Raw genomic sequence first — 72089 nt, forward strand, 5'->3', positions numbered from 1 at the left:
TCAAATATCAAGTCATAGACTTAATTATAATATAATAAACACACAGAAATACGAGCCTTAGGTCATTAATATGGTCAAATCCGAAAACAAAACATTTATTCTTTCAGTGAAATACGGAACCGTTCCGTAATTTATCGAACGGGTGGCATCCTGAAGTCTAAATAGTGCTGTTACATGGCACAACCTTCAATGTTATGTCATAATTATGTCAAATTCTGTCAAATTAATTACGATCTTTGTTAGGAAGAAATGGTCTTCGCAACGAGCCAGGCGGCCCAAACTGCTGCATATACCCGACTCTGCTTGCACAGAACGCAAGAGAAGTGACACAATTTCCCTAGTTAAAATAAATGAATGTTAGCAGGCAATATTAACTAAATTTGCAGGTTTAAAAAAATATACTTGTGTATTGATTTTAAGAAAGGCATTGATGTTTATGGTTAGGTACACATCGGTGCAACGACAGTGCTTTTTTCGTGAATGCGCTTGTTAAATCATCACCCGTTTGGCGAAGTAGGCTGTGATTCGATGATAAATTAACCGGCGCCGCATTGATTATATGCAACGCAGGACACACTAGATAAACTAGTAATATCATCAACCATGTGTAGTTAACTAGTGATTATGTTAAGATTGATTGTTTTTTAAGATAAGTTTAATGCTAGCTAGCAACTTACCTTGGCTCCTTGCTGCACTCGCGTAACAGGTGGTCAGCCTGCCACGCAGTCTCCTCGTGGAGTGCAATGTAATCGTACATAATCGGCGTCCAAAAATGCCGATTACTAATCGTTATGAGAACTTGAAATCGGCCCTAATTAATCGGCTATGCACAATTCAACACAATCACAATCGCTTTTTTGTCTTTTAATCATTTTAAGCAGATGCTCTGCTTTTATGACACCGCACTCCAAAAAGCAAGTCCTGCAGGCTCTAGCTTTGTCTTATCTTGATTATTGTCCAGTCGTGTGGTCGAGTGCTGCAAGGAAAGACCTAGTTAAGCTGCAGCTGGCCCTGAACAGAGCGGCACATCTTGCTCTTCATTATAATCAGACGACTGATATAAATACTATGCATGCCAGTCTCTCTTGGCTAAGAGTTGAGAGACTGAGTGCATCACTTATTTTTATAAGAAACATGAATGTGTTGAAAATCCCAAATTGTTTGCATAGTCAACTTACACAACTCTGACACACACGCTTACCCCACCAGACATGTCACCAGGGTTGGCATATTTGACATCATCCACAGTTTGCTAATGTTAAGATATCCTGCTAGCATTTTCAAGAGCGTTCCTACTGCTAGACATGTTCCACGGTTGTTATACAAAATATCACAAGTGAGTAGAAATGATAACATTGACTGGTTATTATAAAGTTAGCCTACATTGTATCATCGACCTGTAGGCCTAATCACCACAGCCTATTGTCTGTGGGCTGTTTTGGATGGTGCGTGCCGGTCACGTAGATATCCAGCAGGTTCGCACGCTCATGAATTAAAATGTTCTATCTGTTAATCTACGTTTTCCTATCTGGGTTGTGTATTGGCCATTGATATTTAAACTATTGACAACTATTGACTACAGAGTGATATATGAATGTTAAAACCCTTTCCTGCAGTCAAATTACCAAATCACTCTCTAGTGGCGTCATGTGTGGAATGTTTTAAATATTTTTCATCATTTAATTTGTTTTTTTAATTAAACACCAAAAATCCGGTGTTTCTATGTCAAACGGTTTTCTTATATTTCAGTCTTCTGTGACGTGTATAACATGTGATGTACTGTATACAAACTCCAAATGTAATACATTTCAACTGTATATCTGACATGGTACAGATGTCTTCTGTTTTGTAAGCCCATAACCACGTGTGTGAGGTGTATACTTTTGTTTCAAAGTAGAAAGACTACCAAGAAACACTGTTTGACCCTGATTTAGCCCACTGTTTCGGTGTATTTTGTATTATCCCAGTGATAGGTGTTGGGCTTCTACTCAGACCCTCAAAAGTTTATATTGTATTAGTTGTCCCAGTGAGGCAATGATATCAGACTGAAGGGAGAAAATGTATATTTCATAATTCATATGAAACCTGAGAGACAAAGGGTGATGAGGGCATGGGATAGAAACAGCTGTCACAGCATGGATAAACCACTCATATAATGTAAAAAAATATATCAAAAAACGGTCATTAGAACAGGGTGAAAACTAAATCCACACTGCACTTCTAAGCTCTGGCTTCAAGTCAATTTGGACACTGGATTTTCTCCTGAATTTACATATGAGGTCAACTGCCATTATATTCCGCCTATGTACTCTAAAACAGAAACTAACTGAAATTTCAGTTCTATGATTTGATCTTTTAGAAACGGAAACCCAGGGACCTCCACTGAGCTGTAGTCTACCAATCACAGACTGTCTTTGTCTAGCAGGGCAGATTCTGTACGGTCTGGATGAAGACATCCTTGTGTAACATCCTGCAGGAATTAGAATCAGGTGTGCATCCCAGAGATGAAACTCCTCTCTCTCTCTCTGAGAATTAGACAGCCATTCCCTGACACCCTGGCTATTGGTTTCAGAATCGCCGTCCATCTACAAGGTTCTGGCCAAATGTTGCGCACTAAATACTTTAAACAGGGGTGCCATTCCGGAAGTAGTCATTTTATTTTGACTATGACCAATATGCTCTATGCTGTGCAAAAGGGATACGATGTTTGGTTGCGATGAGATGGATTGATGGAGTGTTGCTGCTTGCTGTGACTGATCATTTTTCCCATCAGTGTCAGATCAGTGTCAGATCATGTTAGCTGCTAGCCCATGTATCCTCATGTATACTATTGGTGATAGGGAGGATTAGCCTTGTAGTGGCATTGGCTCTAAATGAGACTCTGGTTTGGCAGCCAGCCTGGTAACAGCAGATAATTATGTCATAATTAATTGGGCCTCATTATAATGGATCGTTACCACATGGACCCAGCTCAGTTCAGCTCCGACACCCACCTGCTCAGCACCCGGCTGGGGTGAGAAGGTCACCATCTACCCTATCATCATATCAACCACCTGGTTGAGTTCAGTTTGGCACACCATAGAAAAGGAAACAACAACAAAAAATGTAATGGAAAATGAAAAGGACTGTTTCTGATTGGAATAGTATGAAGTCCAAGTAGTCCCTCCCTGATTTAGTTCTTGTTTCTTCTGGCGCTAATGAACATGACACTGGTATCTCAGGTATAGGTTCTGGAGGTAGAAAGTAGAAAGGTGCGTCACATTTCCTGGGAAAGGATTCGATGCAGTTCTATCAGTGTGAGACATCAGACTACGACAGGATGTGGAGTTCTGTACAAGTCAAGTATTACAAGATTACAAGGCTGAGCCTCAGAAGTGCTTCCATAAGCATGTAATTATGGTTCATGGTCCTACACAGAGCCAGGGTTGAACAGAGAGAGAGAGAGAGAGGAGAGAGAGAGAGAGAGAGAGAGAGGATGTGGTGGGGCCAGCAGTGTGGAGATTGAAACACTGGCAGGCTAGGATGTGATGAGAGGGTATACGTTACAAATTGCATGCTTCAAGATTAAAGAGAGATAGAGAGAGAGCAAGAGAAAGAGAGAGGGAGAGAGAGAGAGGGTGGACAGAGCAAGAGAGAGAGGGAGAGAAAGAGAAGGGGGAGAGAGAGAGAGAGAGAGAGAGTGGAAAGAATGAGTAAGTAATATGATTGCAGTGTCGAACAATGTCTATAATTTTTTAACAGCATCCGATTGACTTTGCAAATACAAGTTTATTGTAAGAGCATTTTTTACAGCGTGTTTGTGGTAGTTACAATTCAAATGAAATGTAGATGGTCCTATAGCATCACTGCTACTCAGGAGGAGAATATGTTGTCTGGGATAATTACAGAGAGGAAGTTTTACAAGCCTTGTATTATTGTGTCAATAACGTAAGCTCTGTTCTGAGATTCACAGACATGATTTCCCTATGCCTCTTCCTCCTTATGGTACGCATCACTCTGGTGCTGTCAGTTTTAGAACCACGCTGTCCTAATTACAAAACTAGCTGTCATCCCCTAACTAGGAATATCAAGGGTTCCCAATGCTCTTTGAGGAAGACGTAACTTCCCCATTGCACTGCAAGTACTAAATACATAGCTTTCATGGTAATACAATGAAGGGATATCTGATACATTCATGTATGTTAACATGTAGCTCCTGACTGGAACATGCCCAGTAGCCTGAAGGAGAGAGGATTCCTGCACAGAGTACAGTTTCTATTACACTCAATAGGACATTTCATCACTGGCTAATGCTTCTGTTGTTACTGACTTCCTGTTTGCTGTGAAGTTATAGCTCCTCTGTCTGTGGCCTCATGCTCAAGGCATTTAACTACCAATGATTAAAGCACAATTTATTGACAAGTAAATCAATTGTTATTATACAAATAATTAAAGAAAAGTCATTTTTTATATTAAATCAGTGATTTAATCATAGTAGACAATATTTCATTATCCAAAGGCAAATAATTTGAGACACAATTTGTCCAGAAAGTGATTACATGGAATGTAGCAAATACATAAAAAAAAAGATTAGCTTATTTCTATTAAGTTTAGGTATCTCCGTACAAAAATATATTACATTGTCATAGTAATCCGTTACATACTTTGAAAAGTAATTATAGACGTGGCCGATGTACCTAGTGTAACTTTATGAACAAATGCACAATGTTCAATCACCCTATTACGGGAAAGGCCATTAAGATGAAAGGCATCATTACATGTTCCACAAATAAAAAAATGATATACCTGATCAAGTGCATTTGTGGTCAATGCTATGTAGGAAAAACAAACTTTGAAAACAAGGATAGCAGAACACAGGAGTAATACCAGGACACTTTACCAGAGAAACCCTGTGGCTGCGCATTTCACTGAGGCTCGGCACAACATTAGCTCTCTGAGATACATTGATATTGAACATGTTAAGACTCCTAGGAGGGGGTGAGATACTGCTAATCTATTACTGAGAAGAGAATTGTATTGGATTCACTGTTTGTGTACCATGTCTCCTAGAGGTCTGAACCAAGAGTTTGATATCAGAACATTTCTTACATGAATTTGTCACTTTGATTTGTCTTGCCTTCCAGGTCTCTTACTTGGTCATTTTGTACATATATATTCTTTTCTGTACCTAATATATGTGCCCGTCTCATTGATATCAAATTATTAGATATGCACAAATTGTTTTTGCACCCACCATGCGTCATGTGAGGTGAAATGTGTATATTTTGGGAAGAGAGCACTCAGTCTGTTTGACCAGAAGAAGATCTGTTTGGGATGTAAATGTTGTCAATAAAGCGGTGAATTGGGAGCCTTAACAGTGTTGAGGGCCTTCTTGTTCTTTACTAGTATACTTTGAAAAGTAACACAAAGAGTATAGAATCACTATTTCTATACATACTATGCCATTTTATGTTATTATAAACATTACTATTTGGACAACATACTCAGCTGTTGATAGGAACACTTCATCTCACGTTGTCTAATGTGGTTCTTGTACTATTTAAACTAGTCTCATTCTATCACATACAAAAACACATACATTTACAAACACATCCACAGTGGTCAATATTTTGCAAACCAGTTGCACGGTCTGAAGAATCATTGCATAGCCTTTTCCATATAGCTACTTTAAACATAGAGAACACATTGGCTCCATCTAAACAAAACTAGTGTCTGTTGGTGCTGCAGTTGTTTCTGAAGTGGGGGCACAGAGAGACCTTCCATCCCCTCAGAGGTGTACAGAGCCCCCCTGACCAGAAGTCTCCGTTCAGTAATTCTTAGGCTGTTCTTCAGCCCAGTCCTCCTGCCCAGAACGTCCATTCTTCCCTTCCTTTCCCTTCCTCTTCTTGGGCCCCTGGGGTGTGGAGCTCTGCCCCTGGGCCTGCCCAACCTCCACCTCTGACTTCCCATTCCCTGAGTCATTGTTCTGCCTGGAGTAGCGTTTACACTTGCAGGAAGTAACCACAGTGATCTTGTAGGTCCTGGAGCTTCCGTTCTGACACTGCAGTCTGATGCGCTGGGTCCGGGTCCGGTCGATGACGCAACGCCACTCCTGGGCCTCCCGCCGGCTCCAGAACTTTCCGGTGTAGCCAGGGCCGGAGCCAATCCAGTTGGGCAGTAGGTGGGAGGGGAGACACTCCCCGGCACACACCAGCTCCTTGACCGGGTTCAGGCTGGTGCACTGGCCGTCTGATATGTACTTGGTGGAGCGCAGCTCTCTGCAGCCCACCTGGCTCTGTGCCTGGCCCTGCTCTGTGACGGAGCGAGAAAGACCTTCTGTCAGATACATATTGTCAAAAACGAATCTTGCTGTCAAACTTTTAGGCAGAAAATGTAGTAATCCCAAAAATTCTAACTAAAATATAAATCAAACGCTCCTCAAATGATAATGACATGCAAATACTTTAAAGTGTTTTAGGTGTGTTTGATTTATTTTGGAGTTGCATTTGGGATTATTCCATGCAATGCTCTTAAAGATTAGTTTTGACAGTTCAACAAGAACTGTAGCATGGTCAGGGTAATCTGATGTGTGGCATGAGTTAACAAGAGGTCCAACACAATTACAAATGCTTGAACTTTGAACTTTTCTCCCATTCAAACACTCAAGTCTCCCATTCAAGTCTATGATTCAACTTTAGTTTATTTAACTCCCATTTTTGTCTGTGGAAAATGTGCCTATATACAGAATTATATCATTCCAATACTATATAATAAATACTTTAGAAATAGACATATTGACCTTTTGCTAAATTACACTTGTAAACTGGTTTCCCCACAGTCAGGATCAGTGAATACAATGAATCTGTTTGGTCCACTATGAATTGTTGAATTAATTAATTTAGAATGTGCATAAAAATACAACTCACCTTTCCTCGCATCGCTGGTCAAACGTCTTCCTCCGTTGCGTGCTTGATTCATTGATACATTACTACTCGGTGTATCCTGGACCGTACTGATCAACTGAGCGTTTAACGTTTCCGTGGCGCCGTTCTTGACAGCTTGACAGCTTCTTATCAGAAGGCAAAATAGCGCAAGCTGGTACCCACTCGTGGTAAGAAGCATCTCTGCACCTCCCTGTAGGCACTCGGCAGGCAGGTAGGTAGAGAGTGAGAGAATGTATGTGCCGCGATCTAAAGGAGGAATTAGGTCGTTGTGATGTTACTTTACCTGTTGTTCAGTCGCTTATATACCCGCCTCTTGTTTTGCCACAACATCTTAGTTCGCATCCAGTGCGTACATTTTCTGAATGACCTAGGCGTTTTCACTCATAGCTACGCCCACAAAAGCAAAGGGCAGTGCGTTTTTTTAGCTTGTATACTCCTCCAAGTACTATGTACATAGGCTACCAGTCAGTTGAGTGAACACATAGACAGACATTTAATAGATGTTTCTGTTAATATAGTTAGATGAACGTTGCTGTCCTCTATGGATAGGCCAGTGGATAAAACATGATCAACACCTATATAAAGGCTTATAATAAACTAGCAATAATAATGTTTTTTCACCATCAGGTGTGTGTAAATAATGTATTAATTAATGTATGCAAATCATAAGTAGAGAATCAGAGTGTCACGTGCATATCCTTTGATACTCTATTTCATGATGATTTGTAAGTTTATAGTTAACATTTTATTCCATTTCTGAACGGATTGATTTGGGTTAGCAAGGAAGCTCAGCTGGAGACCCTGCAGTCAGACCAGGTGAGTACTTAGCTCTGGTCAAGGGCGATAGTGTGCGTTCCTTGCAGAAAGCACTTAGCGCCCTGGACCAGAGCTAGTGATTACTGTAGTTCTCATGTGTTCTCTCATCCAGTGATCTCTCCATCTCTGCAGTTCAGGTGCTTCACGTGAGCTCACTAACAGGATGTATGATGCATTACCCAAATCAGAGAATAAGACAAACGTTTAGATCTCCTCCTTCATCCACCCATTCATCCTGCCGGCTCCTTGCCCCTAAGAACCAGAGTGTCTGTTTTCACTCCTTTCCCAGGCCTGCCCTGACAATGAATTCACCCAACGTCTCCTCAGCTATGTCCCCTCCTTTGATAAGAGTGAAAATAAATCCACTGTAAAACTGTACAGGCTCATGCCATATTGTTAAACAAGTAGCTGTTCTTTTTCATATCTTATTTCTTCGTTCTTTTTAAAAGCCCCGCTGTCCAAACAATCTCCTATTACCCCCAAAAAGCAATGTTAGTCATACTGTCTGGAAGAAGGGGGGGGGGGTGGATGAAGCTGAGGGGAAACTGAGAAGAGGGAACCTGGGGGCTTAAAAGAGGACTATCAAAGTTATATGATACCATGACGCAGGCAGCATTCGCACATTTATACATCTCAAAAACCGGAAATTTGAGATCAATCCTTTTATGCTTCTGTGAGTGACATGACATGTAGGTGAGGAGAGGGATAATAGAGGGGGAAACAGGGGGGATGTGGAGGATGTGGAAACAGAGAGGATGTGGAGGATGTGGAAACAGAGGGGATGTGGAGGATGTGGAAACAGAGGGGATGTGGAGGATGTGGAAACAGAGGGGATGTGGAGGATGAGGAAACAGAGGGGATGTGGAGGATGTGGAAACAGAGGGGATGTGGAGGATGAGGAAACAGAGGGGATGTGGAGGATGTGGAAACAGAGGGGATGTGGAGGATGAGGAAACAGAGGGGATATGGAGGATGTGGAAACAGAGGGGATGTGGAGGATGAGGAAACAGAGGGGATGTGGAGGATGAGGAAACAGAGGGGATGTGGAGGATGAGGAAACAGAAGGAATGTGGAGGATGAGGAAACAGAGGGGATGAGGAAACAGATGGGATGTGGAGGATGTGGAAACAGAAGGGATGTGGAGGATGAGGAAACAGAGCGGATGTGGAGGATGTGGAAACAGAGGGGATGTGGAGGATGTGGAAACAGAGGGGATGTGGAGGATGGGGGACTAGTGTGTTATTGCTCTATTGACAGACAGGCAACATGACAGCACCATGCTCGTTAGTTAGCTGGCCCCTATGAGCAGCAACCACACACTATGAGCAGCAACCACACACACACACTATGAGCAGCAACCACACACACACACTTTGAGCAGCAACCACACACACACACACACACACACACACACTATGAGCAGCAACCACACACACACACTATGAGCAGCAACCACACACACACACACTATGAGCAGCAGCAGCCACACACACACACACTATGAGCAGCAGCAGCCATAAGAGGCAGGGGCCACTGTCTGTTCTCCCGTGGGACCCTGGGCAGTGGAAGCTTGAGAACAATACTGACAGGAAGCGGAGACAGGGGTCTATAGAATTCCACAGCATGGCCGTAGGACTTAACTACCTGAAGTATCTGATGTTTGTGTGAGAAGATGGTCCAAGAGGGCTCCTTTCCTGCCCTTGGCCATGGGAAACTATAGTTATATAGATGGTGTTGAAGACCCACTCTGGCATAGCAACCAAGAGGAGGCCGCCAACAAAAAAAGGTCAACAATGGAGTTATTGAAATATTGGGAGATGTATTTGTTTATCAAGGCCTTGTGTCTTTATGACTGGCTGACACATGACTATGAATTAAAGGTTACTGTCTGCACTGTGAGAATTGGTCAATGGAATGATCTTTGTTTCATGTTTCATAAATAGAGAATGCTCACTCTCTGCAAAGAAAGTCTGACAGCATATTGTATAGAACTATAGGTTCAGCCAAAACATCATCATGCTCCAGTACCCTTTGAACCCTGCCGACATAGTGCAGTAGCTATATTACCAGTCATTAGAATCAGTGCAATGGATGGCATTAAAGGGGAAAGCTGCCATCTAGTGGCAAAACAAAAATATGGGAATGTCCCCATAACAACAAAATGGGCAGTGAAGGACAACTATTAAGGCACTCTTTATTGTTGTGATTAAAAATGTAAAACTGGAAACCAAAACAAATGCCATTTGGGTTTAAAGGTTTGGCCAGCATTGAAGTCCGATCGTCATTGGGCCATCCATGGATCATCTGTGACATGGACTGATATGGATACATCACTGGTAAGACATCCATGTGTCTCAAATTATAGCAGGAAATCACAAGTTTAGAGTAACACATAAATAAGCCCTTCATATTGTGTGTTTTATCCACTGCCATAATGACATAATAACAATATGACACCTATTGTTCAGTAAGGTGGTCCTATTTACACATGAGTGCATTTTTCACACTATTACTGTAAGGGAAGGGAGGAAATTGTTATTTTAAGACATTACTTAAAGAATATTCAAGGCTCACATTTGAAATAAGAGGAATTTGCTCAAAAGACATGCAAACAAGCAAAGCACATTAGAGCCAATACAATACACTGGCAGTCCAATTCTGATCTTTTGCCCAATTTTTGTCAAAAGATCTGATCTGACTTGTCAAAAGACAATTTATTGGCAAAATATCAGAATTGGGCTGCCTGTGTAAACACACCCAATATGCTATTGTACATCATATACACACCCTGAATACTTCAGTCTCCCCTATTCTAAACAGAATAGACCTCGTTGGGTCCATAGTAACAGTCCTTCCTTAAACTCCAGTCCAGCTGCTTGGTGAGTAAAGCATTCATCCTCACTATCCCCTTTCTTTCAATCTGGACATCCTGGCCAATCAGTAGTAATGCTGATTTTCATCATTCCCCTTTAATCAGGGATTGATTCAGACCTCATACACCAAGTGAACGGAATCAATTCAGTTCAATACAACTTCATTATTAATATCACTGAACTCTGACCAATCAGTAACATTAATCAATGAATCAATTAACTACCTGGTAGAAAAGAACACCAGCAGTCCCTCTCATTCCTGGTGGCAGGATGGTGGTCCCTCTGAGGATGTGGAGGGGCAGTTCAGCTGGTCTGGCGCTGAGGGACCGGGACACCCTGACGAAGCCATGCGCTCCTCTGCTTTCAAAACACAGCTCTGCCAGGAAGCTGGCTGTCTCCTTCACCATGTCACTCTCCTCATCTGGACCCAGGATAGAGAGGAGAGTGGGGAAACCGTCTAAAGTTGAACTTAGAGGGCATCAGAAAGCTACAAGTATGTAACAAGCTACAGTAGTAAAGTAGGCTATTGAGGCCAGTATCCCAAACTCAGAATAAGCCTATTCCTGGGCTAAAAAGCATGTCCAGTATGGAGCACCATAGCACACTGCAGTATAACTATAGTGAACCTATTGTATGTGTTTTCAACAGATAGGAGTGTGTAGTTAACCACTGTGCTCCCTCAGTCTCGGGGTATCCTTCTCCTGCAGTCCTCTACAGATCTTATGGGTGAAGCAGTGGAGTCGCTGACAAAATCAGGCCACAGTAAGTCACCTGTAGTAGTAAAAGAAAACATTTATTAGCATTTATAAGCATATAAGCATGGCGTAGTCGTGGATGAAATCATTAAGTGTAACCAAAGTAATAGAGAGGGAAACGAATGAGAGAAACCAAGTGCTTCTGTATCAGAGGTGGTTTTCCTACCATGTTGCAGAGGGAACATCTCTGCCCCCTCTCTCCACACGTAGTGCAGAAATCAGCATCTATGAAGAGAGCCTGGGTTAGCACAGAGAACGCTGTCGGGTCGTTACCCTGGAGACAAGAGAAGCAGTGGAACATGGAATGTTAAACATTGAAGAGTGAACGCTGCCATACGGAAAGGCATTTGTAATAACATCAATTGTCAATATAATGTAAATTCATTGAGAATGAACATGGACTCCTTAATATGGAAATTACACACTTAAAATGTTTATCAAAATCCAATCAATCTTCAATTGATTAATTTCCGCATGGACAAATTACATGAGTCCATAGGAGGAGCCTTACACCAAATCAAATCAAGTGTTATTTGTCACATGCACCAAATACAACAGGTGTAGACCTTAGTGAAATGCTTACTTACAAGCCCTTAACCAACAATGCAGTTTAAAACATTTTGGGGGGATGAGACCTAAGTCAAAGGAAGGTTTGAATGGATGAATGAGTGGAAGTTCACTCACGATCTCCACTGGTGCGATGCTCATGACCTGCTGCTGTAGCAGTGCAGCTTCACAGTAGGGAAACTTTCTGATGCAGTCTCTAATGAACTTCTCCTGGTACTGAGGAAAACCATCTCTATGGCTACCCTTCAACAGACTTGTATTTTTTAAAGACAATGAAACATGGAAATTGTCTAGGGAACTGTCTATACAGTTTACATAAAGTATGCATGCAATATAAAGCACTATAAAACAACAATTAGTACCCAATGGTTTGTCTGGAAATGTTAACAACAGAAGTAATTAAATTGGATGGGTACAGGTTAGAATACTAGCAATGCAATCAATCACAAACTACTGTCAAGAGAAACAAGATGATGCATGGAGAGTGACAACACACACCTCTTGATGAGCACATCTAGCTTGAAATCACAGTCCAGAAGAAAGGCCATGCATTTCGGCAGCACATATCTAATGTAGTGCATCTTCATGGCCAGCACCTCGTTCATATCCTACTGCTTCACACACTGCTCACACAGCAGGTCCATGACATGGTAACACTTCTTTAATGCTCACACGTCCACCAGCAGAGGGCACTCCCTGGGGGAAGGGGGTTAGAAAGTGTTACAGAGAATGTTAGAAAAAGAGAGACGGAGCGAGAGAGAAAAAGTTATAAAGAGCGAGGGAGAGAGAGAACGAGAGAGAGAATTATAAAGAGCGAGGAAGAGAGAGAACGAGAGAGAGAATTATAAAGAGCGAGGAAGAGAGAGAACGAGAGAGAGAATTATAAAGAGCGAGGAAGAGAGAGAACGAGAGAGAGAATTATAAAGAGCGAGGAAGAGAGAGAACGAGAGAGAGAATTATAAAGAGCGAGGAAGAGAGAACGAGAGAGAATTATAAAGAGCGAGGAAGAGAGAACGAGAGAGAGAATTATAAAGAGCGAGGAAGAGAGAACGAGAGAGAGAATTATAAAGAGCGAGGAAGAGAGAACGAGAGAGAATTATAAAGAGCGAGGAAGAGAGAACGAGAGAGAATTATAAAGAGCGAGGAAGAGAGAGAACGAGAGAGAGAATTATAAAGAGCGAGGAAGAGAGAGAACGAGAGAGAGAATTATAAAGAGCGAGGAAGAGAGAACGAGAGAATTATAAAGAGCGAGGAAGAGAGAACGGGAGAGAGAATTATAAAGAGAGGGAGAGAACGAAAGAGATAATTATAAAGAGTGAGGGAGAGAGAATGAGAGAGAATTATTAAGAGAGAAAACGAGAGAGAGAGAGAGGAAGAGTTAGAGAGAGGGAGAGAGAACGAGAGAGAGAGTTATAAAGAGCGGGGGAGAGAGAACTAGGGAGGGGAAGAGAGAGAAAGAGTTATAAAGAGAGGGAGAGAACAAGAGAGATAATTATAAAGAGAGGGAGAGAACGAGAGAGATAATTATAAAGAGTGAGGAGAGAGAACGAGAGAGATAATTATAAAGAGTGAGGAGCGAGAACGAGAGAGAGAATTATTAAGAGCGAGGGAGAGAGAAAGTGAGAGAAAGAGTTATAAAGAGCGAGGGAGAGAGAGAACGAGAGAGAGAAAGAGTTATAAAGAGCGAGGGAGAGATAACGAGAGGAAAAAGAGTACAAAATGAATACCTAATGAGCCCACTATCTGAAAAGGAGTGAGAAAAAGATGGACAGAGAGAGAGAATAAGAAAGGCCTGGTTGCTCCTTACAACACGAACCATTCCAATTAGCACGTAACAATCCATCGTATTCGTAGTACTCTATTATATAACACTATAACGTACTGTATATCCTGCTGAGCTCCAATAGTGGAAGCTACTCTGCACTCGTAGAAAAAGGATTCCAAAAGGGTTATTCAGCTGTCCCCATAGGAGAAACCTTTTGCGTTCCATGTAAAACCCTCAGTGGAAAGGGTTCTATCTGGAATAAAAGGGTTTTACCTGTAACCAAAAAGGGTTCTCCAAAGGGCTCTCATATGGTGACAGCCGAAGAACCCGTTTAGGTTCTAGAGCACCTTTTTTTTCTTTTTCGAAGAGTGTGTGAGAGCGCAGCCGTCACAGATCATGTTCTAGAGAAGAGATTCCCCATGTCAAACTAAGCTGTTCAAGAGAAACGTCCTATTACGTAAAGAAGCACTAACCTTCAGACACACTGTGGCAGAAACCACAGGCTGAGTACTGACTGGTCACTTGGTATACTACTGAATAAACACATTCTCCTATGACTTCAAAACTGACTCAGAAAAACACTTGTAAATAACTAGGTTTCCTCAGCTAACCGACGAATGACAGCCACCAGGTGTATACAGTTGGTTAGACAGTCAAAACAGATCAGACTATTCTTGTACATTGGTGCACTGCCCTGACCGTAGCATGACTTTAAGTAAACATTTAATTGGACGATGCATACCATGTGTATCCTGTACATACGACTAATAAAACTTGAAACATGACTTCAGCCAGCAGGCTTATATAGGAGAGGTCTGAGAGTGTTACAGTGGTACCTCTCTCTGTGTCCTGCGTTCACCTTCAGACAGATAGATATCTTTAGACAGATCTAAAGCGGGGCAGAGACACCAGAGTATATACTGTCATCTCTGCTGCCCCATCTGATTCTGACAGACTGGACACAACACATACACACAGACGTGGTCTGAAGTAGCCTGTGGGTTACATCTAGTGGCAGTGTGATGCTAATATGGAACATCCTGAAGTACTGCATCCTGCCCTCAACAGTCTTAGCCATATGTCTACATAACAATGGAAAACATATGCTGCAGGCCTACACCCACATTATACATGTCTCTATGGCTACATCATCCCAATTACATCACTCTATTTGTTTGTGTCACTAACCATGTCAAAACTATTAGCGTGTACGTGCAGAGGACTTTAGTGAAATTCACTTTTAAATGACAGTTATGGATTATAATATTCTAAACATCTCAGGGGTATTTATGGATAGCATATGGATCTGGTACAAGGATATCTTGTGGAAATGAATGACAAAGCTCATCTTAGCATTGACCAATGACACAAACACAGGTAACCTTGTCAGTTTTCCACAAGACTCCCTAGCCCCATTCATACCTCATCAGACAGTTGACTCTGACATCCTTGGAGCCCAGCAGCTCTACAACATCTTGCACATCACCTGAGAATATAGATTTTAGATGTAGATTGAAACATGCAATACCTCGGTCTCATACATTCTCCCTTATAAATGATCTGTGCAATCTCTCATTCTCTCCCCATAGGTATACTCTACAATTTGGCAAGAAACTGCGATTGTGAAAACAGATGCACTCCAGCAGTTTGGTATAAAAATATTTAATTTGTCATAATGATATTGCGACTACTATGGGAAGTAACCTAGGCTAATGAAATTATTACAGCTGTAACGAGTGTGCTGAGAGTCGGGAAGCAAGTACAGGGAGTGTTTCAATAAACAACCCAATCAACACGAAACACAAACAACGCACCTACATGAAAACAGAGACAATAACACCTGATGAAAGAACCAAGGGGAGTGACAGATATAGGGAAGATAATCAAGGTGATGGAGTCCAGGTGAGGGTCATGAGGTGCTGGTGCCCTTGACAGGTGTGCGGGATAATCAGCAGCCTGATGACCTAGAGGCCGGAGAGGGAGTACACATGACAACAGCAAAAATGTAGCCTACTGAAAATGCAAGAAGCAAAAATGCCTGTGGATAATTGTTTTAATCATATTGGTGTGACAACGCAAGACAATATTGTGGCAAAACGCACTGAAAAAGTGAAAATAACAGAAAAGCGTGTTTACAAAGTCAGGCAAAAAAAAATCTAAAAGAAATTTACCTGCAGCAATAACCTTAAATATTTCCCGCTCGTGTGCTGAAAGATCACCTATCTTGGGAGCAGCCATTCTCTTTGTTGTTAACATGTAATTCATATTCTCAGAGTTCACAAGTGTTGACAAACAATATTGCTGTGGATATGTATTTATCCCAAACTCGTTACTCCATTTGACATGACGACAGTAAAAGGTGATTTACTTCACCAAATTTCTAAAAGGAATTAACCGTCCTTGGACTACACCACAATGTGAAGAAAGCGGTGACAGATTGTCCATAATTTAAAATGCGTTAATGTTATGCATGTATATCGAACATATATTATTATACCTCTCTATATTCAAAGTCGTTTGTAATAAATGTATTTGAAGTACAAAGATCGCTGTATGTTAATGTAATCGTTTGGTATATTTGATTCTGCCTGGATTCCACTATGCTGACGTCTTTGGTTTATCCCGGCTGTATTTCAAGTGGTCAGTCCAACGCTGTGATAAATTACTATTCTTTCTTCTCGTCGGTCATCTCAACTTGTTGTAGAGGCAACCACTGCAGGGTAAGTCCCTCAAGTATTTCACATCGTGAAATGTAATACTATTTCAGGTTTAACTGTTAAACTTGATGAGCTTGGCGAGATTTTGTGACAGGTTTAGTCATGTAACGGAATTAAAATCATGCCTTACACTCTCCTAAAATGTTTGTTGTTCGTCGTAAGTACTTCTTTACAGAAGTGTTTTATTCGACAAATATCAAGCTGGTTCTGCCCACCATGAGGTGCGCTACAGGTGCGCGCAGGGGTTGGGCGGTTTTGGCGATGACTACGGGCATGGGCTACTGTACAATGTAGCTACTACCCAGTATGTATCATTTTTTTTAAAGAAGCTTTATAAACATTATTTGTGACATGATAGCCTACTGGAGAACGAGACTGGCATTTGGGTATATTTGGAATTGGATATCCTCGGGGCTCAGAAATGGCGCAGCTAAGGCACTGCTTCTCAGAGCTAGAGGCGTCACTACAGACCCTGGTTCGATTCCAGGCTTTATCACAACCGGCCGTGATTGGGAGTCCCATAGGGCGGCGCACAATTTAGCCCAGCATCTTCTGGGTTAGGGTTTGGCCGTCATTGTAAATAATTTGTTCTTAACTGACTTGCCTAGTTAAATAAATAAAATAATCATATGCAGCTCTCTGTCTTCACGTGTCCAGATTATCAGTGTTCCGAGAATAACGAGGTAACCGCTCTGCCGCTGAGCTCGTTGGGACTGCATTGGCTAAATGGCTATAGTTGAGAGCTGCTCACTTGACTGTAGGATCTTCATTTGAGACAGTTTGCTACAGCAGCAACAGGAAATTTGAATTATGTGGATTATAATTCATTTACGTTTTTGTAGTGGTTGATACCTTATCAAGTCTGAATCATGAGGCTTGTCCTTGGAAGAACTGAGCTAGTTCCTCTTAGATAGGCCAGCTGCAAAGTCGAAATAGTCTGTATTGTAAAATTTCATGAAACAAAAATTAGGTTTTTGGTCTTATTTTAGGGTCAGCAGTGAGGTTAAGGTTCAGGCTAGGCTAGCTAGTGCCTCCAGAACAATCATGACAAAATGCTAACTACAATATGAATGGACACAGGCATTAAGGTGAAGTGTCTTTCTCACTCACTTATTGAGGTGCATTATTTTATACCAACCTAATCTCAGAGCATTATGTATTATTCTGTACATACATCCGAGACACCCCATTTCGTATGCTATGTTACAAATTACAATTCGTATTAAATGTTACGAATTTACAAAACGTACAATATATGATTTCTAACTAGGTGGTTAGCTAGGCTAGGGGTTAGCGGTTTGGGTTAATTTACATTTTAGTCATTTAGCAGACGCTCTTATTTCATTTTTTTCCCCCGTCCCGTTAATGTTAAGGTTAGGAGTTAGGTTAAAGGGTTAGGAGAAGGATTAGATAAAGGGTTAACTAACATGCTAAGTAGCTAAAATGTAGTAAGTAGTTGAAAATGCTGAAGTTGTCCCTGATGATATTCAAACTCACAACCTTTGGGTTGCTAGACGTTCGCGTTATACACCTAGCCATCCAGCCTGACCAACCACTCTCTCTTATTTAACCATACCAAATGTAACATATATGTTTACTATGTTATGTCTAATCTATGAGACCAGTCTGTTTATACTGTAGTCACGTTTCACTGTCATCCTCTCACACAAGCACACACTTTCTGTAGTTATCAGAAACATTGAGCTCCACAGAGGCTGTCTCCCCGTCAGCATTCTCTGGCGACTGTTGCCTGTTTCCAGGAATTGTATTTTGGGCATTGAATGTCAGTTGGCCAGGCCTACAAAGCCTGTGCGTACAACTGGTCATGGCTCACATCAACACCATTATCCCAGCTACTCTCTGTTATCATCTATGCACAGTCACTTTAATAACTACCTACATGTACATACTACCTCAACTAACCGGTGCACCCACACATTGACTCTGTACCTGTACCCCTCTGTGTATAGTCTCGCTATTATTTAACTGCTGCTCTTTAATTACTTGTTACTTTTATTTCTTATTCTTACTCATGTATATTTTTAACTGCATTGTTGGTTAGGGGCTCATAAGTAAGCGTTTGACTGTGAGGTGTATTCGGCGCATGTGACTAATAGAATTTGATGTGTCCGTGTGTGCATGTTGGTGGCAGGTAGACGTGCGTTGTCACCACCAACACACATGGTTTGATGTGAAATCATGAGGGGTGTGTTTTTGACAACACTGGTTGTGACTTGGGTTGCACATTTTGGAGAACATTCACAGGTGGAAACTTTCCGTTGGAATTAACGGGAATGTATGCAAATTAATATTAATACCATTTAAATGTAGATGTTTTTTGCAATGGATATATTTATCATATGGAGACAAACAAACATTTTACCTTATCATACGTAGACATAATTGCAAATTATTAAATCTTTCCAATATACATTTTTAAAAACTATTTAGTTAGGAATTGAACTTTAATTAAGAGTTGACTCTTCACATGGGATGATTTCACTGAACAACAAAAGAAGGGGAATATTGAATGATCCATCACATGTCCCAAAAACGTTTTCAACATACATCTGTAAAATGATAGCTTTAGTTTCTAGACTTTGGTTGTCTTCCTCTCAGGCTTCCATGTCTTCTCCCTGGACCTCAATGTCTACCTCTTGAACATCAGACTCTGAGACCTTATTTTCACTGTCACTTTCCAACCTTGTTGAGGATTGTTGTGAGTCTCAAAAAGCCTCAGATTTGCCCGCATGGCCACCAATTTTTCAACCCGTGTATTGGTCAGCCTGTTGCGTGCTTTGGTGTGTGTGTTCCCAAACAAGGACCAGTTGCGCTCTGAGGCGGCTGATGTTGGTGGGATTTGGAGGATGATGGAGGCAACAGGGGAAAGAGCCTCAGATCCACAAAGTCCATTCCACCAGGTGGCTGATTAGATATGTTGGCATGACTGCCATATTGCATCTCCATCTCAAAGCCCTTGCTTGGAAGTGTACTTCGCCAGACTGCCAAGAACCTTTCCCTCATCCAGGCCAAGGTGGCGAGACATGGTAGTAATGACACCATAGGCCTTGTTGATCTCTGCACCAGACTGGATGCTCTTACCAGCATACTTGGGGTCCAACATGTACGCTGCAGCGTGTATGGGCTTCAGGCAGAAGTCTTCACTCTTTTGGATGTATTTCAGAATTTCCTCTGCTTGGAGCAACAGTGAAGTGGGCAGTACATATTTCTTCTTACATCTGCAAGCAGAGTCTGAACATCAGACAGGATGGCATTGTCTCCCTCAATCCGTGCAATTGCTATAGGTTTCAGGCTGCTTACCACTCTCCCAACATGCATCATCCAGGAGTCCTCTTGATGGGGCTGTCCATATTGCCAGACTGATATGGCCATTTCTTGGAGAGACTCCTTCCCCTCCAAGGGACTGTCAAACATGATAACACCACCCCAACAGGTGTTGCTGGGCAGCTTCAATGTGGTGCTCTTATTCTTCTCACTTTGCTTGGTGAGGTAGATTGCTTCTATAACTTGATGACCCTTCACATACCTAACCATTTCCTTGGCTGTCTTGTAGAGTGTATCCATTGTTTTCAGATCCATGATGTCCTTGAGGAGCTGCTTCAATGCATGAGAAGCACAGCCAATGGGCGTTCATGTTCGCAGCATTCTGTCACCAGTGCACATACCTTCTGTGGTCCAAGGTCATTGATGACTGCTTTCAGCTCATCTGCAATGTAGAGAACAGTGTGTCTGTGCTCTTGTAGAATACTGGTTGAGATGATGTAGTTAATTATTCCTTGCCCACAAACATTCGACCACCCATCAGAGATGATTGCAACAGTCTGCTTTCTCTGATTTGCTTGACCTTCACTTGAACTCTGTTGAACTCTGCATCCAGTAAATGAGTAGATAAAGCATGTCTGGTTGGAGGTGTGTGTATGCTGGGAGAAAAACATTCAGATCTCTTCCAATACACATTGCCTGTGAGCATCAGAGGTGAACCAGTTGCATACACAGCTCGAGCAAGACATTCATCAGCATTTCTGACAGTTCCTCCATTGAGTTAAAAAAAAAAAAAAACATAATTCCAGGAGGACCATGAGGTGTTGCTATCGATAAGGTGTCTGATGCATCATTTTTCACCTCGAATAGAAGTAGAGGGACTTTTGTCAGTTTGCTTGTTGTGAGCGCTGAGGGAACTTTATGTACTTGGCCAGATGATTCTGCATCTTTGTTGCATTCTTCACATGATTTGGCACAGTATTTGCAGATGTACACAGCTTTTCCATTTACATTCACTGCAGTGAAATGTCTCCACATCAGATAGTGCCAGTGGCATTTTCCTGTAAAGATTTGAAGAAAAAAAAGATTAAATTCCATGTACAGATAAATAGTTAAGCAGTTAGATTAAACAACTCCTTTTGTAAGAAATGTTTTAAAATGAAACTTGTATGGAAACAGGTGAACACTCAGTTAGCAGGCTCAAACAAGCTAAAAACCCACATGGTAGCAAAAACTAACTAGCAGAAATTAACAAGTTAGAAATGATTTAAACACATGTTGCTGTAGGCTACTATTTACTAGTTAATAAAAAATCCTGTATTCACCCCACCCAGTATTGTAATCAACTTACCAGAAAGCATGTTGTCCTTGGCTCAGTGTAGTAGTGTGGGCTCAATAGGATCTCATTAGTGTGCAAGCTCTTGAGAATCAGCTGTACATGTGATGGAAGAGTGCACTGTGCATGCAATTGCGGATAGTTTAACCAAAATATGCCGCAAGACCTATAATTTCCTCATGTTTTTCCCACAAAAAAGTTTCACTTGTCACGGGTGTCGTAGGGATTGGACCAAAACGCAGTGGGAACGTGTAAACTCATCTTATTTTATGGGTCAAAGAAACACGTATACAAAAACGACGACACTAAACAGTCCCGTCAGGTGCACAAACAGGAAACATCTACCCACAAATTCCATAGAAAAAACACCCCTCTTAAATAGGACCTTCAATTAGAAGCAACGAGGAGCAGCTGCTTCCAATTGAAGGTCAACCCAATAAACACCACATAGAAATAGACATACTAGAACTAACAGCCCAACAAACCCCGAAACACTAAACAAACACCCCCTGCCACGCCCTGACCAAACTACAATAACAAACAACCTCTTTTACTGGTCAGGACGTGACATCACTGTTTATAAGCTAATTTAAACAATTTTTTTTATGAATTTTAGCAAAATTCCCCTAATTCCAGGGCTTAACGTCCCATGGAAAATGTCTGGTAATTTACTGAAAAATGTCCTTCCCTTTGCAACCGTAGTTGTGACTGACCATATCTACGTGTTGTTATGAAACTGGTTAGCGACGTTACTAGTGCAGCCATCCAAGCCATCCACATCAAATTGGTCATGGAGTCATTGGAGTAGAGAAGAGGTCCACTAACAGAGGAGTCTTTCGTGACAGACTGTTACCCTGAGATTTGGCTCTAGGTGCCTAAATGAACAGAGGACAAATATTGTGAGTTTATTTTGTTTAAAAAAAATTCTCTCCCCCATTCCTTGGGATAAAACAGACAACCTGGTATTGAAAAGGGACATTATTCAGATTGAATGCCTCATCACAGAGAACCTGCATTTTTCTTCACCTTTTCGCAATGTTACATCTGAGGTGACGCATAACTGTGTGGAGGTTTACATCAGGTGAGTCCTGTTTACATCTTCCACACTGATAATTGCTGTGGGACCACTTCTACCATCCCCCAGGGCAGACTACCGGTCCTTAGCCCAGCTCTCTGTGCTCTCACGGGTAAAAAAAACTGAAGCTGTGGGTATTGTCTGGTACTCTCGGTCTTTTTACAGAATAAACAGTGTGCAGAGCTGTAGGGAGACAAGAGGCTCACTCTAACCTTAAGTAACACCAAACCATCAAATATGATTTGTTGGTAAGACTTGCACCTGCATCTATAATGCTTTATAGATTGTAATAAGCATGTATGAGCCTTTATAATGTCTTAGAGTGCATTATACCTGCAGGTATTATGCACTATTACTTGTAATAATGTAAAATAAGAAATGCTAAATGTTTTTTTTCTTTTGGAAATATTCTGCTTCGTTATATAAATGACAACTCAGTGATAAAATGGTTAAGTTTTGATGACCTCTTTTCTAACCAGAGGCTAGTCAGTAAATTACATTTCACTGTGACTGATGGTGCCAGTGGCATGACAGAATCTCCCCTTTGGAGTCGGAGTCCTCGGCAGGCACATCCCTGACGACCTGAAATGGTCCCTTCACACAAACAGTGTGGTCAAGAAGGTGCAACGGCGCCTCTTCAACTTCAGGAGACTGAAGAAATTCAGCTTGTCCCCTAAGACCCTCACAAACTTCTACAGATGCATTGAGAACATCCTGTCGGGCTGTACCAAGATCTTTCCAACCACTCCGCTAAAAACCGATCCACACTCACGGGGAAAAAACTGCCGCTCCATTCAAATCTCAATTTAACCAATGCTAATTCTCTGTAAACAAATTAACACTTTCAGCACGTTTATAAAGAAGATTGAACTTTTTGGCCTCCATTTCAAGCGTCACGTCTAGAGGAAACCTGGCATCATCCCTATGGGGAGCATGGTGGTGGCAGCATCATGCTGTGGGGATGTTTTTCAGCTGCAGGGACTGGGAGACTAGTCAGGATCGAGGGGAAAGATGAATGTTAGAGATCTTTGATGACAGCCTGCTCAGGACCTCAGACTTGGGCGAAGGTTCACCTTCCAACAGGGCAATGACCCTAAGCACACAGGCAAGACAACACCGGAGTGGCTTCAGGACATGTCTCTGAATGTCCTTGAGTGGCCCAGACAGAGCCTGAACCAGATCAAAAGAGACCTGAAAATAGCTGTGCAGCGACGCACCCCTTCCAACCTGACAGTGCTTGAGAGGATCTGCAGAAAAGAACGGGAGCAACTCCCTAAATATAGGTTTGCCAAGCTTATAGAGTCATATCCAAGAAGAATCGAGGCTGAAATCGCTGCCAAAGGCGCTTCAACAAAGTACTGAGTAAAGGGTCTGAATAATTATGTAAATGTGATATTTCCAGGTCTTCTTTTAAATATACATTTCTAAAAACCTGTTTTTGCTTTGTCGTTATGGGACATTGTGTGTAGATTGGGGGGGGGGGGGAACTATTTCATCCACTTTAGAATAAGGCTGTATCATAACAAAATGTGGAAAAAGTCTGAATATAAGGGGTCTGAATATTTTCCGAATGCACTGTACATAGTCATTGAACACTAGTCACTTGAATGTTTACATACTGTTTTACCCACTTTATATACTGTTTTCTAGTCATGGCTCATCCTATACAATTACTGCTGTACACCTTTTCTATTCACATGCTGTCCCCACAGCATAATTTTTTATATATGTGTATGTATGTATGTATGTGTATATGTATGGCAAAAAAAAGAAACGTCCCTTTTTCAGGACCTTGTCTTTCAAAGATAATTCGTAAAAATCCAAATAACTTCACAAATCTTCATTGTGAAGGGTTTAAACACTGTTTCCATGCTTGTTCAATGAACCATAAACAATTAATGAACATGCACCTGTGGAGCGGTCGTTAAGACACTAATAGAAGGTAGGCAATTAAAACTTAGGACACTAAAGAGGCCTTTCTACTGACTCTGAAAAAACACCAAAAGAAAGATGCTCATCTGCGTGAACGTGCCTTAGGCATGCTGCAAGGAGGCATGAGGACTGCAGATGTGGCCAGGGCAATAAATTGCAATGTCCGTACTGTGAGACGCCTAAGACAGGGAGACATGATGGACAGCTGATCGTTTTCGCAGTGGCAGACCACGTGTAACAACACCTGCACAGGATCGGTACATCCGAACATCACACCTGTGGGACAGGTACAGGATGGCAACAACTGCCCGAGATGCACCAGGAACGCACAATCCCTCCACCAGTGCCCAGACTGTCCGCAATGGGCTGAGAGGCTGGACTGAGGGCTTGTAAGGCAGGTCCTCACCGGCAACACCGTCGCCAATAGGCACAAACCCACCGTCACTGGACCAGACAGGACCGGCAAAAAGTGCTCTTCACTGACGAGTCGCTGTTTTGTCTCACCAGGGGTGATGGTCGGATTCGCGTTTATTGTCGATGGAATGAGCGTTACACCGAGCCCTGTACCCTGGAGAGGGATCGATTTGGCGGTGGAGGGGCCGGCACAGTCTGGGGCGGTGTGTCACAGCATCATTGGACTGACCTTGTTGTCATTGCAGGCCATCTCAACGCTGTGCGTTACAGGGAAGACATCCTCCTCCCTCATGTGGTACCCTTCCTGCAGGCTCATCCTGACATGACCCTCCAGCATGACAATGCCACCACGCACAGAACGAGCAGTATGGCTGATTTCCTGCAAGTCAGGAATGTCAGTGTTCTGCCTTGGCCAACGACGAGCCCGGATCTCAATCCCATTGAGCACGTCTGGGACCTGTTGGATCGGACTTGCAGGAGCCTTGGTGGAAGAGTGGGGTAACATCTCACAGCAATAACTGGAAAATCTGGTGGAGTCCATGAGGAAATGCACTGCAGTACTTAATGCAGCTGGTGGCCACACCAGATACTGACTGACTTTTGATTTTGACACCCCACCCCACCCCCTTTGTTCAGGGACACATTATACAATTTCTGTTAGTCACATGTCTGTGGAACTTGTTCAGTTTGTCTGTTGAATCTTATGTACATCCAAATATTTACACGTTCATTTTGCTGAAAATGAACGCGGTTCACAGTGAGGACATTTCTTTTTTTTGCTGAGAGATGCATGCATACACTCACACTCAGTACCGGTCAAAAGTATACAGAAGATGGCCCTATTTGGTAAAAGACCAAGTCCATTTTATGGAAAGAACAGCTCAAATAAGCAAAGAGAAATTACAGTCCATCATTACTTTAAGACATGAAGGTCAGTCAATATGGAACATTTCAAGGACTTTGCATGTTTCTTAAAGTGCAGTTGCAAAAACCATCGCGCTCTGCTGAAACTCTCATGAGGACCGTCACAGGAATGGAAGACCCAGAGTTACCTCTGCTGCAGAGGATAAGTTCATTTGAGTTACCATCCTCAGAAATTACAGCCCAAGTAAGACACATCTCAACATCAACTGTTCAGAGGAGACCATGTGAATCAGGCCTTCATGGTTGAATTGCTGCAAAGAAACCACTGCTAAAGGACACAAATCATAAGAAGAGACTTGCTTGGGCCAGGAAACACGAGCAATGGACATTAGACCAGTGGAAATGTGTCCTTTGGTCTGGAGTCTAAATTGGAGAGTTTTGGTTCCAAGCGCTGTGTCCTTGTGAGATGCGGTGTGGGTGAACGGATGATCTCCGCACATGTATTTCCCACCGTAAAGCATGGAGGAGGTGTTATAGTGTAGGGGGCTTTGCTGTTGACACTATCAGTATCTTATTTACAGTTCAAGGCACACTAAACAAGTATGGCTACCACAGCATTTTGCAGCGATACGCCATCTGGTTTGGGCTTAGTGGGACTGTCCTTTTGTTTTTCAACAGGACACTGACCCAAACACACCTCCAGGCTGGGCTATTTATACACTGCTCAAAAAAATAAAGGGAACGCTTAAACAACACATCCTAGATCTGAATGAAAGAAATAATCTTATTAAATACTTTTTTCTTTACATAGTTGAATGTGCTGACAACAAAATCACACAAAAATAATCAATGGAAATCCAATTTATCAACCCATGGCGGTCTGGATTTGGAGTCACACTCAAAATTAAAGTGGAAAACCACACTACAGGCTGATCCAACTTTGATGTAATGTCCTTAAAACAAGTCAAAATGAGGCCCAGTAGTGTGTGTGTGTGGCCTCCACGTGCCTGTATGACCGCCCTACAACGCCTGGGCATGCTCCTGATGAGGTGGCGGATGGTCTCCTGAGGGATCTCCTTCCAGACCTGGACTAAAGCATCCGCCAACTCCTGGACAGTCTGGTGCAACGTGGCGTTGGTGGATGGAGCGAGACATGATGTCTCAGATGTGCTCAATTGGATTCAGGTCTGGGGAACGGGCGGGCCAGTCCATAGCATCAATGCCTTCCTCTTGCAGGAACTGCTGACGCACTCCAGCCACATGAGGTCTAGCATTGTCTTGCATTAGGAGGAACCCAGGGCCAACCGCACCAGCATATGGTCTCACAAGGGGTCTGAGGATCTCATCTCGGTACCTAATGGCAGTCTGGCGAGCACATGGAGGGCTGTGCGGCCCCCCCAAAGAAATGCCACCCCACACCATGACTGACCCACCGCCAAACCGGTCATGCTGGAGGATGTTGCAGGCAGCAGAACATTCTCCACGGCGTCTCCAGACTCTGTCACGTGCTCTGTGTGAACCTGCTTTCATCTGTGAAGAGCACAGGGCGCCAGTGGAGAATTTGCCAATCTTGGTGTTCTCTGGCAAATGCCAAACGTCCTGCACGGTGTTGGGCTGTAAGCACAACCCCCACCTGTGGACGTCGGGCCCTCATACCACCCTCATGGAGTCTGTTTCTGACAGTTTGAGCAGGCACATGCACATTTGTGGCCTGCTGGAGGTCATTTTGCAGGGCTCTGGCAGTGATCCTCCTGCTCCTCCTTGCACAAAGGCGGAGGTAGCGGTCCTGCTGCTGGGTTGTTGCCCTCCTACGGCCTCCTCCACATCTCCTGATGTACTGGCCTGTCTCCTGGTAGCGCCTCCATGCTCTGGACACTACGCTGACAGACACAGCAAACCTTGTTGCCACAGCTCGCATTGATGTGCCATCCTGGATGAGCTGCACTACCTGAGCCACTTGTGTGGGTTGTAGACTCCGTCTCATGCTACCACTAGAGTGAAAGCACCGCCAGCATTCAAAGGTGACCAAAACATCAGCCAGGAAGCATAGGAACTGAGAAGTGGTCTGTGGTCTCCACCTGCACAACCACTCCTTTATTGGGGGTGTCTTGCTTATTGCCTATAATTTCCACCTGTTGTCTATTCCATTTGCACAACAGCATGTGAAATGTATTGTCAATCAGTGTTGCTTCCTAAGTGGACAGTTTGATTTCACAGAAGTGTGATTGACTTGGAGTTACATTGTGTTGTTTAAGTGTTCCCTTTATTTTTTTGAGCAGTATATTTAACCTCTATGGGCTAGGTGGGACGCTAGCGTGCCACCCGTGGTGCACTCCATCAACAGCAGGTGCATTTCAAGAGCGGCAAATTTGAATCCAAATAAATGTCAAAATTCAAATTTTTCAAACATACAACTATTTTACACCCTTTGAAAGATAAACATCTCCTTAATCTAACCACGTTTTACGATTTCAAAAAGGTTTTACGGCGAAAGCATAAATTTAGAGTATGTTAGGACAGTACATTTACAAGAGTTGTGTGTAATGTTTTGTCAATTCAAAGGCAGGGTAACCAAAACCATAAAACCAGCTAAAATGATGCACTAACCTTTTTACAATCTCCATCAGATGACACTCCTAGGACATTATGTTAGACAATGCATGCATTTTTAGTTCTATCAAGTTCATATTTATATCCAAAAACAGCGTTTTACTATGGCATTGATGTTGAGGAAATCGTTTCCCTCCAATAACCGGCAGTCAAGTCAGCGTCACAAATTAAATAATTAAAATTAGAAAACATTGGTAAAATATTATATTGTCATTTAAAGAATTATAGATTTACATCTCTTGAACGCAATCAACTTGCCAGATTTAAAAATAACCTTACTGGGAAATCACACTTTGCAATAATCTGAGCACTGCGCCCAGAAAAATACGCGTTGCGATACAGACTAGACGTCATGTTGGGGAGATCTAAAATCGAAAATACTATGTAAATAATCCATTACCTTTGATTCTCTTCATCAGATGTCACTTCCAGGTATCACAGGTCCATAACGAATGTAGTTTTGTTCAAAAAAGCTCATCATTTATGTCCAAAAATCTCCGTCTCGTTAGCACATGATCTAAGCCAGCCGGACTTCTCGTCATGAACGAGGGGAAAAAAATATATTTACGTTCGTTCAAACATGTCAAACGTTGTATAGCATAAATCATTAGGGCCTTTTTTAACCAGAACATGAATAATATTCAAGGTGGACGAATGCATACTCTTTTATAACGTATTGGAACGAGGGTACCCAACATGAACTCGCGCGCCAGGTGTCTAATGGGACATCATCGTTCCATGGCTCTTGTTCGGTCAGATCTCCCTCCAGAAGACTCAAAACACTTTGTAAAGGCTGGTGACATCTAGTGGAAGCAATAGGAAGTGCCAAAATATTCCTCAGCCCCTGTGTTTTTCAATGGGATAGGTTTAAAGTCAATACAACACATCAGGTATCCACTTCCTGTCAGAAAATGTCTCAGGGTTTTGCCTGCCAAATGAGTTCTGTTATACTCACAGACACCATTCAAACAGTTTTAGAAACTTTAGAGTGTTTTCTATCCATATATAATAAGTATATGCATATTCTAGTTACTGGGTAGGATTAGTAACCAGATTAAATCGGGTACATTTTTTTTATCCAGACGTGCAAATGCTGCCCCCTAGCCCTAACAGGTTAATAACCTAAGGGCTATTTGATCAAGAAAGAGTGATAGTGCTGCATCAGATGACCTGGCTGCCACAATCCCCCAACCTCAACCCAATTTTGATGGTTTGGGATGAGTCTGACCGCAGAGTGATGGAAAAGCAGCCAGCAAGTGCTCAGCATATGTGGTAACACCTTCAATGCTGTTGGAAAAGTATTCCATGTGAAGCTGGTTGAGAGCTGGCAAGAGTGTGCAAAGCTGTCATCAAGGCAAAGGGTGGCTATTTGAAGAATTTCCAATATATAAAATATTTTAGATTCTTTACTTTTTTGGTTACTACATGATTCCATATGTGTTGTCATAGTTTTGATGTCTTCACTATTATTCTACAATGTAGAAAATAGTAAAAATTAACAAAAACATTTGAATGAGTAGTAGGTGTTCTAAAACATTTAATGTGTGTGTGTGGAGACACCCCTTCAAATGAGCTGTTTTAGCCACACCCTTTCCTGACAGGTGTATAAAATCGAGCACACAGCCATGCATTCTCCGTAGACAGACATTGGTAGTAGAATGGCCTTCCTGAAGATCTGTTTCAACGTGGCACTGTCATAGGATTCCACTTTTCCAAGTCGGTTCATCAAATTTCTGCTCTGCTTGAACTGCCCCGGTCAACTGTAAGTGCTGTTATTGTGAAGTGGAAACATCTATGAGCAACAATGGCTCAGCCACGAAGTGGCAGGCCACACAAGCACATAGAACGGGACCGTAAAAAATGTGTCTGTTGCAACACTCCCTACCGAGTTCCAAACTGCCTCTGGAAGAAACATCAGCACAAGAACTGTTCGTCGGGTGCTTCATGAAATGGTTTTCCATGGCCGAGCAGCCGCACACAAGCCTAAAATAACCATACGCAATGCCAGGTGTCGGCTGGAGTGTCGTAAAACTCGCTGCCGTTGGACTTTAGTGCAGTGGAAACGCTGATAAATCACTCCTCACCACCTGGCAGTCCGACGGACGGATCAGGATTTAGTTGATGCCAGGGGAATGCTACCTGCCCTAGTGCATAGTGCCAACTGTAAAGTTTGGTGGAGGAGGAATAATGGTCTGAGGCTGTTTTTCATGGTTCAGGCTAGGCCCTTTTTAGTTCCAGTGAAGGAACATCTTAATGTTATATCATACAATGACATTCTAGATTATTCTGTGCTTCCAACTTTGTGGCAGCAGTTTTTGGTTATCGCCTTTTCCTGTTTCAACATGACAATGCTGCGTGCAGAAAGCGAGGTCCTTACAGAAATGGTTTGTCGATCAGTGTGGAAGAACTTGACTGGCCTGCACAAAGCCCTGACCTCAACTCCATCGAACGCCTTTGGGATGAATTGGAACGCCGACTGCGAGCCAGGCTTAATCGCCCAACCTCACTATTGCTGTTGTGGCTGAATGCTGGGGGGACTTGCTTCCAATGTTCCAACATCTAGTGGAAATCCTTCCCAGAAGAGTGGAGGCTGTTATGGCAGCAAAGGGGGGACCAACTCCATATTAATGCGCATGATTTTGGAATGTGTGCTGTATATTTAAGCAATAAGGCCCGAGGGGGTCTGGTATTTGGCCAATATACCACAGCTTAGGGCTGTTCTTATGCACAACGCAACACGGGGCTCCTGAGTGGCGCAGCGGTCTAGGGCACTGCATCTCAGTGCAAGAGGCAACACTACAATCCCTGGTTCAAATCCAGCAGTGATTGGGAGTCCCATAAGGCGGCGTACAATTTAAGAGCACAAGGCGAGACCCAGATGCAGCCGCAGATGGTTAGAGTCGACTGTTTATTAACAATCCAAAAGGGGTAGGCAAGAGAATTGCCTGTCCACGACCAAAGGTCAACCAGTTCTAGAGGTACAGAATGGCAGGCAGGCTCGAGGTCAGGTCAGGGCAGGCAGAATGGTGTCCAGAAAAACAGGCAAAGGTCAAAACCGGAAGGACTAGTAAAAGAGAATAGAAAAAACACGCTGGTTGACTTGAACATACAAGACGAACTGGCACAGAGAGACAGGAAACACAGAAGGACTACATGATTCCATTTGTGTCATTTCATCGTGTTGATGTCTTCACTATTCTACGTTGTAGAAAATAGTAATAATAAAGAAACTGTAATGTAGGTGTGTCCAGACTTCTGACTGGTACTGTATTTATATCACGGTCTCTGACATTGCTCGTTCTGATAAATACATTTTTACTTTTGGATTATTTGCATATTGTTTTCTAGCTATTATTACTGCGCTGTTGGAGCACCTGTGATAACTTCTCCAAATCTGTGTACACGACCAATACACCTTTTTATTTGATTTCAGATACAGATGGCCTAAACCCATCTGTAGAATTCAAACAAGTCCTCTCTGCTATGCTCATTCCTTGTCATGCCAAACATGATATTAGATATTTCTTTGTCTGAATTTCAGATTTTTGCTTTACGTACAAGAGAATGCACTGCGACATGGTGAGAGATGGCATGTCCCTAATGTTCTCATTTGTTCTTCAGGATCAGTTTGTGTGGCACACATGGGAGTCTGTAGTGCTTCCTTGACGGCAGGAGCGCCAACTCTGAGTTGAACCCAAATGGGAGGGTTCCTCTGCTATTTTATTTGCCATCCTCAGCATGTTTGTGTAGTAGCTGGCCAGAAATGTTTTGATGTGTTGCTATATATATATATATATATTTTTCTCCCAGTTTTCAGCAGACTTGTCACTCTGGCTTTTGCCTGTACCCTGACACTGTTGTACCAATTATGACATGTCACCCATAGTCAGAAGTTGGCTAAAGCACATCCAGGTCTGGGACAAGGTTACTACAGTGTGCTCTGTGGAATCCCCTCCAGACAACATGTCTTGGTGTAGTAAAGTAGATTATAAGGCTCCTTAATCCCTTGACCCTCTAGTACTGGCCTGTCTCAGACTGTATATGTCTGTCCTAAGGAGGACTGTGCCCTCAAAGAACCTGTGTGTGTGTGTGTACCGTGGTCTAGAGGTCGACCGATTAATTAGGGCCGATTTCAAGTTTTCATAACAATCGGAAATCGGTATTTTTGGACGCCGATTTGGCCTATTTTATTATTATTATTTTTTTTTTATTATTATTATTTGTGTGTGTGTATGTATATATATGTGTGTGTATATATATATATATATATATATGTATACACACACACACACACACACACAAGTGACCTTTTATTTAACTAGGCAAGTCAGTTAAGAACACATTCTTATTTTCAATGACGGCCTAGGAACGGTGGGTTAACTGTCTTGTTCAGGGGCAGAACGACAGATTTTTACCTTGTCAGCTTGGGGATACAATCTTGCAACCTTAGGGTTAACTAGTCCAACGCTCTAAGCACCTGCTTTACATTGCACTCCACGAGAAGCCTGTCTGTCACGCGAATGCAGTAAGAAGACAAGGTAAGTTGCTAGCTAGCATTAAACTTATCTTATAAAAAAACAATCAATCAATCATAATCACTAGTTAACTACACATGGTTGATGATATTACTCGTTTATCTAGCCTGTCCTGCGTTGCATATAATCGCTTAGGTACACGTTGCACCAACCACAAACATCAATGCCTTTCTTAAAATCAATACACAAGTATATATTTTTAAACCTGCATATTTAGTTAATATTGCCTGCTAACATGAATTTCTTTTAACTAGGGAAAATGTGTCACCTCTGCAACAGAGTCAGGGTATATGCAGCAGTTTGGGCCGCCTGGCTCGTTGCGAACTGTGTGAATACTATTTCTTCCTAACAAAGACAGCCAACTTCGCCAAACGGGGGATGATTTAACAAAAGCGCATTTGCGAAAAAAGCACAATCGTTGCACGACTGTACCTAACCATAAACATCAATGCCTTTCTTAAAATCAATACACAGAAGTATATATATTTAAACCTGCATATTTAGCTAAAAGAAATCCAGGTTAGCAGGCAATATTAACCAGGTGAAATTGTCATTTTGCATTCATTGCACGCAGAGTCGGTATATGCAACAGTTTGGGCCGCCTGGCTCGTTACGAGCTAATTTGCCAGAATTTTACGTAATTATGACATAACATTGAAGGTTGTGCAATGTAACAGGAATATTTAGACTTAGGGATGCCACCCGTTAGATAAAATACGGAACGGTTCTGTATTTCACTGACAGGAAAAACGTTTTGTTTTCGAGATGATCGTTTCCGGATTCGACCATATTAATCAAATCAAATTTCAAATCAAATTTATTTTGATATAGCCCTTCGTACATCAGCTGATATCTCAAAGTGCTGTACAGAAACCCAGCCTAAAACCCCAAACAGCAAGCAAAGCATGTGAAAGAAGCACGGTGGCTAGGAAAAACTCCCTAGGAAAAACTCCCTAGAAAGGCCAAAAACCTAGGAAGAAACCTAGAGAGGAACCAGGCTGAGGGGTGGCCTAAGGCTCGTATTTCTGTGTGTTATTATGTTATAATTAAGTCTATGATTTGATAGAGCAGTCTGACTGAGCGATGGTAGGCAGCAGCAGGCTCGTAAGCGTTCATTCAAACAGCACTTTCGCGCGTTTTGCCAGCAGCCATTCGCAATGCATTGCGTTGTTTATGACTTCAAGCCCATCAACCCCCAAGATTAGGCTGGTGTAACCGATGTGAAATGGCTAGCCAGTTAGCCGGGTGCGCGCTAATAGCGTTTCAAACGTCACTCGCTCTGAGACTTGGAGTAGTTGTTCCCCTTGCTCTGCATGGGTAACGCTGCTTCGAGGGTGGCTGTTGTCGATGTGTTTCTGGTTCAAGCCCAGGTAGGAGCGAGGAGAGGGACGGAAGCTATACTGTTACACTGGCAATACTAATGTGCCTATGAGAACATCCAATAGTCAAAGGTATATGAAATACAAATCGTATAGAGTGAAATACTCCTATAATAACTACAACCTAAAACTTCTTACCTGGGAATATTGAAGACTCATGTTAAAAGGAACCACCAGCTTTCATATGTTCTGAGCAAGGAACTTAAACGTTAGCCTTTTTACATGGCACATATTGCACTTTTACTTTCATCTCCAACACTTTGTTTTTGCATTATTTAAACCAAATTGAACATGTTTCATTATTTATTTGAGGCTAAATTGATTTTATTGATGTATAAATATGTGTTTATTCAGTATTGTTGTAATTGTCATTTATTATAAATAAATATTTGCCTATTTATTTTTTAAATTGGTATCGGTTTTTTTGGGTCCTCCAATAATCGGTATCGGCGTTGAAAAATCATAATCGGTCGACCTCTACCGTGGTCAGACATGTCCTTGTTGTAATTTGACATGTGTCTAAGAGAAAGCAGGGGGGATTCAGAGGGAAATAGACAGACTAGTTTACGCTGCATGGACAGGGATGAACCTGCAATATACAGTATATAGCACAAGGTTGACAGGCAGGACAAGTCTTAGACATTCACAGGGCATTCAGTGAAACTCTAACTCACTGTCACTGCTAAGAGGGACTCACAGCTGGTAAGCATAGAGCGTTCACCTGTTCCTTTAGCCTTCTGGACTCTGGTTGAGCATGTGGACATCTGACATAGTTGTAGAAAATAAATGGCTGCTCAGTGACATTTTGAAGGTGTGAGATTTACTGAAGCGCTTATAAACTATTATTAAATGGTTTGTTGACTGTTAGTAAACTGTCAGACATTGTATATTTTGGGCATATTAACACATAAATAATGTTACAGGCCTTTAAATATGTTGTTTACAGGCTGCTGTTGCAATAGGCCTGACGGAAACACAGATTCTGTCATTAAATGGAATGGTACTATTGTATGTTGTAGTGCTAATGGTCTGCTCATTTCCTGATTCTGTGTGTGTTTTCTTCCTCAGGACTTTTATGAATACCGGTAAGCAACAGAAGCCAGTGCTAACAGGCCAGCGGTTCAAGACCAGGAAAAGGGGTGAGTTGAGTTACAGCCACAGACAGCTGTCAACGCCCAATGTCAATGCCTAATGTTTACCACATACAGTATGTTGTCAAGACAACATGCATGGTGTGAAATTGCAATACCAATATGTTGTCAAGACAGCAGACAGTGTTACGTTGCAGTACCAAATAATTGAACCCATTTCTTAAATCAACTGCCTCTTTAAGACTGTGTGAGATGTCTTGATTATCTTTTGAGTCTCACAACCTCCAGAGTGTCAATGCACACTTTTAGCTTAGATTTCTCCTATTAAGATCTGCTTCTTAGTAAGGGACCAGCAAAGGTTTAGCAGGGTTCTCCTGTTCTCTTCTGTCCTCTCCACACATAAACAGACTATAAATACTCTTTGCTTCTAGGGTTCTGTTTCATCTCTCTCTTGCAGCAATGGATTGTTGTGGCTTGACATTCCCTCTTACACAACACCTACTGCGATCCAGGCTGGCTCCCAGTCAATAAGATGTTCAAGTTCCTAGAATGTCAGCTCTTGTTTGTGCTCTCTTGGCAACTCCCAGACATGACCGCACAAACAGATCTGGGACCAGGCTATAGCTGAACTTCCTGCCAGTCCAGAAGCAGTGGGTGTCGACGATTTTATATACTGCTCAAAAAAATAAAGGGAACACTTAAACAACACAATGTAACTCCAAGTCAATCACACTTCTGTGAAATCAAACTGTTCGCTTAGGAAGCAACACTGATTGACAATAAATTTCACATGCTGTTGTGCAAATGGAATAGACAACAGGTGGAAATTATAGGCAATTAGCAAGACACCCCCAATAAAGGAGTGGTTCTGCAGGTGGTGACCAGAGACCACTTCTCAGTTCCTATGCTTCCTGGCTGATGTTTTGGTCACTTTTGAATGCTGGCGGTGCTTTCACTCTAGTGGTAGCATGAGACGGAGTCTACAACCCACACAAGTGGCTCAGGTAGTGCAGCTCATCCAGGATGGCACATCAATGCGAGCTGTGGCAAGAAGGTTTGCTGTGTCTGTCAGCGTAGTGTCCAGAGCATGGAGGCGCTACCAGGAGACAGGCCAGTACATCAGGAGACGTGGAGGAGGCCGTAGGAGGGCAACAACCCAGCAGCAGGACCGCTACCTCCGCCTTTGTGCAAGGAGGAGCAGGAGAAACACTGCCAGAGCCCTGCAAAATGACCTCCAGCAGGCCACAAATGTGCATGTGTCTGCTCAAACGGTCAGAAACAGACTCCATGAGGGTGGTATGAGGGCCCCACGTCCACAGGTGGGGGTTGTGCTTACAGCCCAACACCGTGCAGGACGTTTGGCATTTGCCAGAGAACACCAAGATTGGCAAATTCGCCACTGGCGCCCTGTGCTCTTCACAGATGAAAGCAGGTTCACACTGAGCACGTGACAGACGTGACAGAGTCTGGAGACGCCGTGGAGAACGTTCTGCTGCCTCTAACATCCTCCAGCATGACCGGTTTGGCGGTGGGTCAGTCATGGTGTGGGGTGGCATTTCTTTGGGGGGCCGCACAGCCCTCCATGTGCTCGCCAGAGGTAGCCTGACTGCCATTAGGTACCGAGATGAGATCCTCAGACCCCTTGTGAGACCATATGCTGGTGCGGTTGGCCCTGGGTTCCTCCTAATGCAAGACAATGCTAGACCTCATGTGGCTGGAGTGTGTCAGCAGTTCCTGCAAGAGGAAGGCATTGATGCTATGGACTGGCCCGCCCGTTCCCCAGACCTGAATCCAATTGAGCACATCTGGGACATCATGTCTCGCTCCATCCACCAACGCCACGTTGCACCACAGACTATCCAGGAGTTGGCGGATGCTTTAGTCCAGGTCTGGGAGGAGATCCCTCAGGAGACCATCCGCCACCTCATCAGGAGCATGCCCAGGCATTGTAGGGAGGTCATACAGGCACGTGGAGGCCACACACACTACTGAGCCTCATTTTGACTTGTTTTAAGGACATTACATCAAAGTTGGATCAGCCTGTAGTGTGGTTTTCCACTTTAATTTTGAGTGTGACTCCAAATACAGACCTCCATGGGTTGATAAATTGGATTTCCATTGATTATTTTTGTGTGATTTTTTTTTTTGTCAGCACATTCAACTATGTAAAGAAAAAAATATTTAATAAGATTATTTCTTTCATTCAGATCTAGGATGTGTTGTTTAAGTGTTCCCTTTATTTTTTTGAGCAGTGTGTGTGTGTATGTATGTATGTATGTGTGTGTATATATATATATATATATGTATATATATATATATATATATATATATATATATATATAACATTACTCACAGAATAGAAGAACGTAAAGGGACATTGGGTTCATACTCCGTGGGGCACCGTGTTGATTCTCCTGAGCCGTGTGTTGATACCCAGTGATCTGTTAATGAAGGGGATATCGTTTGGACACTGTTCTTTGTGAAAAACACAGAGGATTAATCGGAGAGGCTAACGCTCCCCCAGGCTAAGTAGTCCCTTGTCCTCATCACACCTTGGCTGGGGAACTGATGTCTTATTTGGCCCGACAAGTTTTCTGAGCCCATTTTAATTTTATTTGTATTGTTAGAGATTGTGAAAATAAGCTTCAGGTGATTTTTAATTTAGGAAAATCTGTATACAAATATAAACAAGGTTTGAAGTGATTGTTTTAGTGAAATATATCTGTTTAGGCTTCTTGCAGTCAATTTGCATTCTACCAATTTATTTGTAATTATTGTTTCGGCCACCTGACCATCCGCTCAAGAAAGAAAATCAGCCTGCAGGTGAATCTAGTTGATAATCCCTGGCATAAGGTATCTACTGTATTATGCATGGTTTACCATACCTCACTTTCTGATGTTAACTGTGTTAAGGTTTAACACACATTAGTGTACATGCAACAAGGATGTTCTCCTCTGCTCTTTCTTCCCCACCCAGATGAAAAGGAGAAGTTTGAGCCCACAGTTTTTAGAGACACAATTATTCTGGGCCTCAACGAAGCAGGGGGGGACCTCGATGCTGTAGCCAAGTTCCTGGACGTTACCGGGTCCCGACTCGACTACCGTCGCTATGCCGACACTCTCTTCGACATCCTCATTGCCGGGAGCATGCTCGGTGAGTGGATTGCGCCGAATTTAGCAGGCAGCCCGACTGGGACTCAAATCCAGGTCCCAGGACTGTCAGTCAATAATCTTAGCCATTACACCAAGAGGTCTGCCCCGCTTGATGAGGTTGCTAGGAGTTGTACTAAGGTAGCTATAGTATCATGGTCATCTGCACCTGGTTTCAGCTCATTGCTCAGTAATGGGACATCCTGGTCCCTTCGTATCAGTGTTCACACTAGGGCACCAAGCATGACCATGTCCACTCAGGCAAGGACAAACAGATCACTGCTGGCTTTGATAATGGGAAATGACCCTGGTAATCTGACAAAGACATCCTGGCCTATCAGAGAACCGAATACACTGTTCCTTCTTCTGTATGTGTCAGTGGACTGCTCATTGAGCTGTATTCACTTGTTCTAACTCCCAAGTTTTCCTCCCTAATAGATGAGGGTACTTGAACACAGTTTTTTGTATTTGTGGACATATTTGTATTCAGTGAGGTGGGGGATGGGACATTGATTAATATGCTGAACCCTTTGTCCTGTTAACTGGTGGTCCGTGTGACCCTGCAGACCTAAGCTGGTAGATTTACCCTATAATCACGGTCTTTCTCCCCACACACATTGTTTACATGGCATGGAGTTCTCAGAGTGTCTTTGACCAACCTCACAAACACATGCTCATTCACATCCTGCCGTGTGTGATCTTTGTAGAATTAATTGAATTTACAGTCTCTGTCTCCGTCTCACACACACACACACACACACAGGATGGGGCCTGTGTCAGTCTCTGCATACTGCATGTCAAGCCCATTAACGATAACAGGTTTACCCTGCTCCTATAATAAGCGCCTGGCAGTGTCAGGGGAGAGACAGAGCAGCTCAGATGGAAACCAAGGATACATGGTCCTCTACATGAAAGGAACCAGCCTCTCAGGGAACCACATTAGCCTTTAGTAGCATGAAGGCTAGGTACCTGGTTCATGCAGGCACACTATTAATAGTATGTGCTACACTGGAGGTATGATATTTGCATGAATACATACAGTAAGTGATGTTTTAAAAATAAAATACACCACAGTCCTATGAAGCAGTTATGAAGTCAACAGGGATAGTAAACATTAGATCCAGATGTTGCAGTTTGGGATCTAAGACTTCAGATAGTGTAGTGAGTAGTTAAGGCCTCATATACATCCTCATTTATCCCAAACAGGATACAACAATGGATCATCCTATGTCAACAGCCACCTCAGGTGGAACAGATAAATGGAGATGTTAGTAAATAGCTGATTGACTAGGTGGAAACAAAGCTCTCTCTCTCTCTCTCTCTCTCTCTCTCTCCTCTCTCTCTCTCTCTCTCTCTCTCCTTCCTGTGAATGGATAGTGTCTCCCTTTAGGGTAGTGAAGGATGTAGTAATGTTGTGTAATAATCCAGTTACTGTGTGATTACTAATTACTGTACATCAGGGTCTGATCTCTCTCATCCTTATGCTCCACAACTTCTTGTTACATCAATCAGTCATGGACATAGAGTAGATGGGTAGGTCTCTCTCTGATTATTCTACAGTTATAGCTGACAGCTAGCAGCATGGGTATGTCCTTCCTAACAGGGCTAAACCTTTAACCCTTGACCTCGATGACTTGCCATGTCTTTCTGTCCGTCTGTCTATGTCCGTCCGCCGTTCTGTCCGTCTGTCTTTTCTTTCTAATCGCTTTATGGCTGAGCTGGATAGATGGTCATTGAAGTGGTGTGTTGACCTTTATGGCACAAGGGTCACTACCCTCATCGGCTGTGCTGGTTCTTCCCCCTCACTACAATCGTAATGTAAATAACTGTCTCTCAGCTCCCGGCGGGACGCGCATTGACGAGGGGGACAAGACCAAGGTGACAGAACACTGTGTGTTTACCACCAAGGAGAACCATGCCAACCTCCGCCACTATGCTCAGGTTGGTACACACACACACACACACACACACACACACACACACACACACACACACACACACACACACAATGAAATACAGCAGCCTCTAAGGTGCATGGTAGAGTAACCGGGTGGTAGTCGACTAGTGACAGTGACTAAGTTTAGAGTAGTGGGTGGAGGCAGGCTAGTGATGGCCATTTAACAGTCCGATTGCCTTGAGATGGAATCTGTTTTTCAGTCTCTGTCCCAGCTTTGATGCACCTGTACTGACCTTCCTTTCTGGACGATAGTGGGGGGAACATGCCATGGCTATTCATGAATGCGCGAGCACACATACATACTCTCTCTGTTTTACCATTGACTGTGGTAGAAGGGAATGTCGGAGGGAGACACCCGCAGTGAAGTGGTATTAGATCTGCTAATACCCACCAATCTCCTGGGAGTATCCAGTGTGTCCACGACGACATCATTTTTATATAATCCTCCTGGATTAAAGTCACTGCACTCCTTCACGATCTGTTTGTCTCTCTCTGTCCCAGCTCTGTGTCTGTCACTGAATCTCATGTCCCTCTGTTTGTCTGTGTGTTTCTGTAGGTTTTTAACAAGCTTATCAGGAGGTACAAGTACCTGCAGAATGCCTTCGAGGAGGAAATCAAAAAGGTAAAGTATTCATAGGAAACAGGCTCGTATGAAGTCACTACAGCAGTTCTACTTCAGTTTTGGATTATCCTATGTACTTGTGATTAGACTTTATATCTTCAGCTGTGTAGATATTTTTTTATCCTATTGTCTTTAGTTTACATAATTTCCTGTCCTGATGTTAAATCCCGTAGCTTCTGCTGTTCCTGAAGGCATTCAGCGAATCAGAGCAGACCAAGCTCGCTATGTTGACTGGTATCCTATTGGCTAACGGCACTCTGCCCCCACCCATCCTCACCAGCCTCTTCAGTGACAATGTTGTCAAGGAAGGTGTGTGTGGGGGGGGGGTTCCTAGAGGCATATATTTATATCTCTGGCTTTCTTCCAAGTTGCTCTCTTACTCATGTCTGTTATTGGTATCTTGCAGGTATCTCTGCATCCTTTGCGGTGAAGATGTTCAAGGCATGGATATCTGAGAAAGATGCCAATGCAGTCACCTCAGCCCTGAGGAAGGCTAACCTGGATAAGAAACTCCTGGTAAGAAACACTTTTTAGGCAGGTAGCCTAGAGCAGTGGTTTTGAACCTTAAGTCAAAACAATTCAGTGACTCCTCAAATGGTGGTCCTCGAGCTTTTGGTGGTCCCTGGAACGGAAAAGGTTGGGAACCTCTGGCCTAGAGGTTAGAGAGACTCTTTTACAGTGCTGCAATTTATTTTTATTTTTTTTTACTGTGGTTCAGCCACAAGAGGGAACTGTTGTAGTGAATTTGTAGGGTTGAAGTTGTTTGAGCCTATACTTCTTGTTATTTCTCTAGGAGTTGTTTCCTGCCAACAAGCAGAACATGGAGCACTTCTCAAAGTACTTCAATGAGGTGGGGCTGAAGGAGCTGTCAGACTTCATGCGTGTGCAGCAGTCTCAGGGAACACGCAAGGAGCTGCAGAAAGAACTGCAGGAGCGCCTCTCTCAGGACTGCCCCATACGAGAGGTGTAGTACCAGATACCATGTCCTGCCTTTGTGCCCTTGAACAAGCTCCAAGAGCGCTGCATTGCGCCCGCCTGTGCTTTCAACCCCTCATTGGGGTGTGTTTGTCTCTGGGTTCGGGTTGTATAAGCAAAAATGATAAATTCCATTCTCCAACATAATGGACAGTAAAGAATGATTCTGTGGTTCTAGATGGTGGTGTACGTGAAGGAGGAGATGAAGAGGAGTGACCTCCAGGAGCAGGCTGTGATTGGTCTGTTGTGGAACATTCTCATGAACGCTGTGGAGTGGAACAAGAAGGAGGAGTTGGTCACCGAGCAAGCCCTCAAACACCTTAAAGTACATGATCAACCATTCATAATTTAACTCACTCTTAACCTAACCACTCTATAACATGAGAGCTGGTCACTGTGGAGGCCCTCAAACACCTCGAAGTACTGCACAACGCTAACATCAACCATGAATGAATGAGAGTTGATGGGGTGTGTATCCTCTCCCCTCCAGCACTATGCCCCCCTGCTAGCAGCGTTCAGCACCCAGGGCCAGTCAGAGCTGGTGCTGCTACTGAGGATCCAGGAGTACTGCTATGACAATATCCACTTCATGAAGTCCTTCTCCAGGATAGTGGTGCTCTTCTACAAAGGTCAGTGTTATCATTTTATACAGGACAATGTTTCAGTTTCTATGTAAAAAAAATAAAAAAATAAAGGGATCTCTTTCATTTGTCTTAGTAGTCAGGGTTGGGGTCAATTTCAATTTAGGAAGTCAACTGAAATTCCAATTTCACATAACTCCTTGTGGTGCTATGCTAAATGTTCCTGTTCTGTTTGTCTTCTCTCCACCCAGCTGACGTGTTGAGTGAGGAGGCCATTCTGAGGTGGTACAAAGACACTCACACCACCAAAGGGAAAGGTGTCTTTGTCGAGCAGATGAAGAAGTTTGTTGAGTGGCTGCAAAATGCAGAAGAAGGTAACATTTACAGGTTAAATACAGGTTAAAGTTACAGGTAACCTAATCAATAACTGAAAAGAAAGCCATTGCATTTTCAGAAAATCATTGTTGAATCAATGAAACTGGACTATTAACATTCTGTAGACTTGGGCTGTGATGAGCACTCACCTGTAGTTCCTATTTTCACCACTAAGAGGAGCTGTTTAATAATAATCTGTTTATTTTCTCATGTAGAGTCTGAGTCTGAGGGAGAGGAGGACTAGCAGACCAACCCAACGAGGAGTCTGAAGTCTGCTGCATCCTGTGGCCTGTACATGTCAATCATCCTGTAGTCCCCATCTCGTATAGGGCACGGTCCAGGTCATCCTTAAAGCAGTCATGCTAACTATTTTAGAAGATTTGCTAGACTATCATATTAATGTGGTTCCTGATACATTCAAGAGAAATACTTATCCAGGCATTGTAAGAAGTATGACAATGTGTGCAGTGTGAATGCAATAAAAACCACCTGGAACACGCCCATCCATATTGCCCATCCGACCAGGGGTCCTAGACTCCTCAACCAAAGTGCAACCCTATGTGAAAAACCACAGGACCCTCCCGACTCAACTTCAGGAGGACAGGAGACTAGATGTCATCTATCAAGACCACCCAATCTGTGATATTTAAGCTTTTTATTTTTTATTAAGGATTGGATTAATTAGAGGTCAGTCAGAGCGAACTCCCTTTACCAACGTTGTTCAGGTTTAGAGAGGAAGTCAAGACCTCAATCTGCAATAGATTGTCATCCTCGTTTTATGGAAACTCAACTTTGTAACTTGGCAATGCTTTAATCTTTTTATTAATAAAGTGTTTTTATATGAATTCACTTGTTTAATATTGTTTCTGTATTGTATTCTTAAATAAGTTAAGTAAATAATGCTTCTGTTCATATGTCTGGAAGTTGAGAGTTTATTGAAAAACTCTCTAATTAGTTAGGTGCTTAGTAACTCAGAACTGAATGAGAAAGTGGGTGATTGTGATGGCTATTAATGAGAGGTGTAGTCAAGCCAACCATTGTGTAACTTTCGTGCACCTGCTTCTGTGTATACACAGACCAGGTGAAGGAATGCTGTTGACACTACTGTCACCTCTGTCCTGTGCTTCAAGGGAAAAGGCCCAGAGTTCTAATGGGCCTTAGGTAAACAAATTGGGTTTGCATCCCAAATGACACCCTATCTAGTGCACTGCTTTTGACCAGGACCCATAGGGAAGAGGTTGCCATTTGGGACAGACTCCAGGGAGTTAATGAGCAACAGGGACCTCTACTGTAGATCTAGAGAATTACATCAATGCCATACTACTGCATTTACTGTCGGTCTGTTTCTCAGAGCAGCGTGTTGCCTTTTTATTTTTTATTCTCTTGGTTTGGTACTATTTTCACAAGTAAGTGGTACAATTTCACAACTCCAAACATGATCAAAATGGCTTTTTTCCCCAAACTTTAAGCACCTTTTCAATTGACTAAGTACAACACACAAAATCACAACTTTTTCACCAAACCTAATCAGTGTTTCATCTAGAAATACCTTTCATAATGCAATGCTCACAATTTTCACATGATTCTCATTTGTTTAAATACATTTGACCATCACTTAATCCAACCAACTAATGGTTAATCACTAAACTAACTGTTTGGTAAACCTATAGATTGGTAACTATTTTGTCTACTATATATGGATTTTGAGAACTACAGAAATGTGTGTAAAGTATAAACACCTAAATGACATGTAGGATACATGATAACCATACATTATGACTACTCTTGATTTCACATAGTGGTAACCACAGTTGGTCACCATATAGATGCTAAAGGGGATGTGTGAACACTTGCAATTTCTATCAACAGCTAGGGAGAGGAAGAAATGAAAGAGCTCGTGGACAAGGGGCCCATCAGAAAGGTGGGCATGGGCCCCATTAAAGAGGTCAAAGAGGTGGCCGTTGGTCCTGTCAAAGAGGTGGACATCAGAGAGAGGGAGGCAGACGGCAGGGAACTGTTGTGTCTAATGAAGTCCAGGCCATCTTCGTTGACCATGTGGTAAACAGAGGCCTTACCATGGACAAATCTGACAGATTCTCTCACCCCAATCTGAAAAGATCAACTGTCAATTTGATCATAGCATTTCACCAAGAAAAACAGTAAGTCTGCAGGATATTCACTATGCTTTACCATTACATTTATAGCAAATGACATATTGTAATGCATGTAAATTCACAAAACATGTTCCAGTATTCTTACAGTATGATATATTGACAGTATACTCTGTTCTACCCTCAGAATTGACAGGACACTCCATGTTGTTGGCTGTGGCCGTGTGCTGACCGAACGACCAGCAGGAGTGGACAGTGGTGGAAATGGTGAGGGCCAGGAATGACATACAGCTGTCTGAAATAAATCAGGCCGTTGAGGAAAACAATGACACCTTTGCCAATGTGGCATCCCTCAGCCTACCAACAATCGGACACCTTTTGAAGTGGCACCAGGTATCTATGAAACACATCGGCCAAATGCTCAAGACAGGCTTGATGCAAATGAATGCGTGCTAAGCGTTATGTTTTATTTTCATTCATTTAATTTGTTTCATTTAATTTCTTATAGTTGATTAGAGACAGTGGCAATTATATCAGGATTTGTTTTGATTTTTTGCATGAATGATTGTAGAGGATGTCTTCATTGAGCACACCTTTGATTGGTATAGATTTCTGTCAATTTTTTTGCATAATGTAAATGTATTGCCTAATGTGAAAACGGTGTAATCTACTGTAATCTACAGTACTGTAGCATATTACTTTCAGCACTTCTAAGGGCATTGTTTGCTATTGGATTAACTGGTAGTTAAAATGACTAAATTGAAAAGATATCAATATGTTGTGTTTCGGTGATTTAACCAGTGTTCATTACATTTCACAATAAACGTACTATATATTTTGAATCAATAGTTTTGTGGTGAGAAATGTTTGCAATCCAAATGAATGCACAATGACAGGTTTGGAATGAAAGACTGGCTAATTAGTTGAGGTTCTCAGTGAGAGTGCATGTGTGGAAGTGCATGTACCTAAACAGACAGACAGACAGAGACAGGAAAACAAATACAGACAAACAGGTTGGGGTATGGGGATACCCAGAAATGCACACACACACACACACACACACACACACACACAAACAATATCTATGTCAGAGTGAAAGCTGTTCAGGCATTTACTTGACCTACATGCACCAATAAGCTGAAACCCCCAAAGAGAGTGGACTCAGGCCCTGGACGAGGTAAAATCAGTCTGAAATCAGGTTATGGCTCTATTGAATATTACAGGGGTTTTTTATTGCTTTGTAACTATTTTCACAAGTTTGTGGTACATTTTCACAACTCTAGTACAAAACCAAAACTGGTCACACTTGTAACGCATGTCCCCATACCCCAACCTGTCTGTCTGTATTCGTTTTCCTGTCTCTGTCTGTCTGTGTTTAGGTGAGCATGGAGATCCCAGCCATGCAGGGCCTGATTGACCCACAGAGAATGATGAATTATTCATGAACTAGGCCTTCCTATATCTGTAATGTGACTCTGGCCTTATATGCACTTCCACACATGCACTCTCACTGAGAACCTCAACTAATTAGCCAGCTCCAATTCTCATGAGGGTATTCAGATATAGAGGAGGCTATCATGTGTCCTGAGAAATTAGGTTAGTTGGAGTCGAGGCCTACAGTTGGATTTGGAACTTTAGATGATGGCAGACTAAAGGCGAGCGATTGGGTAAGTTCCAGACACATACTGGACATCCTGCACTGGCAAAGGAACCACATAAATATGGGCTATCTGGAACGCACCCTAAACCTGCACCAGTAAGAGCTGCCTGGCGGTGAGACAACAGCCTGAAACCCTCTACCATCATCACTGCCACCACATCACCGCAATTATTTATATATAAATTACAAACGTGATCCTTTAACCAATCAGAGCACTGTGGAAGCTCCGGAGCAACCTCCCTTTTAGGCATGTCATCTCGCATTACAGTTCACCTAGCAGCAGGATATTATGCTGGCAGCACGATGCAGACACATTTTTATTTGAATAGCCCCCCTGCAAAGACATGCTAAATCTTGGGAATGTCGATGTATTTTAGGACTCTAGTGCAGTAAAACTGTATTACACAGCATTGCAACCACCTTTGAAAAAATAAATGGATAATTTGAAGTATTTTATTTATAATATTGTATTATTTATACCAGCATTTATTTTGAAAGTTTACACAAAACTGGTATGTTGAAAACTTGTGTAGGCTATATTTAATAAATACATGTTTAATAAACGACAAACATACACTACCGTTCAAAAGTCGTTCAAAAGTTTGGGGTCACTTAGAAATGTCCTTGTTTTTGAAAGAAAAGCACTTTTTTTGCCCATTAAAATAACATCAAATTGATCAGAAATACAGTGTAGACATTGTTAATGTTGTAAATTACTATTGTAGCTGGAAACAGCTGATTTTTAAAGGAATATCTACAAAGGCATACAGAGGCCCATTATCAGCAACCATCACTCCTGTGTTCCAATGGCATGTTGTGTTAGCTAATCCAAGTTTATCATTTTAAAGGGCTAATTGATCATTAGAAAACGCTTCTGCAATTATGTTAGTGTAACCGATGTGAAATGGCTAGCTAGTTAGCGGGGTGCGCGCTAATAGCGTTTCAATCAGTGACGTCACTCGCTCTGAGACCTTGAAGTAGTTGTTTCCCTTGCTCTGCAAGGGACGGCCCTTGTGGAGCGATGGGTAACGATGCTTCGTGGGAGGCAGTTGCAGATGTGTGCAGAGGGTCCCTGGTTCGAGCCCAGGTAGGAGCGAGGAGAGGTACGGAAGCTTTACTGTTACATTAGCACAGCTGAAAACTGTTGTGCTAATTAAAGAAGCAATAAAAAAACTGGCCTTTAGACTAGTTGAGTATCTGGAGCATCAGCATTTGTGGGTTCGATTATAGGCTCAAAATGGCCAGAAACAAATAACTTTCTTCTGAAACTAGTGAGTCTATTCTTGTTCTGAAAAATGAAGGCTATTCCATGCGAGAAATTGCCAAGAAACTGAAGATCTCGTGCAATGCTGTGTACTACTCCCTTCACAGAACAGCGCAAACTGGCTCTAACTAGAATAGAAAGAGGCGTGGGAGGCCCCCGTGCACAACTAAGCAAGAGGACCAGTACATTAAAGTGTCTAGTTTGAGAAACAGACGCCTCAAGTTCTCAACTGGCAGCTTCATTAAATAGTACCCACAAAACACCAGTCTCAACGTCAACAGTGAAGAGGCGACTCCGGGATGCTGGCCTTCTAGGCAGAGTTCCTCTGTCCGGTGTCTGTTATTTTGCCTCTCTTTTCTTTTTATTGGCTTTTTCTTTGCAACTCTGCCTAGAAGGCCAGCCTCCCGGAGGTGCTTCTTCACTGTTGACGTCGAGATAATGAAGACATCAAAACTATGAAATAACACATATGGAAAAATGTAGTAACCAAAAAGTGTTAAACAAATCAAAATATATTTTATATTTGAGATTCTTCAAAGTAGCCACCCTTTGCCTTGACAGCGTTTCACACTTTTGACATTCTCTCAACGAGCTTCATGAGGTAGGCACCCAGGGGCGGAAATCCCGGGGGGGGGGACACGACCCCCCCATCCTGGGAAAAATATGATTTGTCCCCCCCAATATATCACTGAAACATAACTATGTAATTTAAATAATACGCAATGAAAGCAATTGTGCTGATTATAGACACTTAATAGCGCGTTTTTAAGTTTCAAAAGATTGCAACCCCCCCACCCTTTGCCTCACAATGGTTTGATCCACTGCCAGTTCCTTAGCTTGCTACGTAACTGACTTGAGGTTAATCCAGTCAATCGCGCACACACACTAGCTGAATATTCAGAGCTAGCGCGCAAATATTAACTATTAAGCTAGTGTAACCGATGTGAAATGGCTAGTTAGTTAGCGGTGGTGCGCGCTAATAGCGTTTCAATCGGTGACGTCACTCGCTCTGAGACTTGAAGTAGGGTTTCCCCTTGCGTTGCAAGGGCCGTGGCTCTTGTGGCGCGATGGGTAACGATGCTTCGGTGGGTGTCAGTTGTTGATGTGTGCAAGGTTCCCTGGTTCGAGCCCGGGTTGGGGCGAAGAGAGGGACGGAACCTACACTGTTACACTAGCTAGTACCTATTCCATTTATGTGGCGTCGTCAAAGATGGAATCAGCATGCAGATGATGTAAGTTAGTGCTTCAAAGTCCCTGTGATAAGGTTAGCGATAAACTGAAATCCAAACTGAACAGAACTACACACTCTTCTACCATTGTCTTAAATATATTTAATGGTCTCGTTGCAAAAGCTAAATTGTCGCAAGTGAACTTTTATTTATTTATTTTATTTCACCTTTATTTAACCCGGGTAGCAAAGATTATAGCAAACACCACTGAAACTGAATTGGTGCTCGCTAGCTTTGCAAATTCAGCTATTGTTAGAAGCCAGCCAATATGAAACAAACTATTAAAATTACAAAAGGTTGCAGCATATGTTGTGTAAATGGTGAAATCATACAGCTGTCAACTCTTGTCATTTTAATCCGTTTCACATTTGCTAGCTACCTTTTAGATCGAAGCCCAAATAGAATGATTGAAGATGATAGAAGCCCATCTCCTACTGTAAATAACCTACACACTGTGTGTGTAGCCAGCCAGCCAGCCAGGTAGAAAAATGGCAGAAAATAAAAGACGGACATCAGAGTATTTTTCAATACACCAAAACGCATAGTAAGAACCCTAGTAGCCTAATATCTCAAAGACTAGTTGATAAAATGTTCATAAGAAAGAAATGAAATTCTAATGGAAATGTTTCACAATGATGTCATTAGACAGAGCAGGCAACAGATGGCACACAGACAGCAGAGTTGGGGACAGATATGCAGGGACAGACTGGCAGAGACAGGGAGTCTCAGGTAAGTTTGTTGAGTCTTTGTTTGGCAACATTATGAAAGGTTCTCAATTTTTTTGACTTGTAAAATAGGAACATAATTGGAAAATGCCATGGATACCCCCACTCTCAACTTAAACTGGTGACTGAACTAAGATTTGTTAAAGGCAATGGTATTGCTGTTGTGATTAGTTGTGTAGTTTTGGGTACCGGTAGTTAGGAGTACGGCAAACACCTTAACACTTAAACACCACAATGTAATTCCAAGTCAATCACACTTCTGTGAAATCAAACTGTCCACTTAGGAAGCAACACTGATTGACAATACATTTCACATGCTGTTGTGCAAATGGAATAGACAACAGGTGGAAATTATAGGCAATTAGCAAGACACCCCCAATAAAGGAGTGGTTCTGCAGGTGGGGACCACAGACCACTTCTGTTCCTATGCTTCCTGGCTGATGTTTTGGTCACTTTTGAATGCTGGCGGTGCTTTCACTCTAGTGGTAGCATGAGACGGAGTCTACAACCCACACAAGTGGCTCAGGTAGTGCAGCTCATCCAGGATGGCACATCAATGCGAGCTATGGCAAGAAGGTTTGCTGTGCCTGTCAGCGTAGTGTCCAGAGCATGGAGGCGCTACCAGGAGACAGGCCAGTACATCAGGAGACGTGGAGGAGGCCGTAGGAGGGCAACAACCCAGCAGCAGGACCGCTACCTCCGCCTTTGTGCAAGGAGGAGCAGGAGATGCACTGCCAGAGCCCTGCAAAATGACCTCCAGCAGGCCACAAATGTGCATGTGTCTGCTCAAACGGTCAGAAACAGACTCCATGAGGGTGGTATGAGGGCCCGACGTCCACAGGTGGGGCTTGTGCTTACAGCCCAACACCGTGCAGGACGTTTGGCATTTGCCAGAGAACACCAAGTTTGGCAAATTCGCCACTGGCGCCCTGTGCTCTTCACAGATGAAAGCAGGTTCACACTGAGCACGTGACAGACGTGATAGAGTCTGGAGACGCCGTGGAGAACGTTCTGCTGCCTGCAGCATCCTCCAGCATGACCCGTTTGGCGGTGGGTCAGTCATGGTGTGGGGTGGCATTTCTTTGGGGGGCCGCACAGCCCTCCATGTGCTCGCCAGAGGTAGCCTGACTGCCATTAGGTACCGAGATGAGATCCTCAGACCCCTTGTGAGACCATATGCTGGTGCAGTTGGCCCTGGGTTCCTCCTAATGCAAGACAATGCTAGACCTCATGTGGCTGGAGTGTGTCAGCAGTTCCTGCAAGAGGAAGGCATTGATGCTATGGACTGGCCCGCTCGTTCCCCAGACCTGAGTCCAATTGAGCACATCTGGGACATCATGTCTCGCTCCATCCACCAACGCCACGTTGCACCACAGACTGTCCAGGAGTTGGCGGATGCTTTAGTCCAGGTCTGGAAGGAGATCCCTCAGGAGACCATCCGCCACCTCATCAGGAGCATGCCCAGGCGTTGTAGGGAGGTCATACAGGCACGTGGAGGCCACACACACTACGGAGCCTCATTTTGACTTGTTTTAAGGACATTACATCAAAGTTGGATCAGCCTGTAGTGTGGTTTTCCACTTTAATTTTGAGTGTGACTCCAAATCCAGACCTCCATGGGTTGATAAATTGGATTTCCACTGATTATTTTTGTGTGATTTTGTTGTCAGCACATTCAACTATGTAAAGAAAAAAGTATTTAATAAGATTATTTCTTTCATTCAGATCTAGGATGTGTTGTTTAAGTGTTCCCTTTATTTTTTCGAGCAGTATACATTTACCATATTACAATGTAGGCTGTGTTACAGCACTACTTTTGGTGTCCCCCTCAGGAATTGCTCTTGAGAAAATTTCATGTAATTGTCCCCTCCAAAGTTGATATCAGATTTTCGCCAATGTAGGCACCTGGAATGCATTTCAATTAACAGGTGTGCCTTGTTAAAAGTTAATTTGTCGAATGCATTTCCTTCTTAATGCATTTGAGCCAATCAGCTTGTGACAAAGTAGGGGTAGTATACAGAAGATATCCCTATTTGGTAAAAGACCAAGTCAATATTATGGCAAGAACAGCTCAAATAAGCAAAGAGAAACAACAGTCCATCATTACTTTAAGACATGAATGTCAGTCAATCTGGAACATTTCAAGGACTTTGAAAGTTTCTTCAAGTGCAGTCGCAAAAAACATCAAGCGCTATGATGAAACTGGCTCCCATGAGGACCGCCACAGGAAAGGAAAACCCAGAGGTACCTCTGCTGCAGAGGCTAAGTTCATTAGAGTTACCAGCCTCAGAAATGGCAGGCCAAATAAATGCGTCACAGAGTTCAAGTTACAGACACATCTCAAGATCAACTTTCAGAGGACTCTACATGAATCAAACCTTCATGGTCGAATTGCTGCAAAGAAACCACTACTAAAGGACACCAATAATAAGAAGAGACATGCTTGGGCCAAGAAACACGAGTAATGGACATTAGACAGGTGGAAATCTGTTCTTTGGTTTGATGAGTCCAAATTTGAGATTTTTGGTTCCAACCGCCATGTCTGTGTGATACGCAGAGTAGGTGAACAGATTATCTCTGCATGTGTGTTTCCCACCGTGAAGCATGGAGGAGAAGGAGTGATGGTGTGGGGTTGCTGGGCTGGTGACACTGTCTGTGATTTATTTAGAATTCAAGGCACACTTAACCAGCATGGCTACCACAGCATTCTGCAGCGATATGCCATCCCATCTGGTTTACGCTTAGTGGGACTATCATTTGTTTTTCAACAGGACAATGACCCAACACACCTCCAGGCTGTGTAAGGGCTATTTGATCAAGAAAGAGAGTGATAGAGTGCTGCATCAGATGACCTGGCCTCCACATCACCTGACCTCAACCCAATTGAGATGGTTTGGGATGAGTTGGACCACAGAGTGAAGGAAAAGCAGCTAACAAGTGCTCAGCATATGTGGGAATTACTTCAAGACTGTTGGAAATGCGTTCCAGGTGAAGCTGGTTGAGAGAATGCCAAGAGTGCGCAAAGCTGTCATCAAGGGAAAGGGTGGCTACTTTGAAGAATCTCAAATATAAATATATTTAGATGTGTTTAATAATTTTTTGCTTACTATATGATTCCATGTGTTATTTCATAGTTCTGATGTCTTCACTATTATTCTACAATGTAGAAAATAGTTCAAATAAACAAAAACCCTTGAATGAGTAGGTGTCCAAACTTTTGTCTGGTACTGCATGTCCACAGACACTGTGTTGGTACGTAATAAATATTGTAGTTTAATGCAAACTTCAACTATTATACAATTTTTATGATTTATAGACAAACTGCAGGAAACATATTTTGTGTTTTATTCAAATAAGTTAGGTTTTTCAAAATAAATGTTTTCATAAAATGACCCCAATATTTAATTTGATTTTCGCTAATGGGAATTTGGAGTGAAAATGTAAAAAAATACAGGGGAAATTTTACAATTTAAAAAAATAAGACAGATGCATCTAAGATTTGTAGATGCATCATGGTATTGTAACTCAATTTACTACAGACATTTTAAAACTGGTGAAAGTAGGGTATGCTTTAAGTCTCTTTCATACTGGTTGAGGGGATATGCCACCCCTCCCCTTTAACAAATAGGCCTATCAAATGATAGATTTCTGTAGGAAATGCTACCCAGCAATAGGGAGCGAGGTGGAAGGAGCACAAGTTAAAACAACCATTATTTTATGAAATATAAAACAGGTGAAAAGGTATTTAATGCTGATATTGTGCTTGCTTAGGACTTTAAATAAGACAAGTCTTCTAATAAGACAAAGGCCAAGTAAGAATATTTTATATTTTCTCACAAATTACAATTTGGATTGTCCAAGAGGCCAACCTTTGGATTGATTGCGACCAAGGTGGGTTTAAGAAAATTGTTGGAAGGCTAAACCTATAGCAACATGAGTTTACTAGGATAATGCCTAGAAAATTACCTGATGCATTTTTTTGGCACACATCAATGCTGGCCTTGGGCCGATTTAAATCTGTAAAGGTGCATCCACTACCATCACCATTAGGCTAATCTAGGCTGTTAACAGGTATGCCATTCCACTGTTGTTTACATTTTATTTCACACTGGAAGCAAACAGAGTGTTAAAGTGTTTTGTCTTTACAACTAATATTGAACACAACAACATTACATTCATTTATTGTTTTGGAATTAATATACATGCAGGACTAAATGCATATGGATAATGGTGCCGGAGGAGATGGCTGCCGTTTTACGATCCCCTAACCAATTGTGCCATTGTGTGTGTTGTTTTGCGTTATTTGTAACTTATTTTGTACATAATGTTTCTGCCACAGTGTCTTATGACCGAAAACAGCTTCTAGATATCAGGACAGTGATTACTCACCCTGTACTGGAGGAATACTTTTTCTTTAACGAGTCGGACGGGAAGGATTTCATTCAGACGCCTGACAAAGCCCTCATCCCCGTCATTCGCAGGAGAAAGAGATGGAGATAGAGAACGAAGGTCTGGGTGCCTTGTAAGGATCTGACAGCGAGTAGGTAATCTCCATTCACCATCGGTCCTATTAGCCAATGTACAGTCGTGGCAAAAAGTTTTGAGAATGACACAAATATTATTTTTCACAAAGTCTGCTGCCTCAGTTTGTATGATGGCAATTTTCATATACTCCAGAACGTTATGAAGAGTGATCAGATGAATTGCAATTAATTACAAAGTCCCTCTTTGCCATGCAAATGAACTGAATCCCCAAAAAACATTTCCATTGCATTTCAGCCCTGCCACAAAAGGACCAGCTGACATGTCAGTGATTCTCTCGTTAACACAGGTGTGAGTGTTGACGAAGACAAGGCTGGAGATCACTCTGTCATACTGCTTGAGTTCGAATAACAGACTGGAACCTTCAAGAGGAGGGTGGTGCTTGGAATCATTGTTCTTCTTCTGTCAACCACGGTTACCTGCAAGGAAAGACGTGCCGTCATCATTGCTTTGCACAAAAAGGGCTTCACAGGCAAGGATATTGCTGCCAGTAAGATTGTACCTAAATCAACCATTTATCGGATCATCAAGAACTTCAAGGAGAGCGGTTCAATTGTTGTGAAGAAGGCTTCAGGGCGCCCAAGAAAGTCCAGCAAGCGCCAGAACCGTCTCCTAAAGTTGATTCAGCTGCGGGATCGGGGCACCACCAGTACAGAGCTTGCTCAGGAATGGCAGCAGGCAGGTGTGAGTGCATCTGCACGCACAGTGAGGCGAAGACTTTTGGAGGATGGCCTGGTGTCAAGAAGGGCAGCAAAGAAGCCACTTCTCTCCAGGAAAAACATCAGGGACAGACTGATATTCTGCAAAAGGTACAGGGATTGGACTGCTGAGGACTGGGGTAAAGTAATTCTCTGACGAGTCCCCTTTCCGATTGTTTGGGGCATCTGGAAAAAAGCTTGCCCGGAGAAGACAAGGTGAATGCTACCATCAGTCCTGTGTCATGCCAACAGTAAAGCATCCTGAGACCATTCGTGTGTGGGGTTTCTTCTCAGCCAAGGGAGCGGGCTTACTCACAATTTGGCCTAAGAACACAGCCATGAATAAAGAATGGTACCAACACATCCTCCAAGAGCAACTTCTCCCAACCATTCAGGAACAGTTTGGTGATGAACAAGGACTTTTCCAGCATGATGGAGCACCTTGCCATATGGTAAAAGTGATAACTAAGTGGCTCGGGGAACAAAACATCCATATTTTGGGTCCATGGCCAGGAAACTCCCCAGACATTAATCCCATTGAGAACTTGTGGTCAATCCTCAAGAGGCAGGTGGACAAACAAAACCCCACAAATTCTGACAAACTCTAAGCATTGATTATGCAAGAATGGGCTGCCATCAGTCAGGATGTGCCCCAGAAGTTAATTGACAGCATGCCAGGGCGGATTGCAGAGGTCTTGAAAAAGAATTGTCAACACTGCAAATATTGACTCTTTGCATCAACTTGATGTAATTGTCAATAAAACCTTTGACACTTAACCATGACAGCATTTCATTTCTCTTTCGTCTGAAGATATTTCAAAATCACTGTACGACCAATACGCAGCGGGTTGCGTGCTCCACATCATATTTATTAAATGTGATGAACACAGAAAAACTAAATAAACACGAATGAACTAAAGTGACAGGCTAATACTTACAAACGAACAGCAGTGTTAACTCAACCACCCACAAACCCAAGTGACAAACATACTCCTAATTATATGACTCCCAATCAGGAACAACGATAACCAGCTGTCCCTGATCGGGAGCCACACAGACCCACATAGAAACACAACACCCAGAACACACATACACAGACATACTCTGCCACGTCCTGACCAAAAACTACACAACAACACCCTCTGCTGGTCAGGACGTGACAATACACCCCCCCAAAAGGTGCATACCCCGAATGCACCTAAAAAAAGAAACCACAAACTCCCCCAAAACCACAACAAAAACAAATACAAATACCCCCCTAAACAATAAGGGAGGGAAGGGAGGGTGGCTGCCGTCAACCAGGGGCGAAAATCTGATATCAACTTTGGAGGGGACAATTACATGAAATTTTCTCAAGAGCAATTCCTGAGGAGGACACCAAAAGTAGTGCTGTAACACATAGCCTACATTGTAATATGGTAAATGTATATTGAGGAACCAAAGAAATAAGGTGTTTGCCGTAATCCTAACTACCGGTACCCAAAACTACACAACTAATCACAACAGCAATACCATTGCCTTTAACAAATCTTAGTTCAGTCACCACTTTAAGTTGAGAGTGGGGGTATCCATGGCATTTTCCAATTATGTTCCTATTTTACAAGTCAAAAAAATTGAGAACCTTTCATAATGTTGCCAAACAAAGACTCAACAAACTTACCTGAGACTCCCTGTCTCTGCCAGTCTGTCCCTGCATATCTGTCCCCATCTCTGCTGTCTGTGTGCCATCTGTTGCCTGCTCTGCCTAATGACATCATTGTGAAACATTTCCATTAGAATTTCATTTCTTTCTTATGAACATTTTATCAACTAGTCTTTGAGATATTAGGCTACTAGGGTTCTTACTATGCGTTTTGGTGTATTGAAAAATACTCTGATGTCCGTCTTTTATTTTTCTGCCATTTTTCTACCTGGCTGGCTGGCTGGCTACACACACACACAGTGTGTAGGTTATTTACAGTAGGAGATGGGCTTCTATCATCTTCTATCATTCTATTTGGGCTTCGATCTAAAAGGTAGCTAGCAAATGTGAAACGGATTAAAATGACAAGAGTTGACAGCTGTATGAGTTCACCATTTACACAACATATGCTGCAACCTTTTGTAATTTTAATAGTTTGTTTCATATTGGCTGGCTTCTAACAATAGCTGAATTTGCAAAGCTAGCGAGCACCAATTCAGTTTCAGTGGTGTTTGCTATAATCTTTGCTACCCGGGTTAAATAAAGGTGAAATAAAATAAATAAATAAAAGTTCCCTTGCGACAATTTAGCTTTTGCAACGAGACCATTAAATATATTTAAGACAATGGTAGAAGAGTGTGTAGTTCTGTTCAGTTTGGACTTCAGTTTATCGCTAACCTTATCACAGGGACTTTGAAGCACTAACTTACAGTAGATACGACCCCTCTGTTACCTTGCCTACTAAGGAACTGGCAGTGGATCAAACCATTGTGAGGCAAAGGGTGGGGGGGGGGGGGGGTCGCAATCTTTTGAAACTTAAAAACGCGCTATTAAGTGTCTATAATCAGCACAATTGCTTTCATTGCGTATTATTAATATTATTTAAATTACATAGTTATGTTTCAGTGATATATTGGGGGGGACAAATCATATTTTTCCCAGGATGGGGGGGTCGTGTCCCCCCCATCCCCCCCGGGATTTCCGGCCCTGCCGTCAACGACGGCACTGTGCTACACCCCCCCTCCCCAACCCACCTATCCTGGAGGTGGCTCTGGTTCCGGCCTCCTGCTCTCCAGGTTGTAAGCAGACTCATTGGGGTCCGGGTCGTAGACAGACTCACTCCGTTGTAGCTCATGGGCAGACTCTTTCCATTCCAGGTCGTAGGCATACTCCCTCCGGTTAACGCTGTAGGCAGACTCATTGGGTTCTGGGTCATAGGCAGATTCTTTTAGTTCACAGTTAATTATATTTATTTCCAGGTCGCAGGCAGACCCCTTCGGTTCCGGGTCGCAGGCAGACCCCTTCGGTTCCGGGTCGCAGGCAGACTCCTTTGGTTCCGGGTCGCAGGCAGACTCCTTTGGTTCCGGGTCGCAGGCAGACTCCTTTGGTTCCGGGTCGCAGGCAGACTCCTTTGGTTCCGGGTCGCAGGCAGACTCCTTTGGTTCCGGACTAGACACTGTTGCCGGATACTCTGGACTGCACACTGGTGCCGGATACTCTGGACTGCACACTGGTGCCGGATACTCTGGACTGCACACTGGTGCCGGATACTCTGGACTGCACACTGGTGCCGGGCTCTTGAGGCTGGGCCAACGCACTGGAAGCCTGGTGCGTGGGGCTGGTAGAGGTGGTACCAGGCTGAAGACACGCACCCTAGGGCTAGTGCGAGGAGCGGGAACAGGCTGAATAGGACTAGGCCGACTCATGGGAAGCTTGGTCCGGGTTGCTGGTACTGGTCGTGCCAGACTGGAGGAACTCATTTCCGGGATAGCACGAGAGGCGGGAACCGGAAAGACTGGGCCATGCAGGCGCACAGGTGGCCGTGACCGCACCGCCTGCACAACCCGTCCTGGCTGGATGGAACTAACAGCCCTGTACGAGCGGGATGCTGGTACAGGCGAACTGGGCTGTGCAGGGGCCTGATGGTTGCCGTGCGTAGAGCGGGAGTAGGGTAGCCTGGTCCTAGGAGGCGTACCGGCGACCAAACGCGCTGCGCAGGCATCCTCCTACCAGGCTGGATGCCCACTCTAGCACGGCATCTGCAAGGGGCTGGAATGGCGCGCACCGGACTGTGCGTGCGTATGTATGGGCGAGATAGTGCGCACCTCAGCGAAACACGGCACCCTCCACTCCATACGCTCCTCCATGTACTCACTGGTAGCTGGCTTATGGCTCTTCCTAGGCCTAGCCAAACTACCCGTGTGCCCCCCCCAATTTTTTTATTGGGGGTCCCTCTCCAGCTTCCTCACCAGTCGTGTACCCCGGTAGTGTTCTCGGTCCTCACCAGCCTTTCGCCGTTCCTCCATCTCTCTTTCCACCTGTACCCATGGAAGGCGATCCTTCCCAGCCTGGATCTCCTCCCAAGTGTATGAGCCTTTTCCCTCCAAGATCTCCTCCCAGGTCCATTTCTCACTATTGTCCATATCAAAGTCCATTTTCTCAGCGTTCCTCCTCTCCTTCTTCCGCTGCTTGGTCTTGTTTTGGTGGGGGGTTCTGTCATGGTTTTCTCCTTCGTCTGAAGATATTTCAAAATCACTGTACGACCAATACGCAGCGGGTTGCGTGCTCCACATCATATTTATTAAATGTGATGAACACGGAAAAACAAAATAAACACGAATGAAATAAAGTGACAGGCTGACAGGCTAATACTTACAAACAAACGAACAGCAGTGTTAACTCAACCACCCACAAACCCAAGTGACAAACATACCCCTAATTATATGACTCCCAATCAGGAACAACGATAACCAGCTGTCCCTGATCGGGAGCCACACAGACCCAAGTAGAAACACAACACCCAGAACACACATACACAGACATACTCTGCCACGTCCTGACCAAAAACTACACAACAACACCCTCTGCTGGTCAGGACGTGACAAATGCTTGTAATTATGCTTCAGTATTCCATAGTAACATCTGACAAAAATATCTAAAGACACTGAAGCAGCAAACTTTGTGGAAATTAATATTTGTGTCATTCTCAAAACTTTTGGCCACGACTGTACAGTCTATGGTTAATAAAATAGACGAACCATGATCACGTATATCCTACCAATGGGACATTAAAAACTGTAATATCTTATTTTTCACAGAGTCGGGGCGGAACGACGACATGAATAACACACAGCTGGGGGGTTTTATGCTTTTTCGTCAGGATAGAACAGCGGCCTCTGGTAAGACAAGGGGTGGCGGTCTATGTATATTGTAAACAACAGCTGGTGCACTAAATCTAAGGAAGTCTCGAGGTTTTGCTCGCCTGAGGCAGAGTATCTCATGATAAGATGTAGACCACAGTATTTACCGAAATATGTTTTATCTATATTCTTCGTAGCTGTCTATTTACCACCACAAACCGATACTGGCACTAAGACAGCACTCAATGAGCTGTATACGACCATAAGCAAACAGGAAAACACTCATCCAGAGGCGGCACTCCTAGTGGGCGGGGACTTTAATGCAGGGAAACATATCCGTTTTACCTCATTTATACTAGCATGTTAAATATGCAACCAGAGGGAAAAAATTAGACCATCTTTACTCCACACACAGAGACACATACAAAGCTCTCCCTCGCCCTCCATTTGGCAAATCAGACCATAATTATATCCTCCTGATTCCTGCATACAAGCAAAAACTAATGCAGGAAGCACCAGTGACTAGATCAATAAAAAAGTGGTCAGATGAAGCACATGCTAAGCGACAGGACTGTTTTGTTAGAACTGGAACATGTTCCGGGATTCTCCGATGGCATTGAGGAGTACACCACATCAGTCACTGGCTTCATCAATAAGGGCATCGATGCTGTCGTCCCCACAGTGACCGTACGTACATACCCCAACTGAAGCCATGGATTACAGGCAACATCCGCACTGAGCTAAAGGGTAGAGCTGTCGCTTTCAAGGAGTGGGGTCTAACCCGGAAGCTTATAAGAAATCCCACTATGCCCTCCGACGAACTATCAAACAGGCAAAGCGCCAATACATGACTAAGATTGAATCGTACTACACCGACTCCGATGCTCGTCGAATATGGCAGGGCTTACAGACTATTACCAACTACAAAGGGAAGCGCAGCCACAAGCTGCCCAGTGACACAAGCCTACCAGACGAGCTAAATTACTTCTATGCTCGCTTCGAGGCAAGTAACACTGAAACATGTACTCTGAGCATGCGATGACCAACTGGCAAGTGTCTTCACTGACATTTTCAACCTGTCCCTGACTGAGTCTGCAATACCAACATGTTTCAAGCAGACCACCATAGGCCCTTTGCCCAAGAACACTAAGGCAACCTGCCTGAATGACTACCGACCTGGAGCACTCACATCTGTAGCCATGAAGTGCTTTGAAAGGCTGGTCATAGCTCACATCATTATCCCAGAAACCGTAGACCCACTCCAATTTGCAAACTGCCCCAACAGATCCACAGATGATGCAATCTCTATTGCACTCAACACTGCCCTTTCCCACCTGGACAAAAGGGACACCTATGTGAGAATGCTATTCATTGACTACAGCTCAGCGTTCAACACCATAGTGCCCTCAAAGCTCATCACTAATCTAAGGACTCTGGGACTAAACACCTCCCTCTGCAACTGGATCCTGGACTTTGTGACGGGCCGCCCCCAGGTGGTAAGGGTAGGTAACAACACATCCATCACGCTGATCCTCAACACAGGGGCCCCTCAGGGGTGCATGCTCAGCCCCCTCCTGTACTCCCTGTTCACTCATGACTGCACGACTCCAACACCATCATCAAGTTTGCCGATGACACCGACAACGATGCCGATGACACCGACAACGATGACACAGCCTATATGGAGGAGGTCAGAGACCTGGCCGTGTGGTTCCAGGACAACAACCTCTCCCTCAACGTGATCAAGACAAAGGAGATGATTGTGGACTACAGGAAAAGGAGGACCGAGCACGCCCCTGTTCACATCGATGGGACTGTAGTGGAGCAGGTTGAGAGCTTTAAGTTCCTTGGTGTCCACATCACCAACAAACTATCATGGTCCAAACACACTAAAACAGTTGTGAAGAGGGCTCGACACAGCCTATTCCCCCTCAGGAGACTGTAAAGATTTGGCATGGGTCCTCAGATCCTCAAAAGATTCTACAGCTGCACCATCGAGAGCATCCTGACTGGTTGCATCACAGCCTGGTATGACAACTGCTCGGCCTCTGACCGCATGGCACTACAGAGGGTAGTGCGTACGGCCCAGTACATCACTGGGACCAAGTTTTCTGCCATCCAGGACCTCTATACCAGGCGGTGTCTGAGGAAGGCCCTAGAAATTGTCAAAGACTCCAGCCACCCTAGTCATAGGCTGTTTTTTCTGCTCCCGCACGGCAAGCGGTACCGAAGCGCCAAGTTTAGGTCCAAAAGGATTCTTAACAGCTTCTACCCCCAAGCAATAAGACTCCTGAAGAGCTAATCAAAGGGCTACCCAGACCCCTCTTTTACACTTCTGCTACTCTCTGTTTTTTATCTATGCATAATCACTTTAACTCTGCCTCATGTACATATTACCTCAATTACCTCGACTAACCGGTGGCCCCGCACATTGACTCTGTACCGGTACCCCCTGTATATAGCCTCGCTATTGTTATTTTACTGCTGCTGTTTAAATATTTGTTACTTTTATTTTATATTTTTTACTCATCTATTTTTACTTAAAACTTATTTTTCTTAAAACCGCATTCTTGGTAAGCATTTCACTGTAAGGTTGTATTCGGAGCACGTGACAAATACAATTTGATTTGATATGTCTATAAAATATTCCCCTCCAAAACTAGCCATATTTGGTTAGTTGAAACCCTGCTGAGTATTTTTCACCACACTTTAGCTGAGAAAGGTAGAAAAGTGTTCTCCCTACAGCCCAATATTGTCAATATACCAGTGTCAACATTGTATTTCTTTCATTATAAACATTATTCATTTTTTTTAAACATATTATTTGTAATTTGTTTTCATAAATTACTTGTTGCATTTTCTTGTTGGCACAATAAAAGTGGCCAATGATTAAAATGCAATATCATTTGAATGAGTTATCCTCATTGCAATGTTTTGAAATCCAGGCTTTTATTTTTTTAAGGTTTCCTCATTACCATACATCAATGACGTCAACGTTTGTGCTGCTGGCAGAATACTAGTTCATCTCGCGACCAGACTTTGTAGTGGGGACAATCATAACCGTCTTGATTTGGGATATTTCCATTTTTATTTAGTTTTGACAAGGAATTGCTTTATCCTATTATTCGTTTGGCTTATTATCAAAAATCTCAACGATGGCCTGCTCGGGTTTCACCTGCTCCAAGCACTCCCTCTGTGCGCTCAATATCCTTTATGTTGTGAGTATGCGATTCCAGAATTGACCATATGGAGTATTATTAAGCTATACTGTAACAGGTTTTGGGCGTTGGTTCGGTAGCCTATATGACGTTTTTTATGCGGTCTGTGCGGGTGTGTAAGAAACATTGTTGCGGTACAGCCTGTTTTAAAAAATACATTGGGTCAGAGCAGGCTCTGCTGCTATAAATAATTAAAACTGAACCTTTGTCTTGAATACGATTTGCGTCTCCTGTTTGACAAAGGTAACCTCAGCACGTAAAAATATTAACATTTATATTCAGTATTTAGGCAACTGAATATTTAAAATGGCCTATATATATTATCTCCTCTCTCCATTTCCTATCTCGTTTCCTCTCTCCTGAGTCCTGACACTTTCCAATGCAAGGGTGTATCCTGCCTTTGTTCAGCTCTAACCATTCCTGATATCTCTTATCAAGTGGTTGTTACTGAAAACAACATTATATGGGCCATACCGTGTGTGTAGACTCCATAGCATTCCTATACAAACCCTTAACATGTCCCTTAACATAACCCTCAAATGTCCACAACACCACCCAATGTTTTGCCGGAGTGTTTGTGGCATCAAAACAGACCACAGTGGTGACCTATATTTAAACTGAATATACATTTACAGGCAGATAAATGTTTTAATGATAGAAAATGATGTTACACTTTTGACTGTTGCTTCTTCTATTTCCAGGGGCGCAAATTTCACTGGGGACATTGCGCCCCTGTCTATTTATAAAAGCACACAGTCTGAGGTGTAGCCTGTGTCCTTCTGACAGGTTATACCACTGCAATAACACCACTCACTTTGTTTTATTACATACCATAACCTGTAAGCCTATCTGATAGTTTCCGGTCAATGTCCACACTCACTTTCTCTCTCTCTCTCTCTCTCTCTCTCTCTCTCTCTCTCTCTCTCTCTCTCTCTCTCTCTCTCTCTCTGCTCTTACACACACACACACACACACACACACACACACACACACACACACACACACACACACACACACACACACACACACACACACACACACACACAGTGCAGTTTTTACTCTTTGACTGTGGAGTGTTCATACAGTTCATACTTCATACAATGACATAAGATATCTGTTGTTTAGGGTCATCTTGGCTGTCTGTCTCTGTGTTTGTGTCTGCGCCTGCCTGTCTATTTATCCGTCTTTCTGTCGGTCCGTCTATCCGTCCCTCCCTCTCTAGATGGTGAGTCTGCTGATGATCGGCATCGCTGCGTGGGGGAAGTGGTTTGGCCTGGTGTCCAGCTTCCAGGTGGTGGGCGGAGTCATTGGAGTGGGCGTATTCCTGTTCTTCGTGGCGTTGGTCGGCCTCATCGGCGCCGTGAAGCACCACCAGGTCCTACTCTTCTTCGTATCCCAACCTTCCACCAAGGCAGACTTGACCTGACCCAAGACCCAAGTGAATTTGGGCTCTAGAATTTGAATTATGTCTTGAGTTCAGGTTTGTGGCCATGTTTCAGGTCAAGTAGATTGAGGCCTTGGGTTGGCTATGTGTTAGGACTCATAGCCCCTTGTTATTTATCCATTACTTGTTTTCCAGGCTGTACTGATATCTTACCCCTACCCTACTGTATTTTGTGGGAAAATCCCTGCTGATTTTCCATTCATGCATGGCATGCACACGCAATAACATCTGTGAGACCAGGTCCAGTATCGTATTGCACATTGTAGTCAGCCTGCGTAGATACTGCCCACCCCTGCTTCTGGCTTAGTCATCAGGGCATAATACTGACTGGCTTTCAGTCATTATTACAGTGTTATTATTACATTATTAGTTTACATTATTATAGTATTAATCTATAATATTCCATATTACTAATACAGAAGTTTAGAGAAATAAAACAGTTGACTGTTGAAAATAAGTGACCTTCGCCTTCGGAAGTGTGACCAACTGGTTCAAAACTACAAAAGCTCTGTGTTGACAATGTGTGTATTGGAGTGTTATTCCTTGACAGTGGAGCCCAGTATATGATCATCCTCTTCATGGTGTTCATCGTCCAGTTCTCTGTCTCCAGCGCCTGTCTGGCCATCAACAAGGATCAGCAGGTAGGAACACAACCTCCTGTCAATCACAACAACATTCCTTTAAGTTCTAGAGGAACAAAAACGACTTCTCAGGCAAATCACAGAAATCTTGTGATTCAATTCTAGATAGACACAAGACAACATATGCTAATGAATTAGGATGTGTCTGTTATTGGTTAATGTTGTGGTGAAATCTCAGATCTATGGACCTCTCATGTCTCGGCTCTGCGGGGTGTTCCGGTTCCATGCACTATGGAGTACATTTCAAAATCACTTTTTTATTCAGACTTACCTCCATCTGGTTCAAGAACAGCAGACTACCTTAGAAATGTCTGGTCCTGTGTATACAGGCATTGTAATGCACCTAATGTATATGTATATGGGTGTATCTATGGTGGTCAGTGCTTGATGTTGTACCCCTGTTTTAGGAACAACTGTTGGAGGTGGGATGGAACAACTCTCACACCACCCAGAGAGACGTAGAGAAGAGTCTCAACTGCTGTGGCTTCTACCATGTAGACAACAACGGGACCTGTGACGCTGTAAGCATTAACAAATGAACCCTCTGGTGCACTGAATCAATGTACAGTATGTTGTCTTTGACCTCTCCATCTCAGGTCACAAGCTCTGTCGGTACATACCAAGATCTATCATTACAACCAATGGGATTGTCTAAAAAACATGTTTTAACACATACATCTGTGTTGATATGGCTCTGATATTTTTAGCAAACTGGTTCTGATGATATCAGCAGCTGTATATTCAGTATTGTGGCTGTAAAGCAGATTTCCTGACTAACTGGTCCATCTGTGCGGTGCCTCTCTGTGTCCCTCTACAGGCCTGTTTCCCCAACCACTCCTGTTCACCGTGTGCTGAGCACATCCAGGCGCATGCAGGAGAGGTGTTGCGCTTCGTTGGCGGGATAGGCCTCTTCTTCAGCTTCACTGAGGTGAGATCTCCCTTTATATACAGTCAGGGAATGTTCTGGTGTGTCAATCAAGCATTCAATCAATTGAACTTATTGACTTACAGTAAACCGCAGTTTATGAAATCTAATAGGGAATGAAAATATATATTTACAGTATATGATCTGTTATTTGTAGGGTCAATATGATAAAACTGGGCTCAGTAATGTTTATTCTTTATTCCTGTTTCAGATCCTGGGGGTGTGGCTAACGTATCAATACAGGAACCAGAAAGACCCTCGAGCCAATCCCAGTGCCTTCCTGTAACTGCTGGCAACTGCTCTGCGCCCCGCCCCCCTCATCCCACACCCTGGAAGTGGCTAACCCTCCTCCTGGAGAGTTACTGGATGTGCAGGCTTTTTCTCCAGCTCTACTCTAACACTAACACAGCTGATTCTAAACGAATTAGATGCTCATCGGGACCATTTTCAGCTGAATCGGTTGTGATAGTTAAAGCGGGGCCGAAGCAAAAGCCTGCAGTAGCTCTCCTGGTGGAGGTGGGTTTGCCGCCTGTTTTAGGGGCTGTGTTTGTAAATAAGCGAGTGACTTGTGTGTGTTTTCACCAGCTGAGCGAAGCGGCAGGCCTTTGTGTGGTGTTTCATAAAGGTGTGTGTCTGGAAAAGAACTGGGTCATGTTCATTAGGGCACTAAACAGGAGAAAACTGACTGAGACAGGAGGAACTACATTTTCCTTTACATTTTCAGTTGCAAAATGTTTTCTGTTGTGTGCCCTAAAGAACAAGACCTGGCTGTATATTAAAATGCTGCATGAGTCTATTACCCTGATAGGACACCTGAGGCCACTCCCAATCTGAATCATGTCCTGTATTTAACCTCTCATACGTATATGGCTCTGCTTCCGATGACAAATCTCTTGGAATCAACGTTTTCAGAGAATACATTTGATATTTGATACACCCTTGATGGGCAAGCATTCAGTATGCTCAGACCAGTATTAGAGCATGTGAACTGTGATATTGTGACTACTGAATGACTCCTGTATTACAAACAATGACTGACATAATGAAGAACAGTTTGTATTATTTTGAGCGCATGGCGATTGACGATATCATTGAATATTTGTACATTTGATTTTAACACTCAATAACAGGACTGTAGCGTGCTGTTGACAGTTGTGTGCTGTAACTACATAACTACAGCTATTTAAGCAGCTTGTTGTTGCCTTTAAGTCATCATGCTACACAGTATTCAACAAAAAAAGTTGTTCTTTATGTATATTTCTGTGTAAACATTCTTAATTATTAGAAATCTGCTAAACCAAATGCATTAATGTAAGAGTCAATTGCTTATGCCGTCTGAATACCAACACAATGAAATTCTGGGGAAGACTGACCTGAAAACAAATATGATCCACTTTGTTCTGCTGACAGTGTTTCAAAGACTGGCAGTCGATTGTGCTGCTGCATCATGTCTCTGCTGGTATGTGCTGCTGCATCATGTCTCTGCTAGTATGTGCTGCTGCATCATGTCTCTGCTGGTATGTGCTGCTGCATCATGTCTCTGCTAGTATGTGCTGCTGCATCATGTCTCTGCTAGTATGTGCTGCTGCATCATGTCTCTGCTAGTATGTGCTGCTGCATCATGTCTCTGCTGGTATGTGCTGCTGCATCATGTCTCTGCTGGTATGTGCTGCTGCATCATGTCTCTGCTGGTATGTGCTACTGCATCATGTCTCTGCTAGTATGTGCTGCTGCATCATGTCTCTGCTAGTATGTGCTGCTGCATCATGTCTCTGCTGGTATGTGCTGCTGCATCATGTCTCTGCATGTGCTGCTGCATCATGTCTCTGCTGGTATGTGCTGCTGCATCATGTCTCTGCTGGTATGTGCTGCTGCTACTGATGGTTCTGTGAACTAGGTACCCGAGCCTTTGTACAAGAAATCACAATAAAATTGATATTTTACATCAATTTCATCCCGTTTCTGTTCTTGGGCTTTCCTTTCAACGATGATAGTAACCCATTTTCCATCAATGCCCAGTCAAGTTGACCAGTTGACATTCACTGGGTTAGTTGTGCTCTGTTTCAATAGAAACAACCAGTGAAGTTGCAAAATGTTGAGCTCAGCTCACAGCAGAAGCCTAAGCATTTCCAAGGAACTAAAATCTGTTTTGTAAGTAAGTAATGCTTTCATTTGCTTTCTGGCATATCATTTGCATAGATTCCCATGAAGAGCAAAGATAATTACTCAGGTCGTGTGTGTGTGTGTGTTTTTTAAATGTATTTTCTAAGAAGGAAGCCCCGTTATACAACAAAGGCATTGGTTAAGGTTCGGTAGCCAGGCAACCAGGCTGTGACGGTTCAGTAACCAGGCAACCAGGAGTGACTCAGGAAAAGTCCTTTCATACCCTCAACGGCCCTGCCCATTCAGGATGTGACCAGGATGTATGTCAGCACTCACTCTCTAGCTACACACATAAACATGCACACACACACACATTCATGCGCACACAGTTTCTCTCTTTTTAACAGCTCTTTTAACTTCAGTCAAAAAATATAATACAGATAATCTGGTTACATTTTACAATAATACACACATCATTTAAGAATTGCACTATATTTAATAAAAATACATCTTAGATGTACAGCAATACATTACAAAGACAGAGAGTTTCAGGGAAAATCATTAAAAAAAATTGAAATTCGTTTGTGAAAGTAAAGACTAGTTATTTCCAGTGCTTAGGTTTACATGGTGACAGTATGCCACTGTCTGACTCCTAGGCTCCAGAGAACATTCTGAGAATGGTCAGAAAACCTCTGAAGTCGCAGGACAATGGTCAACGGGTCACATGCTTTGTCAGTGCTTACAACTCAGTCTTCAGCAGCTTCTTGGCCTTCTGCATGTTGCTCAACACTGTAGGGAGGAGGGAAAATGAAGAGTCACTCAAGAGAAGTCAAGACTAAGTCCCTCAAGAGAAGTCAAAAGTCACTCAAGAGAAGTCAAAAGTCACTCAAGAGAAGTCAAGACTAAGTCACACAAGAGTCGCTCAAGAGCAGGTTGTTTCTCACAGAGGAATAATTTGTTGTTGTTGATGATGGCACTAATGGCCAAATGTAATATATTTGAATAAATTATAAAACAATGTCTGGTTACAATTTGTAATACCTTACATTTATAAAAGCTTATAAATATGTATAAATGCTTAAATATTTATAATCTCCTAAATACTAATTTATTAACAGTATGTAAACTGTTAGTATGCAATCAAACATTCAAAAGGGAGATAAGATCAAGTTGTACTCACAGAGTTGGATGTCAGAAGGCTCATAGGCGTACATGCGGTTGGAGTAGCGTCCTGTGATGTCAGCTCTCACTGTCATAGAGGGATCTGAGGGGGGGGGGGGGGGGGGGGGGGAGCGAGGGAGGGAGGGGGGAGGCAGAGAGAGAGCGAGAGAGAACTATTGATTCAAATCTGTCACTTTTGTTTGATGCCATCATAGACAAAATATTGAAATGCGTTAGCATGTAATGCTGCATGGAAAACGTGACCTCATCACTCACCGACAAAGATGATTCTGGGGACATACTGGCCATCAGGGGAGAGATGCTTGTCTGTGGTTTCATACTGATAACACAGGGAGAGAAACACAAAATAATTATTTATGTCTTTCTAAATACTAAAAGTCTGTTTAAAAAACAAAAAGAAAAGTAAAATATGAATACAAAAAAGTATATATACTATAAAGTAAAATCCTAAAAAAGATCAAAAGATAATTAATGTATGTATTGTGCTTGGCATGATTCTAGTAACGTTTTCTGAATTTAAAACTCACCACCAGATTGAGAATGATGAAGTCTTCATCAAGTACCTTCTGGATGTCCTTGTCTTCAGCGAAGGCCTTCTTCATGGCTGGATACACGAAAGACATCATGAAAGAAATGATGGAATACGTTATATTGACTTAAGAGATCTCCATCTATTAACAGTTGAGTAACATACCCACATAGTTGTTTTATTGTCCTATTCCATACATGGCAGTAGGATGCTAGAGGTATATACCACCTTGGCAAACAGAGTCCTGTTTGTTCTACTACGAGTTTGATAATTGTTGTTTAAACAAGTCCTGGCATCTAATACAACTGAATGATGTATCACAATTTTGGAGAATGCCAGGATGCATAACTAGCCAAGGGAGGGACTTTGACCTGAGGTCTGTTCAGGAAGGTGCAATAAAGTGGCAGTTTATTTGCTGTAGGTCAGAGGTTAGAGATCAGGGTCTTACATGCGCTGTGGGGACAGTCCTCCAGGTGAAAGATGACCATCAGAGGCTTGTTCCTGTGGAGACAAAGTAGTTCTGGTTACAATAGAATAGAATAGAATAGAATAGAAAGGAGATGCCAAGGAATGCCTTGAAATGTATTTGCTTTTTTTGCAAAGACAACACATCAGTTATCCAGATCTATTATATGTATGTGAAATAACACCCTATTCAATTTGTAAGTCGCTCTGGATAAGAGCGTCTGCTAAATGACTTAAATGTAAATGTAAATGTCTATTCCCTATTGTGCACTACATAAGAAATAGGATGGCATTTCGCATGTAGTCATAAAAGTCTGTTCACTCACTGTGCCCTGGCCCAGTACAGAGCCTCCTCATAGGTCTGAGCCCAGATCAGCTGATCACCCCAGCCTACAGGAGGCCGAAAGGAAGAACAGTGTCAGAATACCTGGGGTCTGCTCAGGAAGGTGCAACATCACAGAACATTCAGGTAGAGATATATTGCGTAGAACAGACATGCCTCCACTGACATGTAGAATAAGGAATCGTATGTCAGCTCTATTCATTAGAGATCTCAGACCACACTGACCAGCGCTTTGAGAATGAGGAAAAGGAGAAAGCGTACTGTACTCTTAAAACCTTTCTCTTTCATTCATTCAAACACTACACTGTGATAAGCCTTGAAAAATAGTAAGGGGAGGGAGAGTTACCTCTAGAGAGAGTCTGAGGGATCCTCTTCCCCCTCTTGGCGATGTTCTTCTCAGGCTTGGCCAGAGATGACGACACGGCTACGGCCACAAGGACAAACAACACCGACAGCAGACCTCGGATCATGATTACTACCTTTCTGGAAGGAAACAGAGTTCATTAAGCATCTCAGAGTAGGTAGCAGTGCTGATCTGGGATCATGTTCCCCCTGTCCATATCATTTTAATTATTGTGATCTACAAGTCAAAACTGATCCTATATCAGCACCTCTATTCTGAATCATTGTGAATACAGACCCAGATACCACATGCATGTCACAAAACTGCACAGATAATCTGCTTCTGTCCTCATATTATTATAACTCAAAAGTATAGCTGAGTGGAAACAATAATGAATAAATAACTGCCATGCAGAATTACAAGTAATTGCACATCTATTCAGAGTTGTTCACGTTTTTATAGACTGAAAGATTCTGGAAAAGTTCACAGCATTTAAGGCACATTTACCAGGAAAAGGATCAGATTGAGAGATAAGGGATAGTGGAGATAGATTTATGGTGGAGGGAGAGATATATTTCCTACCTGTTCTCCGTGGCACCTTTGTATGTCTCCTTTTCTCTGCTGCTACTCGCACTGCCGTGTCCCTTCTCTATCACCTGGACATGCTCTTATACACCGGCCCCAAGCTCACCTGATGGCCCCTCCCACACACCAACCCTCTCCCTCTCTCCCCCCAAAGCTCTGATGGAATGTGTAGAGGCAGACAGTTCCATTGATTCTAGAATTTTGACTTTCTCTCCATTATTTCACTATCAGACAGACATTTTAAGGTATATCATTAAGTTTGGTTAAAGTAGGATTTGATAGTGTTGTTATGTACGTTTTCCTTTTATAATAAGAATGGGTAACGGAACTGCTGAATCGTAATAGTTGGCACAGATCCAAGGACAGGTCAGCATTAAATCTAGCAATCTGATTTGATATCGGGGCTATTAGTCAGTTCATGGATCAGGTCAGATCTGTAAGATTGACATCATTCTCAATAAAATCAAATAAACTACAGTGAAATGCTTACATACAGGTCTTTTTCCAACAACGCAGTTAAAGATAAAATATGAAGAAAAAATAATAATAATTAAATTGTAATAAATAATACCTTTCATAAAGTAAACAAAAAGATTTAACAGATTGAAGGGGAAGTTAACCCATTTTTTGTGGCCTTATTTTCACTCTTTTTGTGCTTTTAGTTTTT

General features: G+C 42.9%; 5 protein-coding genes across 6 annotated transcripts; 2 read left to right on the top strand and 3 right to left on the bottom strand.

Moving 5' to 3' along the window:
* Positions 1 to 4428: 4428 nt before the first annotated feature.
* LOC106570319 (sclerostin domain-containing protein 1) lies at positions 4429 to 7267 on the bottom strand. The gene is made up of 2 exons (XM_014142509.2): positions 6906 to 7267; positions 4429 to 6291 (listed from the first exon to the last, which is right to left on the bottom strand). Exons 1-2 carry the CDS (start codon positions 7099 to 7101, stop codon positions 5807 to 5809), a joined length of 681 nt encoding a protein of 226 aa, XP_013997984.1. The 5' UTR covers positions 7102 to 7267; the 3' UTR covers positions 4429 to 5806.
* Positions 7268 to 10842: 3575 nt separating this feature from the next.
* Positions 10843 to 19540, bottom strand: LOC106570332 (ankyrin repeat and MYND domain-containing protein 2). Its single transcript, XM_045694809.2, is given in 7 exon segments — positions 10843 to 11364; positions 11366 to 11383; positions 11534 to 11641; positions 12052 to 12187; positions 12433 to 12630; positions 15122 to 15185; positions 19519 to 19540. Coding segments are annotated over 7 exon segments (636 nt in total). The 3' UTR covers positions 10843 to 11274.
* Positions 16323 to 43439, top strand: LOC106570320 (eIF5-mimic protein 1). Its single transcript, XM_014142511.3, has 12 exons — positions 16323 to 16419; positions 34912 to 34982; positions 37912 to 38088; positions 39922 to 40025; positions 40598 to 40663; positions 40837 to 40972; positions 41070 to 41179; positions 41457 to 41627; positions 41817 to 41963; positions 42129 to 42267; positions 42471 to 42593; positions 42810 to 43439. Exons 2-12 carry the CDS (start codon positions 34919 to 34921, stop codon positions 42836 to 42838), a joined length of 1266 nt encoding a protein of 421 aa, XP_013997986.1. The 5' UTR covers positions 16323 to 16419; positions 34912 to 34918; the 3' UTR covers positions 42839 to 43439.
* A 19183-nt stretch (positions 43440 to 62622) lies between these two features.
* Positions 62623 to 66445, top strand: LOC106570321 (tetraspanin-13). The gene is made up of 6 exons (XM_014142513.3): positions 62623 to 62862; positions 64085 to 64252; positions 64867 to 64947; positions 65355 to 65468; positions 65765 to 65875; positions 66084 to 66445. The coding sequence occupies exons 1-6, from the start codon at positions 62800 to 62802 to the stop codon at positions 66156 to 66158; spliced, it is 612 nt and encodes a 203-aa protein (XP_013997988.1). The 5' UTR covers positions 62623 to 62799; the 3' UTR covers positions 66159 to 66445.
* Positions 66446 to 68451: 2006 nt separating this feature from the next.
* LOC100136469 (anterior gradient-2-like protein 2) lies at positions 68452 to 71493 on the bottom strand. Of its 2 annotated transcripts, none has more exons than XM_014142492.3 (8): positions 71420 to 71493; positions 70841 to 70973; positions 70478 to 70541; positions 70135 to 70187; positions 69685 to 69761; positions 69413 to 69476; positions 69156 to 69239; positions 68452 to 68764 (listed from the first exon to the last, which is right to left on the bottom strand). In XM_014142492.3, exons 2-8 carry the CDS (start codon positions 70962 to 70964, stop codon positions 68715 to 68717), a joined length of 516 nt encoding a protein of 171 aa, XP_013997967.1. In that variant the 5' UTR covers positions 70965 to 70973; positions 71420 to 71493; the 3' UTR covers positions 68452 to 68714.
* Positions 71494 to 72089: the final 596 nt, after the last annotated feature.

This window comes from Salmo salar, chromosome 14, assembly GCF_965601325.2.
Source record: "Salmo salar chromosome 14, fSalSal1, whole genome shotgun sequence".
Taxonomy (NCBI): Eukaryota; Metazoa; Chordata; class Actinopteri; order Salmoniformes; family Salmonidae; genus Salmo; species Salmo salar.

Coding starts and splice junctions, on each gene's coding strand:
- LOC106570321 (XM_014142513.3), top strand. CDS start 62,800: ATGGCCTGCTCGGGTTTCACCTGCTCCAAGCACTCCCTCTGTGCGCTC. Junction 62,863..64,084: donor CGCTCAATATCCTTTATGTT/GTGAGTATGCGA, acceptor CTCCCTCTCTAG/ATGGTGAGTCTGCTGATGAT. Junction 65,469..65,764: donor ACAACGGGACCTGTGACGCT/GTAAGCATTAAC, acceptor GTCCCTCTACAG/GCCTGTTTCCCCAACCACTC.
- LOC106570319 (XM_014142509.2), bottom strand. CDS start 7,101: ATGCTTCTTACCACGAGTGGGTACCAGCTTGCGCTATTTTGCCTTCTG. Junction 6,292..6,905: donor GACCAGCGATGCGAGGAAAG/GTGAGTTGTATT, acceptor GCTCCGTCACAG/AGCAGGGCCAGGCACAGAGC.
- LOC100136469 (XM_014142492.3), bottom strand. CDS start 70,964: ATGATCCGAGGTCTGCTGTCGGTGTTGTTTGTCCTTGTGGCCGTAGCC. Junction 69,240..69,412: donor CCCCAGAATCATCTTTGTCG/GTGAGTGATGAG, acceptor CCCCCCCCTCAG/ATCCCTCTATGACAGTGAGA. Junction 68,765..69,155: donor GCCTTCTGACATCCAACTCT/GTGAGTACAACT, acceptor TCCTCCCTACAG/TGTTGAGCAACATGCAGAAG.
- LOC106570320 (XM_014142511.3), top strand. CDS start 34,919: ATGAATACCGGTAAGCAACAGAAGCCAGTGCTAACAGGCCAGCGGTTC. Junction 40,026..40,597: donor ACCTCCGCCACTATGCTCAG/GTTGGTACACAC, acceptor GTGTTTCTGTAG/GTTTTTAACAAGCTTATCAG. Junction 41,180..41,456: donor ACCTGGATAAGAAACTCCTG/GTAAGAAACACT, acceptor TTATTTCTCTAG/GAGTTGTTTCCTGCCAACAA.